Source organism: Prionailurus viverrinus, chromosome A2, assembly GCF_022837055.1.
Source record: "Prionailurus viverrinus isolate Anna chromosome A2, UM_Priviv_1.0, whole genome shotgun sequence".
NCBI lineage: Eukaryota > Metazoa > Chordata > Mammalia > Carnivora > Felidae > Prionailurus > Prionailurus viverrinus.
The window spans coordinates 145,375,196-145,434,037 of record NC_062562.1 but is presented as its reverse complement, the minus strand read 5'-3'; the positions used below and the strand labels follow the sequence as shown (position 1 = coordinate 145,434,037).

The window sequence follows — 58,842 nt, the reverse complement described above, 5'->3', positions numbered from 1 at the left end:
ATTAGAGGCTGGAGATTGAGTTCAGCCGCCAGTGGCCAATGATTTAGTCACTTGGGCCTACATAATGAAGCATCCATAAAAACCCAAAATGATGGGTTTTGGAGAGCTTCCAGGTTGGTGAACACGTGGAGATTAGGGGCGAGTAGAACACTTGGAGCGGGCATGGAAACTCCACATCCTTTCCCCCTACCATGTCCTATGCATTTCTCCTGTCTGGCGATTCCTGAGTTCTATCCTTTTATAATAAGCTGGCAATCTAGTGAGTAAAATGTAAGTTCTATGAGCCACTCTAGCAAATTAATCAAACCCAAGGTGAGGGGGGCACTCGCCGGAACCTCTGATCTTATAGCTAGTTGGTCGGAAGCACAGGTGACAAACCTGGGCTGGTGACCAGCATCTAAAGGGGGCGGAGGTGGGAGGCAGTCTTGTAGAACTGAGCCCTTTAACCTGTGGAATCTGACGTTATCTCCAGGTAGATGGTGTCAGAATTGAATTGCAGGACGACTGAACCGGTGTCGGAGAATCGCGTAGTCTGGGGAAATCCACACGTTGGACTTGGGTGCAGAATTGTAGTTGGTGTCAGAATTGTCGACAGTAACTTTTAAAAGCGTCCCAACAAACGTAACTGCTCCAGTAACCCAGTGGCCATCAGTTGCCAAGTATGTGAGGTTGTGTAGCCCTCATAACACACCACCGCTCTGCAGCAGGGTTCTGGGGAGCAGACCAGGCCTGTGTTCCCTCAGAGTTGAGTAACGCCACCCAGAAATGAAGCACAACGTAGAGGCGGAGTGCTTTGGCTCCTACCAGGCCGGTGATGTCCACTGGAAGTCTGAAAGCAGCCTCCCTCGCTTCATCAGACCCCAGGCAAACCACAGGCCCACGATGGTGTCACTTAAGCCAGGTCACCAAACCCGGGCTTAATGCCTAACCTAATTGCAGTTTCCGTCTCCCCCAGAAATGTGAATCTTAGCCTGTCAATCAGGGACTTTCTGATAAGCACTACATGGGCCCTCTCCATCCCCCAAAGAAAAATGATGAGCCCACCTAATTAGACCCCTGCCCTTATACCTTAGGGGAGGTGACTTTGCCTTTCTTTTCCTTTCTTTTCTTCTGCTAATAACTTTCTTGCTCCACACTCCTTCCTATAAAAACCTTCCATTTTGTACATCATCACAGCAGCTCCCCTCTACCAGCATCCCCAGCTAGATGGGAGCTGTGCTATTCGTGAATTGCTTAATTAAATCCATTAGATCTTCAGATTTACTCAGTTGAATTTTGTGTTTTGACAGTGTCGTAGTGGAGTGTGGGCAAAGCAAGACTGGGGCTTGCCCATCAACCTCAGCCACCCCCCCTCACCCGTGGGAGAGGGCAGCCGAGACTCGAGACTTGAGGGGCTTTTCCTTGATGGGAGAAAGAACACAAAAGAGAACATCTTCCTTCTCATTTCGCCTCCTGACCCTTCCCAGAGGCAGAGTGGGGGCGGCCTGGTGGTTGGAGAAGCTTGCCTGAGGGCAGGTGGTCGGGCTGTGACAGGTGGAGAGCAGCATCAGGACCCGCTGTCCCCACTCCCCCACCCCCATGCAGGCTGGGTTGGAGTGCCACTCCTCTCCCTGAAAGGCTGGCTGAGTGGCGGTGGGGGGGGGGGGTGCTTTGTCAGAGCCATTGCCTACTCTCCCCTCAGGTGCCCTTTGCCACAGTCCTGGCTGAGGTCATCAAAGGGCAATCATGCCTCCCACCGTCTCACAGCTGGTACAACTGGATGCCCCTCCTAAGATCCCCTGGCCACCTGAGCTGGGACCAGAGCAGGACTCCAACCTGGCCCCAAGTTATCTCTGGGGCCTATTTAAGGAGCTGTCTTGTATTTGAAAACACTTTTTGCCAGGTACATCGAACATTTTTAGGATGAAAAACGGTTTGTCTTTTTCAAATTACGTGGTAAGAAAGGGAAGGACATTTTTATTCTCACATGTTCTTTGGATGGCAGCAAAACCTTTTAAAACCTCATTCATGGAATCAATAATGCCAAGTTTTCATGATAAATTATTAACTTAAACGTTGAGTCCCTTGCTTTACCACCTCCGTTCCCCTCCAGGGCAAAAGAAAGGAGTCGTCACTGATTTTTGTTGTTTCTCTCCCTCTGCCTCTCCCTGTCTCTCCCTCTCCAATGCTACCAGAGGCCAAATGTACTCATATACATCAAAATAGGTGAAGAGAGTTGGAGCAGTGAATACATTTACTTTATGATTTCCTCCTTACCCTGGCTTTGCATTTCTGTAAGGGTGGATTGGCCCTACTCGGTTTTATAACAGCCTTTCCTGGAATTCTGCAGATATTTTCATTGCCCTGGAGGTCAGATAATGGCTATTTTCCATAGTCATGAAAATCTCTGGGGTGAGCAGGGCGGGCACTTAACGAGGACTATTAAAGGGATGTTAGGCTTGAAGAGGCTGCTCAGGAAATCACACACCCTTGCTCCCCGTCTGCCGGGCTCTCCTGCCCTGTGGCCAGCTGTGTGTGGATGTGGCTGGCGAAGGGGAACAACCCTTTACCTCCTGTTCTCTTACTCTCCGCAAGACGATAGGTGCCCTAAACTCAATCAAGTACAGTGGTTCAGAAAATAGCAGCTGACAATTCCTGAGCACTCAGTCGGGCGTCTGCTAAGGATCATCTCATTCAGCAAATGCGTATCCCACCCCTTTCCCCACACCCAGGGCCCAGATGAAGACAGAAGGGAAATCTGTGTAGGTAGACAGGAGGTCCCTTTGCCGCCTGCTCGCACACCTTCTGGAACAGGAGACTCCCCACCTGCACCAAGCACCCCATGCGTTTCCATATAGTTCAGAATATACATCCTGGACCTAGGCTAATTAGCTGAACCTGTCCCCTCTGTGTACCTGGAACACCAATAGATCCCTCAGTGGGGCCACTGACAGTCTCTTTCTGGGCCTGTCCTCTCTGCTGGGGTACAGCTATAGGAGGGTGGGGGGCGGTGTCTTTCCTTCTGTCTGACCAGCTCCCAGGGCAAATGTAGAGAGCAGGCATTTAAGTGAATGCAGTGAGAGCAATCGCCGGTGGGGGGGGAGGCCCCTAGTGGTGAGCCAGCGTGCCCCAATATTCCAGGGAACATCAGTGTTCTTGGGGGCAGGGCCCACATGGCTCCCAGAAACCTGCCACAGGGCCTCTGGGTTTTGACCCTCTTGGTGAGCTTTAGGCAATGTAGGGATTTAACAGGGGACTAGTATCCCCTTTCCTGAAGGCAGTGAAGAATCTGACCTGCTCCAGTGGAGTGAGGGACAAATGAAGGAAAGCCAGAGAAAGGCCAAGTCTCCTCCCAAGAGATTCCAAGTTCCCGAGGGTAAGAAGCACCACGGGAGCCATGCAGAGCCAAGTGTGTCCCCAGTGGTGCTGAAGGAAAGAGAGTGGGGCTGCCCCTCCCTGACGCTGGAGTGCCCCCTCCGCCCCTCTCCCCAGGAGGCTGTGGTGACACGGGATAAAGGCCAAGGGACAAGAGGGTGACCTTGGACACATCACTCAGACACTCCAGCCTTTGCTCATCTGTAGAGGCGATAAAGCCCACTTTGCAGAACTATTAGTGTGTACTGACTGGAGAAGCATTGTGAAGGGTGGGGAAGTCCTCGGTTGGGGCCAGCAGTATCTGGGGTGCATAGGAAGAAGGGGCTCCATGATGTCTTTTGCACCCAGTGCCCTGGGTAAATTCACAGGAAGGAGGAGAAGGGCCGATTGTCCTAGAAGGGTTTGCCCACTACCGGATCACTGGCTAATTTCCACTTCTTTCCTGCCTGGGGTGAGGGAGCCCACCCTGTCCTTCAGGGTAGGAGCACGGCACTGGCCCCACCTCTGCAGGGAGACCCAGATGTGTGGGCGAGGCTCTGCCCCAGGGCAACCTGCCCTCCTCAGCCTTTCCTTCTTCCCCACAACACGGCAGGGAGAACATTCTGTCTGGTTTCCATGTTTTACCTTGGTGAGGAGCTGGCTCCTGCCACCCAGCCCAGACTTGACCTCAGCATCTTTTCAACACAACAGTCTAGGCAAACTCACCCGACAACTACAATGAGTTGGCATGTGAGGTGAAACCTTCTTGCCAATTTTGCTATAGGGAACAGCCTTGTTTGCCAAAATGTAACAGTGTTAATAACTGCTTCTTACCGAGCTCTTGTTATATTCCAGGCATCTTGTTAAGGGTTTCAGGGGCATTAGCGTCTTTAATCCTCATAAGGTCAGGAGGTGGATGCTGATTAGTGTGCTTATTTAATGATCAAGTGAGACCCAAGAGAGACTGCGCCTCCCTTCACTCAATGACTATTAATGGAGTACTGACTTCCTGCCAGGTGCTCCTATAGGAGCTGCTGAGGGCAGTGAACAGAATTCAGTTCCACCCAGCTTGGGGCTCACATTCTAGGATCCAAGCCCCGATTCACCCCCGGATGTTTGGTCTGGACCCAGGTTCTCAGCCTGCTCTGCTCCTTGGAGGAGGGACAGAGAGGAACCCAGAGGCCAGAGCTTCGGGCTAGAAGGAGTTTGCATGGTCCTTGAGAGTTCATGTCCAGAAATTGTGCCTCCACCTTGAGCTTCTTTCAAAGCATTTGCCAGCATTATAACCAGGAAATTGGGGCTTCCAGGGGGAGTTGAGAAAGGGTCTATATTACCTTCCTAAGGCTACCATAGCAAAGCATCACAAGCTGGGAGGCTTAAAATTATAGAAATTTATTGTCTCACCGTTCTGGAGATTAGAAGTCCAATATCAAGGTATTAGCAAGGTTGGTTCCTTCTGAGGACTCAGAGGGAGAATCTGCCCTTTGGCTCTTCTAGCTTCTGACATTTGCTGGTAATCCCTGGCCTTGACATTCCTAGGTATAAGATGTATCACTTCAATCTCTCCCTCGACATTACTCGGCCACCTTCTACTTGAGTCTGGTCTTCACATGGCATTCTCCTCTGTGTGTGTGTGTGTGTGTGTGTGTGTGTGTGTGTGTGTCCAAATTTCTCTCTTCTTCTAAGAACACCAATCATATTGGATTAGGCCCCACCCTAATGACGTTGTCACAACTTGATTACATCTTCAAAGACCCTATTTCCAAAGAAAGTCACATTCACAGGTACCAGAGGTTAGGACTTCAGTATATTTTTCTGGGAGATACAGGTCAACCTATAACAGGCATAATAGGACCTCTGGCCTTTTCCCCACTTCTTTTAAAACAAAAATGTTAATATAGGGGTGCATGGGTGGCTCAGTTGAGCATTCAACTCTTGATTTCAGCTCAGGTTATGATCCCAGGGTTGTGGGATTGAGCCCCGCATCGGGCTCCACACTGAGCCTAGAGCCTGCTTGAGATTCTCTCTCACTCTCTCTCTCCCCCTCTGCCCCTCTCCCCTGCTCGTGTGCAAGTATGCTCTCTCTCTAAAAAAAAAAAATTTTTTTTAATGTTTATTTTTGAGAGACAGAGCATGAGCTGGGGAGGGGCAGATGGAGAGGGAGACACAAAATCCGAAGCAGGCTCCAGGCTCTGAGCTGTCAGCACAGAGCCCAGTGTGGGGCTCAAACCCATGCACCATGAGATCATGACCTGAGCCGAAGTTGGATGCTTAAACCAACTGAGCCACCCAGGTGCCCATGACTTAAAAATCTTAATGTAATTCTTTTAGATATAAACAACACACTCACATGGCACAAAATGAAAAGATATAGTACCTCTCTATCCCTCCTAACCTTGGTCCTGAGGCCAGTGAGTTCCCTTGCCTGGAGGTACCCGTGTTAGAATTTCTTGGGCATCCTTCCAGAGATACTCTCTGCACTTACAAGCACCTGGGTCCATATGATGGAGACCTTGGTGTTTTGCACCAGGGTTTTTTCCTTTTTGTGGCACCTCTTGGAGATCCTTCCATTCTTTTTCACGACTGCATAGCGACATCACATTTAACCAGCTCCTTATTTCCTTATATGGAAATTTCACTGGCTTCCAATCTTTCCTATTACAAACAGCTTTAAAGAGAAATCTTGCACACACATCACTGCCTTAATCGTGTTTTTTATTTTCTGTATTTTATGATGCTCTGCCGTCTTGGGACTTTGATGGTCCTCCTAGGGTTAGCTCATTCCTAGGGATAGTAAACACCTTGCCTGAGAGCACTTTTCATATGCAAACCACCTCCTTTATCTACCTCTCTCACACCAAGTCAGTATTCCCCCTGCCCTAAACCACCTGTTGGGCCAGGTAGCCAACAAGGAGAGGCCTCCCCTTTAGCCCAGAGCCCACTGGAATGATTCAAACTGGCCAATCCTAAATCTGTCCACACTGGCTTGCCTTGCCTTTTCCATGGAAATCACAATAAACGCTTGTGCCTACGCTTTCCCCTTGCTCCTTCAGCCTTCTGAATGACTCTGGTTCCCTGTGGGGCATGGCAGACCCCTCTGCTTGGGAATTGTAGGCAATAAGCTATTCTTGTAAAGGCAGTTGTCATGGCAACATATGAGGCGATAGGTGCGTGAACTAACCTTATGGTAATCACTTTGCAATCTATATGTGCATCAAATCATCGTGCTACACACCTTACACTTACATTATGTTATTTGGCAATTATATATCAATAAAATGAAAAAAAAAAAAAAAACCAGGCAACATCTCCATGTCCGACATCTTACCATGCCTGATTAAAACAAATCCCAGGTGCATGTTGGAAGAGTCATTCTGTGGATGTGTGCAGCCCTTGCTCTCAGTTAAGGGGAACATTTGAGCAATCTTTTGCTTGGCTCCATGGGAGCAGTGCTTTATGTGTAAAGAGAAGAAAGAAAAGCAATGGGAGGCATTGGAAAATAATATGTTCATTTTTTCCCTCTGATTATAAAAATAATGCACGCTCAGTGGAGAAAATCTGAAAAATGCAGAAGAAAATTTTTAAGAGTTAAAACCAACCATTCCTCAAAAAGTTAAACCTAGAATTATCATATGATCCAGCAATTTCACTCCTTAGGTATATACCCAAAATAATTGAAAGCGGGAACTCAAACATTCGAGTGTGCTAATGTTAATGGCAGCATTACTCATAATAGCCTAAAGGAGAAAACAACACAAATGTCCACAAATGTCATCCAAATGGATGAATGGATGAACAGCATGTGGTGTGTAAGTTACATATAATGGAATATTAACCAACCGTAAAAAAGGAATGATATTCTGATACATGCCACAACATGGATGGATCTTGGAAATACTATGCCAACTGTCATGATCTGTTCAGGTTGCTGTAACAAAATACCATCGTATGGGTGGCTTATAAACAACAGAAACTTATTTCTCGTGGCTCTGGAAGCTGGAAGTCCAACACCATGGCATCTGCAGATACTATGTCTGGTGAGAGCCTGCTTTCTCACTGATGGCATCATGTCACTGTCACTTCACATGGCAGAAGGGGTGATGATACTCTCTGGGGTCTCTTTCATAAGAACACTAATCCTGTTCATGAGGGCTCCACTCTCTTCCCGAAGCCGCACCTCCAAATGCCATCACCTTGGGATTGGGATTTCAATATATGAATGGCGAGGGGGGCGGGCAATAAACATTCAGTCCATGGCGATAAGTGAAATAAGCCACAAAAGAAGAATATTTGTATAATTTCACTTACATAAGGTACCTAGAACAGGCAAACTCATAGACACAGAAGTTGGAATAGAGGTCACCAGGGACTGGGGGAAGGAGGAATGGGGAGCTTTTGTTTAAGGAGTATAGAGTTTCAGCATGTGGATGATGAAAAAGTTCTGGAAATGGATGAAAGTGATGATTGCATGGCATTGTAAATGTACTTAATGCCACTGAATTATACACTTAAAAGTGGTTAAAATGGCAAATTGTATGTTACCTATATTTCGTGCAATAAAAAAACTAAAACCATCTATAAATCATGCTGTTTAGGAGAAAAGATACTCTGTTTCATTTCAATCTCCTGTTGTCCCCTGCAGGTGTGTGTTTTGTAACATACATGTAATAGTGAGCTTTTTAGTTTTACATTTTTATTATAAATACATCCATGTCATTAAATAAGTTGAAATCACCTCCTTTAATGGTTATATAATTTAACATTACAAGCTGTGCAATGATTCCCCTCTTGTTGGATATTGAGGTTGTTTCTAATTTATCATTATTATAAATTGTGCAGTGATGAACATTTTTGTAGATAAATATTTGGCTAAATTTTACTTGCTTCTTGAAGATAGATTTTTAGAAGGAGAATCACTTGGTCCAAGGGTATGAACTTTTGGGATGCCTGGGTGGCTCAGTGGGTTGAGTGTCTGTCACTTGATTTTGGCTCAGGTCCTGACCCTAGGACTGTGGGATCAAACCTGATGTCAGGCTCCACACTGAGCATGGGCTCTCTCTCTAAAATAAAAAAAAAAAAAAAAAAAAAAATTAAGGATATGAGTTTTTAAAACTTTCTATACCCAGCATCAGAGATTACATTCTAAAAAATTTAGAATTTTATGCTTTGAATACTAGAAATTTATACTTTGAACGATATGATGGGAGGAAGGACAATTTTTACTATTCTCTTACTAAGTGTACTGTTGTATAAAATATTATTAATTTGGGTTTTAAAAAATTTTTTTTTTAGTGTTTATTTCTGAGAGAGAGACAGACAGAGTGTGAGCTGGGGAAGGGAAGAGAGAGAGACACAGAATCCAAAGCAGGCTCCAGGCTCTGAGCTCCCTGTCAGCTCAGAGCCCGATGCAGGGCTTGAACCCGGGAACTGGGGGATCATGACCTGAGCTGAGGTCAGATGCTTAACTGACTGAGCCACCAGGCACCCTTAAAATATTTATTATTTTGAAAGGCAAATTTCCACCTTTTAATTGACGTGGCTTTGATTATTAATGAAATTAATGATTATTAACATTTTTAATGTTCACAGTCATGCCCATTTTGTGAAATGTCTGTGGGGGTTGTTCACCCAATTTTCTACTGGGGTTTTAGAGTCTTATACATTAAAAATAATGGCCACTTGTCCTTTTGTAGCAGTTTACTCTCCCAATTTGCTGCTCACCTTTTAGTTTTGATAAACCTATTTCTTATGTAGGTTTAAGTTTTTTTAATGTATAAAAAGTATTGATTTTCCCTTTGAATTGTTTCCATTGCTTTTATGCTTATCAAGGCCTTACTGCTTTTGAAAAAGTATATACAACTTTCTCCTATATTTTCTTTGAATGTTTTTAGTGGTTCTAATTTATACGTTTGTGTTGGTTTCCTTGGGCGGCTGTAACAAAGTACCGCAGACTGGGTGATTTAGGATAACAGAAATGTGTTGTCTCAAGTTCTGCAGGCCAGAAGTCAGGGGATGGTGGACCAGGCCATGCTTGCTCAGAAATGCTCTTTCCTTGCTTCTTCCAGCTCCTGGTAGCCTCAAGGTGCCTTGGCTTGTGGGAGGATATGACTCCCATCTCTTCTGACTTCACGTGCTATCTTCATATAAGGACACCAGTCATACTGGATTCAGGCCCACCATGTTCTAGCATGACCTTATCTTAATTCATTACATATGCAGTGACCCTGTTTCCAAATAAAGTCACATTCTGAGGTGCAGGGAGTTGGGATATATAATATATATAATAGAAATCTATTAATATTATATTAAATATATTAATATTATATTAAACTATATACTAATATATTGAATATATAATAGAAATATATACATAATATAACATATATAATATATAATAGAGATGTATATATTATATAACATAATAGAAATATATAAAATATATATGTATAGAAATATATAAATTATATATAATTTTAATGTCTTATATTACATTATAATTTTTTTTTAATTTTTTTTCAACGTTTATTTATTTTTGGGACAGAGAGAGACAGAGCATGAACGGGGGAGGGGCAGAGAGAGAGGGAGACACAGAATCGGAAACAGGCTCCAGGCTCTGAGCCATCAACCCAGAGCCCGACGCGGGGCTCGAACTCCTGGACCGCGAGATGGTGACCTGGCTGAAGTCGGACGCTTAACTGACTGCGCCACCCAGGCGCCCCTATAATTTTTAATTAGATATAATTTTTATTAAAATGTGTGCATATATATATTTATTTATGTATTTATTTATTTATAAAAAGTTTATCCAAGGGATACAATTCAACCTATAACAATGCTTAATGCGTTCATCAACTGGAATTTTATTTATTTGGATGTGTGGTGGGAGAGAAGGTATCATTTTTTTCCCCCAGATGGTTAGCCAGTTGTCTCTACACCGCTTACCAAATAATGCTTCCTCTTCCACCAGGATTGTGGCATGGACTTCATCAGACACTAGATCCTTGCACACTAGCTTCTGCTTGTGAGCGTGACCCACGGGGGCATCCACCAATTCTTGCATCAGGGCTACGCTATTTTCACAATTTTAGCTTCATTGTCTATTTAATATCTGATGAAGCAAAATTCCTCCTTCGCTCATTTTCACGTTTGTTCTTAGCCATTCCTGCCTGTGTATTTATTCTGAGTAAACTTTAGAATAACTGTGGCATGTTTAACAAGAACAAAACAACAACCTCCTTGGACATTTAATTGGATGGTGTTAAATCAACAAGTTAACGCCATAGCACATTCACTCTTCCCATTTAGAAACATAGCATGTCTTTCTATCTAATTAATTATAGCATGTGTTTTAGAAAGTTCACAGAGTTTTAACATGTAGTTTTCCCGTTTCCCATGTTTGCTGCTAAAGTCAATCCTGAGCATTTTGTTACCGTTATTACTGTTGTAATTATGCTCTCTACCCCCTGCCACCCCCCCACTTTATTTTCTAATTGGTTGTTGCTAGTTGATGAGGAAGCTATTGAATTTTGCATGCAGCCACTTTATTAAATTCGCCTGTTAGTTCTAATAGCATTTCAATTTATTCTTGTAGGCTCTCTGGAGCCTTTTGCACAAACCAATTCAAATGAATAATTAACTCTCTAGCTGAATCAATGACCTTCCCTAAATCAAGTCTCTTATAAATTTAGGAGTTTGGCTGAAGGAGAATGAATGCTGTGTAAGGGCGATGTGAACAGGGGCCTTGGACAGTTCTGGTAGCCTCAAGAATGCTTCTATTCTGTAATTTCCAATTTCAGTGCTCAAATCTGGGCTAAAAAAAAAAAAATTGACTAGAACTGTGGACAAAAGAATTTAGGTATCAAGACGTGTATTCTGATGTTTTTTATTTATAACAGTGAAAATTGGAGACGACCTAAATTCCTAACATGAGTGATCGGCTAGGTCAGTGTTTCGTCCCTTGATCCTCTCTTTCTACCCACTCCATGTAGACCTCTCCCTCAGACTGCAGCCTCAGAAACCTTGCTGCCTGTGGGAGGCTCTGCTTCCATTCCAGAGGCTCTCTCTAACTCTTCCTGGCCCAGTCAGAGCTCAGCCTCTTCCTTCTCCGCCTCCGTGCGCTGGCGGGACACATCCTGACAGAGGTTTGTGTCTAGTTGCAGGGAAGGATTGGGAGCAGCATCCCTATGGGAGCGGGAGTGAGGGAAGAGGACCGGACCAGAGGAGAAGTTGAACTGCGGCATAGCTACAACAGAATCATCAGCTGATCCCAGGGGGAGATCTCCAGCGGGGATGGCCCTTCCGAGTTGTCCTGAAGAGAGGTGAGGGGGCTGGGCTCTGGTAGCCCCCCACATCCTCCAGCCATTGGGTGGGGGCTGTGCTTTGAGAGGGTGTAACTTTGGGGGAGGACGGTTCCTGGAGAGAGACCCAGCTGTGAGCGGCCAGCACTCCCAGCAGGGAAACGAGTCCTCCATCTGGAATGGGAGGTGGGTGGCTGTAGTGCTTCAGAGGATCCAAAGCAGGCTCCAGTGCTGACAGCATAGAGCTCAATGCAGGGCTTGAACTCGGGAACCACAAGATCACGACCTGAGCGGAAGTTAGATGCTTAACTGACTGAGCCACCCAGGCGTTCCATGAATTCTTTCTCTCTGCCTCACTGTCTTCTGGCTGAGGCATTGGTCTCCTCCGGCCCTCAGACTCAGAATAGGGATGGAACTTCACCGTAGGTTCTCCTGGGTCCTCTTCTGAGTCTGAAGGCAGGAGAAGACAGATGCTAGCCACGTGGGAGGAGAGAGAGGCCCTGTGGAGGAGAACCAAGAGGCTGGGCATGTGAGTAAGACCATGGACCTTCCCAGTCAGTGGCTCCATGCAGCCAAGTGAAAGACCCCAGAGTGTGAAACAGAAGTACCCAGCCCATTTCTTTCTTTCTTTCTTTCTTTACTTACTCACTTATTAAGTTTATTTATTTATTTTTGAGAGAGAGAGACAGAGACAATGAGCAGGGGAGGGGCAGAGAGACCGGGAAAGAGAGAATCCCAAGCAGGCGCCACGCTACCAGCGTGGATCCCGATGTGGGGCTCGAACTCACAGACTGTGAGATCATTGACCCGAGCTGAAACCAAGAGTCGGACGCTCAACCGACTGAGCCACTCGGGCGCCCCGTACTCAGCCCATTTCTTAACCCACAGAATCATGAGAGATAATAAATTGTTGTTTAAGGCCACATTTTAAGCGGGTTTTTTTTTTAATTTTTTTTTTTTAAAGTTTATTTATTTTTGAGACAGAGAGAGACAGAGCATGAACGGGGGAGGAGCAGAGAGAGAGGGAGACACAGAATCGGAAGCAGGCTCCAGACTCTGGGCCATCAGCCCAGAGCCCGACGCGGGGCTCGAACTCACAGACCGCGAGATCGTGACCTGAGCTGAAGTCGGACGCTTAACCGACTGAGCCACCCAGGCGCCCCCTTTAAGCAGGTTTTTAATGCAGGAATAGAAATACCTAAAATACCTTCCAGCTCACTCCTTTTCCTACATCATCTGTTCCAGTTTGTGGCATCACGATCTACCAAATCATCCAAGCTAGGCACCTCAAGGTTGCTGTAGACTTGTCTCTTGCCCTCACCTCTACGCGACATTGCCACGCTGTACCAATTCTGCCTCCTAAATAATTCTCGAGGCTGCCTCTCCTTGATCTGCCCATTGCCACCACCGCGTGAGCCAGACCTTGCTTACCCTGGACAGGTGCCATCTAGACGGGTCATCTCAAGCTCCGTCCTTAGTTGGGGTCGCGTCCCTAACATGCATGTCACTCTCTCCCTTGCTTACATCCTCACGATGGCTCCCTATCAGCCGCAGGATAAAGGTTCAACTTTATTGGAAGTACTAAGAGCTCTTCTTAATTGGGGCCATGCTTACTTGACCACATTTTCCTGTTCTTCTAACTAAACTTCACATCTTCAGTTTTTGCCCCCCACTCGCTGTTTCTCTTTTCCACACCTTCTCTCCAGAGTGCCCACTTTTCCCTCCTTCTCCCAGCTGATTCTCAGCTTCTTTCTGGAAGCCTTTCTCCTCTCCGCCTTCCACATCTACCACACATGCTGGAGACTGGGCACCCTTCCTAGGCGTTCACTGCTTCCCCCGTATCATTTAAAAAAAAATTTTTTTTTGCAATGTTTATTTATTTTTGAGAGACAGAGACAGAGCATGAACAGGGGAGGGGCAGAGAGAGAGGGAGACACAGAATCCAAAGCAAGCTCCTGGCTCTGAGCCATCGGCACAGGGCCCGACGTGGGGCTCAAGCTTATGAACGGTGAGCTCATGACCTGAGCCGAAGTCGGACACTTAACCAACTGAGCCACCCAGGCGCCCCTCCCCCGTATCATTATGTGTGATGTGTCGTCTGTTCCTTCCAGGGGACCAAGCAAGTTGCTTGCTTGTTTGTTTACTTTAATTCCAGTGTGGTTAACATAGAGCGTGGTTCTAGTTTCAGGTGTACAATATACCGATTCAACACTTCCAGATACTTCTCAGCGCTCATCACGAGAAGTGCGTTCTTATCCCCTTCACCTATTTCTCCCGTCCCCCCTCCCCTCTGGTAGCCCTCTGTTTATTTTCTATAGTTAAGAGTCCGTTTGGGGGTTGTCTCTCTTTTTTCTCCCTTTGTTTCAATACCTCATTTTGAATAAATACGTGGGTAGATATATGATACGGCTTTTGCATTAGCTGGGGTTCTCCAGAGAAGAGAACTATCTATTTTCTATCTACCGAGATTTATTATGAAGAATTGGCTCATTCGGTTATGGAGGCTGAGAAGTCCCACAGTCTGCCATCAGCAAGCTGGAGACCCAGCAAAGCCAGTGGTGTAATTCAGTCTGAGCCCAAAGGCCTGAGAACCTGGGAGCCGATTGTGGGAGCTGAGGGTGGGAAATGTCTGAGGACAGAAGAAGATGGGGGGAGATGCCCAGCTTCCACGTCGGGGCAGAGGAAAGGGGCGAGTTCTTCCGTCCTCTGCCCTTTGTTCGTTTCAGGCCCTCAGTGGATTGGATGAGGCCCACGTACTTTCGGGAGGAAAACCGGCTTTACTGAGCCCATTAATTCAAATGCCAGTCTCTTCTGGAAACACCCTCACAGACGCACCCAGAAGTAAGATGTAAGATGTAAGATGTAATCCGGTCGGTCGAGCTGACACAAAATTGAATTAACCATCACGTACAGCCTTTAAAACAGCATCCCGGGGGCGCCTGGGTGGCGCAGTCGGTTAAGCGTCCAACTTCAGCCAGGTCACGATCTCGCGGTCCGGGAGTTCGAGCCCCGCGTCAGGCTCTGGGCTGATGGCTCAGAGCCTGGAGCCTGTTTCCGATTCTGTGTGTCCCTCTCTCTCTGCCCCTCCCCCGTTCATGCTCTGTCTCTCTCTGTCCCAAAAATAAATAAAAAACGTTGAAAAAAAATTTAAAAAACAAAAACAAAAACAGCATCCCGAAGTATTTGAAGCATTTAGCACCGGGGCCGACAGCTTATCACCTGCTGATAAGAGAAACAAGCCACGTGAAGGGAGACAGCAGAGAAGGCTGCAGACAGCCTGTGCAACTTTTACTCGCGCTTGCTTCGGGGTTACGGATCATCCGTTATTGTTTTTACATTTCTTTACATTTTTCTGCATTTGCCGTACTTTCCGCAATGAACGGGGATCGCTGTGATGAGGGAAGGAAGGAAGAAAGCAAACCCCGGGGGCTCAGGCAGTACTGGAATCTCTTCGCCGCCCAGAAGAATCAGTTCAGGGGGTGCCTCCACACCTCGGGCCGTGGCCATGTGGCTGTCCTCTTCCTGTAGACCCTCAGCTGGACCAGCGGCCACATCCCCCTCCTCAGTGACCCCTCAGACAGGGGAGAATCAAGGTGCCACAGGGCAGGCGGGAATTCTGCCTGGGACTGGGGTGCTGGCGGTGGGTCCTAGGGGGTCCCTCACAACTGTGACCCACCCCAGGAGCCCTGGGTGAGGCCAAATGGAGGGGTGTGGGGGAAAGGGAAGGCACACGAGAACTGGGCCTCGGCCCCCTCTGACCGCCTCTTGTCTGCCCTTCTCCACGCTCAGCCCAAGGCAACTGTCAGGAGTTGTCACGTGCCCTCTGTGAAATCGCCTGGGAACACGGGGAGGGGACACAACCTGGTCCTGTCCTCCTGTGGCAGGCTCAGGGAGGGCAGAGAGAGGCATGGAGACGGGGGGTAGGGGCAGCGCGGGAGGCGATGCGGGCTCCGCAGGAGAACCGCATGCGGCAGGGGAGGCCCTGCCAAGGTCCCTTGTGCTTGCAGGCAGTTTCCCTGAGAGGCCCTTGACCATGGCGAGTTCCTGCGACTGCGGCCACCACACTAAGACCGAGCCGTCTTCCACCTCCTGGAGTCTCTCTGGATGGCCAACGTGAGCTGCCAGGGAAAAGTCACAGGCAAACAGGGCTCCCTGGCTGCCCAGGAGAATGGCCAACAGGTAAAATCGAAAACCCCACACTTTCTCCTTTCCAAATCCCAAACACAGTTACAACCCAGATCCCTCTTGGCCACAAACATCCACCTTGACCAAACCATAGGCACGAGCAATTTTAGTGTTGCGGGGCTGACGAGTGTGGGCTGGCTTCCAGGCTTGGAGGGAGGACTTCTCTCCCTTTCCCCGCCCTCCGGTCCCAACCTATGTCTACTGTCGTGTTACTGTGGCTCCCCAGACAGTGGACCAACTGGTGAATTCAGGGGCCTCAAGACTGTTACTCTTTTAACAAACATTATTGTCAAGGAGGACCTAATCTATTGGAGCACTAATACTAGAATTTTCTATGTGAGGTGTAGGATTTGGTTACTGTAGTATTCAGTGGCCCTCGGATTCGGTCTCCCTCCTGTGCCGCGGTCACATTATTGAGGGGCTGGAGAACTTGGTGACCTCCTGGAATTCAGTGATTACGAATGTGCTCCAAGTTTCCTTTGCTGCCTCCGAACAAGCTGCCCTCCTAGCAGTTCTGTCCGCCCTGTCAGTTCGACTGCTCCCTGGGCCAATGTCCTGTGCTCATAAGCAATTTTTCAGTCCCTTGGCACAGCTTCATTGAAAAATGCACTCCTCTGCAGCACCCGAGAGATGTTTCTGCTGTTTTTCAAAGTTCAGCTGTTTCTAAATCATTTCCTATGCTTCTCTCCTCCTTCCACCCTGCCCTTGCCCCCAAATTGAAGTTCTTTCCAAAGTGGAATCTGGATTTTTCCGTCCCCTGCCACCCCCTCTACCTACACAGAACAAGACCGTGATTTGGCACAGGTTTTGGGGACAGACGGGGCAGGTGTTTATCCGGAGGGATGGATCACTGAGCTGGGGAAGAGAGGGCTACTTGCTGAGACTTCAGTCCAGGGGCTGGGGCTGGGGGGCAGCGGCAGTGGGCTCGGGCTGGGAGGGCGGAAGGAGGTTTCGTGGCCCAGGGCCGCCCCTCTGGCCAGTCAGCCAGGGGCCTCTCTGAGCCTGCAGGTCCTGACTGTCAGACTGCACGTAACAACAGCCCCCCTCCACCCCAGAGGCAGTGGTGAGGTTGAAACGGGGTCAGCTACTTGGAGAGTGCTCAGCTGGGCGCCCGGCCCTCACTAGCTGCGGAGTTGACCTAGGCCACCGTGAGCAGGGCGACCTGAACGGATGCTGGAGCAGCAGGGCCCTTGGGGCAATTTGAGAAGCAAAGGGAAGGCTCTTCCCACCTTTCCGCCATCGGGAAGAAAACTTCCACGGAGAGAGCCGGAAGCCTACCGTCAGAGAGTTAATTGTGCTAATATTTCCTTCCCTCTCTGAACTTAAATTTAATATCTGGCTGTAAGGGAAGCATAACAAGGCCCCCACCCTTCCACGGAAACGCTCTCCCTTCAAATAAATTCTGTTTAGTTCTACAAACAATTACTGAGCACCCACTAACCTGCTATATGCATGACACTGGGCTGGGTAGCACGAATCCGTACGTGAGTAAGAAAGACCTGGTTTCTGCAATTTGAGAAAACTTCCCACCATTCTTACATTCCTAGGGCTTGAACAGGGGTTTTTCTGGGTCCCCGTTTGGGTCGTTGGAGGAATCAGACTTGGCCAGCTGAAATCTGGTCCCACCTCCTGCCTCCCGGTTGATGCCTCTTTGCCTTTGAAGCCTCCTCCCTCAGGCAAGCACTGGAGGCAGCCACTCATCCTCTGGGAGCTGCCGGCAGGGTGGTCCAGTGAACTGACCGGGACACTTGTTTTCTGGATTATGTTTTGTCCTGTGATTTGGGACACAATCTGAAGCATCTGATACATTCAGACTCTCATGAGGAAGACAGGAATTTAGTCTGGTCCCTGGGGGAATTTAGATTCTCCACCAAGCCCTTTAGCCCTTTTTAATGAAAATAGAGGCGATTAATATCATTAAGTGGTGCTCCCAAACACCCTCCGGCTCTACACATTACTTTCTCCTTCTTGCCTCTCCTAAGAAGACTTTTCTTTTTTTTTCCCTCCCTTCTGTCCTTTTCTCCCTCCGTTGTTCCTTCTGTCCTTTTCTCCCTCCGTTGTTCCCTCCTCCATATCCTCTTCTTCACCCAGTGCTCCCTCTCACCCAAGTCCTGCCATCGTCCCTGGAGACACCAGCCTCCATGGAAATGTCCAACTCCTGGACTCCTTATCCTCAGGGCCCTGCCCTCCATTCCAGCCCACACCCGTGGCCACGCTGTGCACTGGAATCCAGTGGCCCCAGCCCATTCATCATCCCCAGGACCGTGCCCCCTGAGATAACACCTGCGGCCATTGTGTCCCCCTGACTGCAGACCCCACCCTTTCGGCTACATGCTCAGTCACTTGCAACACCGCCGCTCCTCAGGCTCTTTGGGACCTCTGGCCCACGGACACCTTCGCACCGTCCCCGTCACCCAGTCCCCACTGCCTTCACCTGCCCCCCTTCCCAGGTCAGAGTCCACACTCCAGCTTCAAGCACGAATTGTCTGTATCCCAGATTCCCTCTGCATCTTGTCCTTCCCTTGCAGGCACCTGGCAAAGCCCCAACCGTCAACAAAGGCAGCCAACAGCTTTCCACAGCGCTGGGCCGCCTGGGCCACCTTGAAGTCATGGTCTCCACCCTCAGCTCCACCACAGCAGCACCTACCAATCCTTGTGTCTCCAGGCAACCCTTGATTCTGTGCCCTGGAAAGACGATTGCACTCCAACAAGCAGGCCAGCCCGGTGGTGTGCTGGCAGACCAAACAACGGGCTCTGTGGTGGCGAGGGGCGGTGGTGGGGGGAGCCCTGATTTACGGTGTCTGCTGATTCTTATGCTGTAAATACTCCCACCGTGGCCCATTTCAAGCTACCAGCAGGACATCAGTCAGCGACCATGTAGATACAATAGATGTAAATAGCCTCTGGAGCATAGATAGTAGTGAAATAATTAGGAAGTGAGTCGTTTCCAGTGTGTTCATCGGTTCAAACATAATGTATTTCATTGTAATTTATATAATTTAATCTTTAAAACATTTTATTTTGTGATAAGTGTACATTCGCGTGCAGTCTTAGGAAATAATACAGAGAGCTCCCTTCACCCAGGGATAACCTCTAATAGGACACATCACAGCCAGGAAGTTGACATTGACACAATCCATCTGCCTTGCTCAGACTTTGCCACTTTTGCACGCACTTATTTGTGTATGTCTCTGTGTTTCTGTGTATTTAATTCTATGCAGTCTTATTACGTGTGCAGGTTTGTGTGACCACCGCAGTCAAAGTACAGAACAGCTTCATCACAAGGACCCCTGAAAGCTGCAGCCCTCCCTCCACCCACCCTTCAATCCCTGGAAACTCACAATCTTTCTAATTTTGTCATTTCAAGTATGTTATAGCAATGGAATTATACAGTATGGAACAGTTTTTAATGTATTTTTATTTTTAAAGTTTATTTATTTTGAGAGAGAAAGAGCGAGCATGTGCACAAGCAGGGGAGGGGCAGAGAGAGAGAGAGAGAGAGAGAGAGAGAGAGAGAGAGGGAGAGAATCCCAAGCAGGCTCCATGCTGTCAGCACCGAGCCGGGCGAGGGGTTTGAACCCACAAACCATGAGATCATGAGCTGAAATCAAGAGTCAATTAACTGACTGAGCCACCCAGGCGTCCCTTAGTTTTGTAAGAAACTTCCCATACTCTTGTCCAGAGTGGCTTCACCATTTTGCATTCCCCAAAGCAATGTATGAGTGATTCAGTCTCTCCACATCCTTAACAGCATTTGGTGTTACCATTATTTTTCATTTTAGCCTTTCTGGTAGGTGTGCCATGTTATCTTATTGTGGTTTCATTTTGCATTTCTCAAAGTGTCCAATGATCTTGAACACTTTTTCGATGTGCTATTTGCCATCCGTATGCCGTCTTCAGTGAAACGTCCATTCGTGCCTTTTGCCCGTTTTTCTAATTGAACTGTTTGGTTTTCACACTGCTGAGTTTTGGGAGCTCTTTATATGTTCTAGATGCTGGTCCCTTGGGGTGCCTGGGTGGCGCAGTCGGTTAAGCGTCCGACTTCAGCCAGGTCACGATCTCGCGGTCCGGGAGTCCGAGCCCCGCGTCGGGCTCTGGGCTGATGGCTCAGAGCCTGGAGCCTGTTTCCGATTCTGTGTCTCCCTCTCTCTCTCTGCCCCTCCCCCGTTCATGCTCTGTCTCTCTCTCTGTCCCAAAAATAAATAAAACGTTGAAAAAAAATTTTTTTAGATGCTGGTCCCTTGTCAGGTACGTAGTTTGCAATTATTTTCTCCCAGTCTGTAACTTGTCTTCTCATCCTCTCAAGGAGGTTTTTCACAGAGCAAAAGCTTTTCATTCTGATGAGGTCCAACTGCAACCACTCACTGAAAAAGCAAAATGTTTTTGCACCTTTATAAAAAAAAAAATAGTTGAGCATTTTTGTGGGGATTTACTAGAATTTAATAACAGCTGTGTTCAATAACCGGTTCACAACATCCTGGGAAGTTTAACATTAGGCTCTCTGAGCCAGTTCAGACATAGGCTGGGCCAGTCCCTCTATTTTGCCTAGAGCTTCTGTGTTTGACCTTGTGCCCTGCTTCAGCGATAAAATAGAAGTCGTGTGGCGATTCCCTTCCCTCTTCTCCGGGCTTACAAACCCTGGCACCACCCACCTCAGCTCTGCCCCTTCTTCTTCCCTCTTGCTAACCAGAAACCGGTCCATCCCTCCTCCCACAAGGAGGCCAGTGCTCCTGGCTCCACCCACTTCCTTAGAAACCCTATACAGCCGTCCAGGCTCTCAGAATTCAAACAAGTTGCTTCCCTCCCACCTTTAGCCCTCCCACCCTGCCAGCTCTACCCCTGCTTCACTTCTCCCCTTCACAAACCTGTTCCAAGAATCAGTTTCTGCTTCTTCCTCCTCCGTTCATCCTCCTCAATCTGCCTCAGTCTCTTAGCAGTCCAGCCCTGTCCCCTCAAGGGTCATCAGTGACCGAGCTGTCCCTGAATCCAGTGGACGCCTGTGTGTCCTCACCTGCTTGACTCCCTGTGGTGTTCCACAAGGTGGACCACACCATTTTTCTCAAGACATCCCCTCCTTTGGGCTTGCCCCCAGGCTTCCCTGTCCCGGTAAGTGGTTCCCAATCCGTTTCCCTGGGGCACACCCCACTCCTTCCTCTTCCCACCCTTCCCTCCACATCCAGCCATCCCCAGCCCTGTCGTTCCACCTGTCTCTCCCTTGAACCCTACTTCTCTCCTTCCCTGCTGCCCCGGTTCAGGTCCCCACGATCCCTCATCTAGACTATGGCAGCAGCCTTCTAACTGGTCTTTCTGGCCCCCATTCAATGCACCCTCCACACTGCAGCCAGAGGGGTCTTTCTAAAGTGACAAGCTGACCAGTCTCAGCTTCAAACCTTCCCCTGGTTCTCCACAGCCCTCAGATCAAGTCCATCTGAAGGTGATCTTGAAGGATCTGGCCTGGCCTACCTCTCCCTTTCGTCCCATGTGAGCTGGGCTTCATTTAGCTGCTCATTAGGGCCTCGGGTTCCCACCTCAACCCCTTTTTGAAAAATTGAGACATAATTCACACACCATACAATTCATCATTTTGAAGTGTAAAATTAAGTAGTTTTTAGAATAGCCACAAGTTTGTGCAACCATTATCTCTCTCTAAACCCTGTGACATTTTCATCCCCCAGCCCTGGCAACCACTAATCTGCTTTCTTTCTTATTTTTTTTTTAAGGTTCATTTATTCATTTTGAGAAAGAGAGAGAGAGAGAGAGAGCAGGGGAGGGACAGAGAGAGGGAGAGAGAGAATCCCAAGCAGGCTCCTTGCTGTCAGCGCGGAGCCCAATGGGGGGCTTGATCCCATGAACTGTGAGATCATGACCTGAGCTGAGATCAGGAGTTGGATGCTTCACTGACTGAGACATCCAGGCGCCCCTACTTTTTTTCTTTATGAATTGACCGATTCTGAACATTTCATATAAAGAGAATCATACAATACGTGGCCTTTTGTGTCTGCCTTTTTTCACTCAGCATAATATTTCCAAGAGCCTCTCTCTTGTTTTGGAAACTTCAAAAATATTGTTACTCTATCCCCCAGCTACCCACTGTGACCCTCTACCTGGAGACCTCCTGCACAGCCCTCGGGTTTCAGCTCATCTCTTCTTTGAAGGGTCCTTTTCTGCCCCAGCCCCCTGACCTCTGGGTGCACTGGGACCCTGCTGTGTGCTGTCTCCCGGCATGACCTTTGTCACCTGGCGTTACTTACCTAGAAATTGGTTCTGCTAGATGTGTGCTCATCCAGGACCAGGATGTGCTGTGCTGTTCACTCCTGTGTCCCTGGTACATAACCACGTGCTGCATGAATGTATCAATCTACTGGCTCTCTGGCAGAGTCCATTGGTCATTCAGCGCAGACATCTGGAAGCTTTGCTCTGCATCCTCTTATATTTTCTTGTCTTTCTCCTCTCTGACATCAGGATGGAATTAGCACTGCAGAGGAAGGACTTTGGACAAGACCCCGTATCCTTTTTGCAGCATCCTGGATGGCCAGCTCTGGGGCAAGCTGCTTGCCTGGGCAAGCTTGCCGGGCAAGCAAGCCAGGGTGGGGGCTTGCGAAGTTGGCAACAGGCTGTAGTGCTGGAGGAGGAGGAGGAGGAAGAAGAGATCCTGGTGAGTATAATCAGCAGAACGGAGCAGAAACAGGAGTGACCTGGGGCCTCCCACCTCTCCCACCCCTTCTCCCCCCCGCCTCCCCCCCCACCTCCCAGGCCCCAGCAGGAGGGGCTTCCCAAATTTAGCAAATCAAAATACGGGGTGCCCAGTTGAATGTGAATTACAGATAAACAACAGATCATTTTTTAGTACAAGTATATCCCAGACAAACAACAGAGAAATATTGCATGGGACATACTCCTGCTAAATACATCTACTGGTAAACTTTTAGACCTGAGTGTAGGGTAGTATTTCTGTGGGCAGGAGCCTTTCAAATATCCCTTCAAATCTTAATGCTCAGATGAAAAATTGCTGGTTTGCTACGCTCGGATTATTATATTATTATTATTGCTTGGTTTGCCTGCTGACGGCAACAGTGTGCGGTAATAATAGGATCGCTCACAGACTTGTAGTGAGATTGAAATGAGTTCAATGTAAAGCACTTCTTAGAGGTTCTGGAGTCTTCAGGGTTCAACGAGCTAAGGAGAAAGGAGGAGGCTTTGCAGGGAGCTAGACCCCAGGTGACAGGCACCTGCCTCCCCTGCTAGTGGCCGACATTCAGTTCCGGGTGGGGCGGTGGGGGCGGGGACGGGAAAGAGGGCCAGAAGCGCGGGTGTCTGCAGCGCGGGGCCGGCCTGGGACGAGGCAAAGGGACCCGAGGGCCTGCGCGGGGGTGCGGCTATCCCCCTTCGCCCCATCTGCTTCGCTGGACTCTGCGTTGCTGACTCAAGGGAAGAAAGGAAAAAGAGAAAGGGGTGGCGGGGGGGGGGGGGGGGGGAGGGGAGCCAACAGACAAAACCAACAACAAAGGGAAATTTGCTGAGCGGGTGGAATTCTCTCTCTGGACCCAGCACGTTAGTGAGCATCTGGGAAGGAGCCCGTCTGGTGGCGTTGCGTTTAGCACCCGCACCTCTGGAGTCCAGGGGCAGGACCGGGATCTGGAGAAAGACCTGTATAAGCAGAGGCCTGAGCCCCTCAGGGACAAGGTCAGAGGACCAGAGACTGCCACCCACTTCCTGCCGTCTGGCCCTAGAAAGGGGCAGAGGGTGGGCTCCGTGAAGAGCGGGATGGGGGCGCCGCAAAGACATTTCTGGAAGTGATAAATCTCCTCCGGGATAGAAAGAAAAAAGGGGCGCCTGGCTGGGTCAGTTGGTTGGGAGGCCAGCTTTGGCTCAGGTCATGATCTTGTGGTCTGTGAGGTCGAGCCCCACGTCAGGCTCTGTGCTGACAGCTCAGAGCCTGGAGCCTGCTTCAGATTTTGTGTCCCCGCTCTCTCTCTCTCTCTCCCTCCCTCTCTCTCTCTCTGCCCCTCCCCCACATGTGCTCTGTCTCACTCTGTCTCTCAAAACTAAATGTTAAACACATTTTAAGAAAGAAAAAGAAAGGAGAAACGTAGTTGTTTCATGAGGATTTGGGGATGGGCCATCTCCTCTGACTTGATTCTATCCCAGGGAGATTCCTAATCTCACCCCTGGGAGAAACAGGGTGAACAGCCAGGATGATCACTGCGATGTGAGAAAGGAGATGCTGTGACAGGGCAGGGCTCCGTCCTGGCCCACCTCCCTCCCTGACCCTCCTATGCCCGCCCCAGACAGCCCTGATGCATCTGCGTGGGGCATTGATTATGTGCCTACCCCATGCGAGGATTTCACTGTGCATTATCTCTTTCACCATCACAACCAGCCCAGAGCTGGGAGAGATTGAGTAATTTGCTCACATCAGACAGCTCTTAAGGGGAGCGGTGGCTGTCTCTGAGCCCAGCTTTTAACCCTAAACCATCCTGTCTCCTGCTGGATAAGGCTTCAGATTCCTTCTTCACCCAGCACTCCGGAGAGACACTACCCACAGACCTGAGTTGGCACATGAAATAAAATTTGTTTTCCACACATTATATGGGTATGTTGGCTCAGAATTATATAACTGGCTGCTGGATGACTTGGCTGGGTGTCTTCCCCCCTGATACATTTATTTATGGACTCGTACAGGGGTAAATCTAGAGCAGACCTAAGAAATGGAGTCCAGCATGCAGATTTTGCAGATGAGGAAACTGAGGTCCAGAGAAGTGAACCCACGTGTCCAGGGCCACCCAACATCCGAGGTAGAATGGCTGTGTCTGGCTTCCCAGCACAGGATTCTTGTTAATCCTCTTACATAACTTTGCTGCTCTCCCCGAGCCCAGCCTGTATACCTGAGCCCCAGACTTTAGACTTCGCTTCCTGACATCCCCCTTCAGCTGGGCTTAAAAACCCAGAAGCAGAGCAGGAACACATGTTGTCAGCCCCAAGGCAGGGTGGTTTCTGGGCTGGACGGAAGGGATAGCAGAGGAGGTTAAGTGCATATTCCTGACCATCAGGGGTGGAGGATGAGGCTGGGCCTTCTGGTCAACCTTGCCTGGGGGTGGAAGTCTGGTGAGGATGCGAGTCCCTGTGGCCCAGACATCATGGCAGTGGGGTAGGAGGAAGGGACAGCGTTTGCTGGGCCACCAGGCACTGGGAACATCAGTTTGAAAGATTGGCAACTGGGCATCGCAGACCCATAACCTCCCCTGCCCAGATCCCAGGGCAACTTGGCTCCCATCTAGCCTGTTTTGGATGGCCCTGAGACTGCCTTTTCAGATGCCTGATGCAGGGTCACAAAATATGGCAGTTACAAAGACACCACCCCACACACACACACACACACACACACACACACTTAAGCATAAGAGCCTTTTGTCTTCTGTTTACCCTCATTAAATATTGTATTATTTCAACAACTATTTACATTTTTTTTTCAAACGTTTATTTATTTTTGGGACAGAGAGAGACAGAGCATGAACGGGCGAGGGGCAGAGAGAGAGGGAGACACAGAATCGGAAACAGGCTCCAGGCTCTGAGCCATCAGCCCAGAGCCCGACGCGGGGCTCGAACTCACGGACCGCGAGATCGTGACCTGGCTGAAGTTGGCCGCTTAACCGACTGCGCCACCCAGGCGCCCCTATTTACATTTTTTTTTGACGTTTATTCATTTTTGAGAGACAGAGAGAGACAGAGCATGAGTGGGGTAGGGGCAGAGAGAGGGAGACACAGAATCTGAAACAGGCTCCACGCTCTGAGCTGTCGGCACAGAGCCCGCCACGGCTCGAACTCACCAACTGTGAGATCCTGACCTGAGCAGAAGTCAGACGCTCAACCGCTCAACTCAACCGACTGAACCACCCAGGCGCCCCAACAACTATTTACATATAAGTGAGTGTGAACAGTGATCCATAGAAAACTCAGCAGCAGGGTGCCTGGGGGGCTCATTCAAAAGAGCATGGGACTCTTGATCTCAGGGTCCTGAGTTTGAGCCCCAAAATGAGTGTAGAGATCACTTAAAATAAAAATCAAAACTCAGCGGCAAGTATACACTAGGTATGTGAGGAAGGGATGTGTCATCACTGTGGTCTGAAGACAGGAAAAGCTCCCACTGTGCTTCCCCCTTCCCAGTCTCATCTGCCATGTCCCCTAAACAGTGCAGAACCCCAGCGGGTAGGCTGGAGAGTTTCTGTTGCTTGCCCCAACTCACCCAGCTAGAGTGACAAGGCATGGACCACATCCCAAATATCCTGACTCAGGCCAGTGTGTGATTTATTGAGGACCTTCCCCTAGATTCCTCCCCTTCCCCAGATCTGTCAGGATTCCTAAAAACTTTCCATTATAGTGCCCCAACACCCTTACTATTGGAGCCTTTGGAGGTTTCAAGAACTTCCTTTATAGGGGCACCTTCATGGCTCAGTTGGTTAAGCATCTAATTCTTGATTTTGGCTCAGGTAATGTCTCATGGTTTGTGAGATTGAGCCCTAAGTCGAGCCCCATGTCAGGTGCTGATGTGTGGACCCTGCTTGGAATTCTCTCTCTCTCTCTCTCTCTCTCTCTCTCTCTCTCTCTCTCTCTCTCCCCCTCCCCCACTCCCCACTGCATGTGCACATGCTCTCTCAAAATAACTAAATAAACTTAAAAAAAAAAAAAGAACTTCCTCTTTAAACCAATCATGATAGAAGGAACCCTTTATTAAGTCGCCGTGACTGGAAAAGGATTTTGGCACCTGCAGCGGTGAGGGAGTGGGGAGGGTATGGCAGGGGCATCAGGACCCCAAAAGCCACCTTTGTGTGTTCCCACAACTCCGGGAGCCTCCTTTTCCCTCTGTGCAGCTGTCTATCCATTGGGGGTGTGAGCTCCTCTCTTTCCTCTCCATTGTTTTTGTTTTTCCAGAGTCCGGCACATAGTAGGCACCCAAGAAATGTTTACAACTATCTTTACCCTAGACTGACCAGAACCTGCCAGGACTGGCCAAAGGGCTGCCCTTTGCACTCGTCCCCCAACCCTCCCGCCCACTGGCAGCCCAGGATGAGCAGAGTGGCAAGGAGGCCACAGGATTCCTCTGGAAATGTTTTTCATAATCTAGTCTCCAGCGAGGGATTTGGGAATTCCTTAAACAGCCAATGTGCATTTGGGCATAAACACTCGGCCTGCCAGTTCCCAGCATGTCTATTAAAGGCATCAATCAACCAGCCCTCCTGGCCCGGCGGGGCCGGGCAGGGCAGCCCCAGACCTCCGGGATGCTGCACGGAACCCCTTGGGGCTGCCGGTTCCGGGCCAGTGCCTCCTTCTTGTCCCTGGGCCCCCGCTGCGGGCCGCAGCTGGCCCCTGAGACAGCAACTGCTCTTCCTCCCTCCTGGGCTGGGGCCACATCTGCATTTGGCCGCGCCCGGATTAATCCCTATTACCTTCCCCGCTGACTGTGCAGGAGCTGGGCAATTTCCCCGGCCCCCGCCCCCGTCCCGCGGGGGGAAAACAAAGCCGAATGTTCCCACAGCCGATGTCCTCACTAACCAAGGAGATTATGGCTGCATCCGGTTCTAGGAAGAGCGAGGCCAGAGTGTGTTCTTAGGAGGGCAGGGAGGCACCGAGGGATCTTGTAGTTCCCAAACGGGGCAAGTGGAGCGAGGCTGTGAGGCTGCATGATGCAATACTAGCCAGTGGAGACAGGAGAAAATTCGAGAGAGAAAGGGGTGAGGGAGGAGAAAGAAAGGCTCGTTTGCAGATTTTATTTCTATTATCTGTGAAGTCAGACTGCAAGTAGAATCTGAAGCAGTAAAGGAGCAGGAAGGAAAAAAGCCGAGATGTCGGGCAGCTGGTGCGTGCTTTGGGGGTTTGTGGGGGGACTCACTCCCTGTCCGACCCCACGCCAAAGGCAGAATGCCAGGAGTCTCCCGCCCTTTGGGACACAGACCAGTGACCATAAGAGAGGAAATTCCTGGGCAACATTTTGCTAGGAGACAATAACATCCTGGAGAGCAAGGACCGTATCTCTCTGGCTTATTTCTGTATCTATTATGCTTGGTACGGAGCCTGGCATGCAGTAATTGCTCAGTAAAGAACAGCTACGTGTTAGGAGCTACCCAGAGGCCTTTGCGAAAGTTAACTCATCCTTTCACACGTTTACGAGACAGAGACTGTCATCTTCGTTTTGCAGAAGCAGGAATGGAAGCACAGAGAGGTTAAGTTATTTGCTCAAGGTCACACAGTTAGAAAGCAGCTGAGCCTGGATTCAAACCCATGCAGACTGATTGCAAAGACTGTGCTCTTACCCTGTTCTACAGGCTCTTGAAAGAAAGAGAGAGCAGAAAGAACGAAAAATGTCTTTGTCACGGAATTGAAAGACAACCTGGGTGTCATTGAGAGCCAACTCTTTGTTTTATCGACCACGGATTAGAAAGAAGAGATTTGTCCAAGACCCTTGGCACTAGCCAGCTACTGGCAGAGCTAGGATTCGAACCCAGATCTTCCTGGGGCTTTCTGTCCCTTCAGCTGGTCCTGGAAGAGAACAACCAGTGCCCTCCAGTGTTTTCGTAAACTGGCCTTTTAATAGCTTTGGTGTCCACCGGGCTTGGGAAACCAGTGGAAACTGGGCCTCTTTTTCTCTCTCCCCCCATCCCTTACCAACTTGCTCTGGCCTTGGACTGGCTCCACGGGGCATTTCCCAGTTCTTCGGGCCTTGGCAACCCAGCTGAACAGGAAGCCATGGAAATGGCAGGTCCCAGAAAGGTGGGCAGAGGTGTTACTGAGGCAGACTGCCAGGCTGGTCCTCAGGAACCAGGGCTCTGTCTGAGGCTGTGGCCCAGTCTGGGACATGTGGGTGTCCAGTGTGGACTTTCTGTGCTTGGACTGCGGCATAAATTCCTAGTTCTTTAGCAACCTGAATACTTAAAATTTTCAGGGCAATTTTTCTCCCAAGGCGTTCGTTCTGGATCACTAATGTCTGGTACATAAGATATCATTTTTGATCTAACATATTTAAAACTCATTTTTCCCCTAGACAAGACAAATTGAATTTGTATCTTCCCATATGGAGCTTTTCAAAAAGATTGGTGCTGGGATGCATTGGGTTCCCAGAGTGATGTCATCTGATTAGTCCTGGCTTCCTTTTTCCACTTATAGGGGGTGCATAATTGCAGACATTCTAACTGGGAGAAGGTATGATTGTTTTTTGTTTTTTGTTTTTTGTCCTGTGGGGGAAATCCTTTCAGATGGATACATTTCTGGCATCTGATATTTTTCTCTGCCACCTGGCGGAAACTTCTAGAATAGAAGTGTCCCAACAGCGTACAGCCTGGATCATCTTCGCTGATGTTGGGAAGGCATAGTGAGCTCACTGGGTTCCTTCTTTTCTGGCCCAGGCAGGCTTTGATGAGCCCTGTCCCATTCATCTCAGATAAGGCTGGAAATCTACTACCCTCCCCGTCGTGGGGTCTGGGGCCAACACAGTAGGTTTCCCAGAGTGCTCTGGGGTTGGGTCACTTACTCTCTGGCCAGTCTGTCCTGGGTCCAGAGTGTCTGGGTGAGAGGATGGCTTGGAAGCTTCCAGAGGCAGGACAAGGAATGGAGGAGGGTCCCCCAGTTCCCCAGAGGCTCTTCCTCCCGTGAAAGGCACACTGTCTCCTCTGGCTACTTGGGTCCCTTCTTTTCTTCGGTGGCAAGCAGAATTTGTGAGTGTGTGGAGACCAAGCCAAAGAGGACTGCCAGCTAGCTCTCTGACTGGGATTTCAGCACAGAGGATGGGCACAGAGGGAAAAGGCAAGGAGGTGGGTAAGGAAGGAGAGTCCTTGGAAGGGAAACCCTAAGTATATCAGCCTGGAGTATCTACTCAGGCTTAAGATCTCTCCAGCTTTCCAGGCCCTACCAGACGTATCCCTTCCCTCTCTGTAGACCAAAGCCTCAGTCCCATCTGTGGCCCAAGTACCAGTCTCTCTGAGGAGAGGAGGAGCTAGGTAGGAGTGGAGGAGGTCCACAGAAGAGCCGAGCCACAGATGTAGGCTCCCGGGTGCTTGTGCTGAATGGAGAACTGCTCTCCAGGGGGCCGGGCTGGGACCGCGTCTCTTGGACTTGCTTGTGGATGAGCCCAAGGGCAGACACGCTGGGCTGGGCTCTAGTCATGGCTGTGGGTGGCCCTGTGACTCTGTTTGTGTTTTGGTCCTTCTGAGCTACTGTGGTTTGCATACTGCAAACTAGCTCCTCTGGGGTTTTAGTCCTGATTAGCTTTGCAGCAATAAAGTCTAATCTTGGTAAATAAATGAAGCCTCGAAGAAATGCCTGTTTATTCCTTGCCAACATTTTCCTTCTGCCCAAGGCGACAGGGCTCTGTGACCTTCAGCCAGTCACATGCCCTCTCTGAGTCTATTTTCATATCTAAAGAAGAGGAGTATAATACTACACTCCTACACCCTGGTTATTGTGGGCATCAAATACAATAATGAGTGAAAGTCCTTTCTAGAAGGAAGGTGTTATTCTACTGTAAAGGATTGTTATGGGCATCATGCTTATTGTAAAGCACCCAGCCATGCCTTATAAGATAAAGTATTGGGAGCACGAGCTCCATTATAAGGGAGGAGAAAAGGAACCAATTTTCTCAATGGAAAAGAGTGACCCCAGACAAAGCAGAGAGACCAATAGAATAAGCCTAACGTGAACAATGACAATTTGGGTGATTTCATACCAAGGCCCAATCCAATATAACCAATAGCAAAAAATATTCTCCATTCTTTTCAGAAGTTCTCAGGGCCAAGGACAATTGTCACACCCTCTTCAAAGCCTGAGGTCAAACATCATTTTTTAATTTGACGCTGTGTGGTTGGAAGTTAAAAGCCAGTTGTAACTGGTTTTGGTTCTTCACACGAGTAAGTAAAGGGTCAAAGTGAACCCCCCCTCTCTTTGCTCTCGTAGAAAGAAATCCATGTTGGAACAAGGCTCTGGAAGGCTATCAAAGAGGCCAGGACAGAGAAGCTCAGAGCATTCCTGGACAGGTTGTCTGTTGTTGCTGCCTTCCCAGAATCCATTCCTCTTTCTTTTTGGCAATTGAACCCTTTTTTCCTTTGGGAAATTACCCTTTACCCATTTTCATTCCAAGTGGGATTGAGCCCTTCCCCAGTTTCTGGGATGACTCAAATCTCTCCAACCAGAGTACTGTATCCCCCTGGCCACCGCGATTGGCTCAGCAAGAGGCATGTAATCCAAGCTAAGCCAATGAGAGTCAGCCCTGAGACTTTTGCTGGAATAATTAGGAAGGAGAAGTTCTCTTCTTTGGGGAGTTGCCAAGCTGCAGAGCAGAAGCCTGGAGTTTTTGGTGGTCACCATTGCCACCACCTAAGAATGGCCCCAATTTTGAAGGAAGCAAAACTGAGAGTTAGAGAATGATTCCTATGGACATGATTTGGGCACTGGTTTAGCCACACCAGAAAAGCAAGGCCAGGCAGGGAAAGCAGGTTTAGGATTGGCCAGTTTGAATGATCTTGGCAGATTTTAAGGCACAGGGGCTAGCTCTAGTTATCTGCTACCTGGCCCTGGGGTGATTAGAGCAGGGGGTTGTGGCCCTGAGTGTGAGAGCCCAACAGAGGTGGTGGCTGATTGGTTAGTTTGCATTTGGAAGGAATGCTCCCTGCAGAGTTGTTTGTTATCTCTGGGCATTAGCTAACCATGGAGGGTGCAGTCCCTCTAGCGTCAACAAGGCCCCTAAATGTCAAAGCATCAGAAAATACAGATAGTTAAAAACATGCTTCGGAGCGCCTGGGGGGCTCAGTCGATTGGGCATCTAACTTCGGCACAGGTCATGATCTTGCAGTGCGTGGGTTCGGGCCCCACGTCGGGCTCCGTGCTGACAGCTCAGAGCCTGGAGCCTGCTGTGTCTCCCTCTCTCTGCCTTTCCCCTGCTTGCGCGCTCTCTCTCTCTTTTTCAAAACAAAACAAAAACAAAAACAAAAACAAAACAAAAAAATAGGGGCACCTGGGTGGCTCAGTCTAAGTGTCCGACTTCGGCTCAGGTCATGATCTCACGGGTCTGTGGGTTTGAACCCCGCGTCAGGCTCTGTGCTGACAGCTCAGAGCTTGAAGCCTGCTTCAGATTCTGTGTCTCCCTCTCTCTCTGCCACTCCCCTGCTTGCACTCTCTCTCTCTCTCTCTCTCTCTCAAACATAAACATTAAAATTTTTTAAATAAATAAACATTAATCAAAAATAAAAAAATAAGTAAACATTAAAAAAATATGCTTAATACAACCGGAATGGTTGGCAATGGAATGGTAATTATCCCATTGGGCAAAGCAAGTCACATGGCCAGGCTCTGAGTCATGTGGAAGGAGACTACTTAAGGGAACGGAGACTAAAAGTCATGACTCATGGGATACTTCCCTGCAAAAGTTCGCCCATACCCCTATGGTAGGGCAGCTCCAACTGTGAGTTTAAGCCCAAATTTGCCTTCTGCTAAATTCTACCTATTGACCTCCAATCTTCCTCCAGCATCGTCCACACGGCAAGGCTTTGGCAACCATATCTGTCTTGGGATCATCTAAGTAGACAGACTGCCCAGAATTCTGCCTCCCCTCATGGGTGTTCTTCTGTTCTTAAACTTAATGGCCCAAATGCAAAGTGTATGTGTGCATTCAGCTCTTGAAGTCGGATACCCATTCAGCCAACAAATAATTGTTTTGTACTTACTCTGGGCCAGGATCTGGCCAAAGTGCTAGAGATAGAGTAGAAAATAAAACAGACCCAGGGCACCTAGGTGGCTCCGTGGGTTAAGTGTTAGATTCTTGATTTCGGTTTAGGTCATGATCTCATGCTTCGTGAGATCGAGCCCCACACCCGGCTCTTGGCTGATAGCTTGGAGTCTTCTTGGGATTCTCTCCCTCTCTCTGTCCCTCCCCTATTCATGCTATCTCTCTCAAAATAAATAAACATTAAAAGAAAAGAAAACAGACCCAAAGAGCATCCTTGCCTGTCAGGGGCTTATATGTGTTGGGTGGGGTGGGGTGGGTGGAGGTAGGAGGAAAATGTTAACAAATGTATAAATAAAATATATACAAGTGAGGGGACGTAGACGGGTGAGGGTTGGTTTTCTTTTTTCTTTAAACTTTTTTTTAAAGTTATTTTTTTTTCAACGTTTATTTATTTTTGGGACAGAGAGAGACAGAGCATGAACGGGGGAGGGGCAGAGAGAGAGGGAGACACAGAATCGGAAACAGGCTCCAGGCTCCGAGCCGTCAGCCCCAGAGCCCGACGCGGGGCTCGAACTCCCGGACCGCGAGATCGTGACCTGGCTGAAGTCGGACGCCCAACCGACTGCGCCACCCAGGCGCCCCTAAAGTTATTTATTTTTGAGAGAGAGACACATACACAGAGCGTGAGCAGGGGAGGGGCAGAGAGAGAGAGAGAGAGAGAGAGAGAATCCCAAGCAGGCTCTGTACTGTCAGCCCAGAGCCCGACTCAGGGCTTGATCCCACAAACCAGGAGATCACGACCTGAGCCAAAATCAAAAGCCGTATGCTCAACTGACTGAGCCACCCAGGTGCTCCTTCTGATCTGTGTTTAAAGGGCTCCTTGCCCAGGAAAAGTAACAGGACAGGCGACTAATGCGGGGAGCTTCAGGAGTGCTGGTGGAAGGTAAGCACACGGAGGGTGAACCCTGGAGCCCTCTGCACAGGCGTCTGCTTCCACGCCGTGTGTGTCTGTGCACAAGCAACCCACACTGCGAGCTCTTCACATTAGGACAGTGACGTGGCCAGCGAGTGTTTTTCCAGACGGCTGTCCCTCTGATGGGGAGGGAAGGCGGTGGGACGGCAAACAGAAGATACCCGGAAATCCGTACGTGGGTGTGGGCTTGGGTGGGGTGGGGGTTAGATAGACACTTATATCCCTCTGGGTCTGGCGAGTCTGGAGGCTCAGGTTCTAATCCACAGATACGAGCTTTTGGGCAAGTCTTGGGCCAAATCTCTAAGCCATCATCCAGTATGTGGGACGAATAACAAACACGCTGCCTTGCTCTTGTAAGGAATGAAAGGTCACAAATCTCTCCATCCTGAAGTAAGGAGGGGGGTTCTGGGCCGTTGCCGTGATCTCCAAATAATTACTGGCCTGTGGAGACCAGGTCCAGATTTTGAGTCCTATGGGAGGTCCAAGCCCAAGTGTGGAAGGGAGCAGGGGTGTCCCCTTCTGTCACTGTCTCAGGCCTGGCAGGGTGGGGGTGGGGAGCTCCACTCGTGCTGCACCTGCTAGTTTTCCCTCAGATAAATACACAGATTTTATAAACAGAAAAGTTGAAACTACGAGGGTTGGGGTTTCCTCAGGAATTACGGCCAAAAATAGGATGGGACAGTCGAGGCGATCTCAGGGTTGGTTTTCTGGTCTGTGATATTCCTCGGGGACATCTGCCTGAGATGAAACACTGGCCTTCGACAGGAAGGGCCTGTCTGAGGTTCAATAGCATTCAGTGCCAAGGGCTCTGGCTTAGACCCAAAGGGGGAAGCCTCACTCTCCCTCTGAGTAGGTCCCTTGGCCTGCCCCGCTCCGAACCCTCCGAATCTCCTGAAGTTTCTGTAGCAGGTGTGCGGGTGGCTGGGTGGAGAGGAACAGAGATTTGCTCTTACCCCGGGTGGGTCTGCCATAAGCCAGGGGAGAAAAGGGATGACCCTGCTCCAGGCTGCAGCCAGATCCAGAACCCCGGGGACAAGGTTTTGAAGGTAGGAATGAAGTGTTTTTTTTATTACAATAACTTTGTATTTAATACAGAGGGACAGCCATGGGGTGGGGACACCACGATTCCCTGTTGGGGAGGGAGAAAGGGAGTTCCGTGGCTTCCATGGGGCACCCCAAGGCCCAGCAGAGCTCGGGCAACGCCCGAGGGTCTAATTTCCGCTCCTTTGGCTTTTCCTTATAAGCATCAGGACTTGCCTCTCCAATATCTTGCAGCTGGCTCTCACCACTGTCTCCTTGTTTGATTTGTTAAATCTCTGTTTTAGTTCGCTGTTTCACACCCATGCTGACAGTCTGTCATAGCCCCCCAGGCCCTGGGACATCTGCCAGGCAGTGAAATCCAATGTGAAGTTAAATACAACTCAGCTCCACATCGTATTCTCCTTCTCCCTCTTCCCTTCGCCCCTTCCTGCTTCCACCCGTGGAGGGGCCAGGCTGGACTGCACCTTACCCTAAAGTGTTGATCTGGAAATCCTGCCCCAAAGTAGAGAGTTTGCTGTAATAAAGTCTTGTGTACCTATTACCCAGTTTTAACAATTATCAACATGTTATTGACCTTGTTTATCTAACCCTATATATATATATAATTTCTTTTTTTTTAGAGATTTTTTTTAATGTTTATTTTTGAGAGAGAGAGAGAGAAAAAGAGAGAGAATGAGCAGGGGGGGGACAGAGAGAGGGAAATGCAGAATCTGAAGCAGGGCCCCAGGCTCTTAGCTGTCAGCACAGAGCCTGACACAGGGCTTGAACTCATGAGCCATGAGATCATGACCTGAGCCAAAATCAGACGCTCAACCGGCTGAGCCACCCAGGCACCCCTCTGTTTGAATTTCTAATGAGTAAGGAAACATTGAAAAATAATGAACCACCATGCCATCACCACAGCTAATAAAATTAATAATAATTCCTTTCATCATCTAAAATAGAATTCCTGCTCAGATTTCCATCATTGTCTCACGTTGTCTTTTACGGATGGTATCTTCGAACTAAAAAGGAAGAAGTTTGTTGAGCAAGTTAGGAGTGAGCAGAATTTATTTTTATTTTTTTAATGTCTTTATTTATTTTTGAGAGAGAGAGACAGAGAACAAGCGGGAAGAGGCAGAGAGAGAGGGAGACACAGAATCCGAAGCAGGCTCCAGGCTCTGAGCTGTCAGCACAGAGCCCGACGTGGGGCTCGAACTCATGAGCCATGAGATCATGACCTGAGCCAAAGTCAGATGCTTAACTAACTGAGCCACCCAGGCACCCCAAGAGTAAGCAGAATTTTAAGAAGTTTACCCTTTTGTGGTAGGGCTGTTTTCGGGCTTTTTATAGAATTTGCTGACCTGATATAACAGGCTTGTTACTATAGGCGTCTCAGTTCCTTTGGTCACCAAGTAAGAGCAGGGGGCCTGTACTGAGCCGCACACAACAGCCAGGCCCGGGGCGAGGCGACTCTGTCCGCACAGGCTTACAGTCAGGGGCAGGGAAGGGTGTAGGGGTGAGACCTCAACAGAAAGGATTCCCCGTGAGTTGTGCTGAGTGACCAGGGGCTATGGGAACTCAGTAGAAGGAAGAAATGCTAATATTAGGTCCCTTTATTGTAAAAAGACATTTTATGCAAGAAACAGTCAGTGGTTGAGACTCCCTTGATTTGACCTGATCTTTCCTCCAATCAGCGATCGTAAAGCAATGCCATAGATTGAATGTTTGTGTCACCCCAGAATTCATGTTAAATCCTAACCTCCAAGGTTAGGTGTTAGGAGGCGGGGCCTTTGGAAAGTGCTTAGGGTGAGGGTGGATCCCTCATGAAGGAGATTAGTGCCCTATAGGAGAGACCTCGGAGAGCTCCCTTGCCCCTTCCACCAGGTGAGGACACAGTCACAGATGTGGTCTGCGAACCAGGAAGCAGGTGCTCACCAGACATGGAAGCTGCTGGCACCTTGATCTTGAAGCTCCAGCCTCCAGAACTGTGAGAAGTAAATTTCTGTCGTTTACAAGCCACCCAGCCTCAGGTATTCGGTTCTAGCAGGCCCACATGCACTAAGACAGGCAATGTTTTTTGTTTGCTTTTTAATGTTTATTTTTGAGAGAGAGACAGTGTGTGAGTGGGGGAAGGGCAGAGAGACAAAGAGAGGGAGACACAGAATCCGAAGCAGGCTCCAGGCTTTGAGCTGTCAGCGCAGAGCTTGACCCGGGGCTTGAACTCATGAACTGTGAGATCATGACCTGAACCGAAGTCGGACGCTCAACCGACTGAGCCACCCAGGTGACCCTGGCAATGTTAACTTTATATTTATTTCTTCTCTTTTCATTTCCTTCCTTCCTTCCTCCCTTCCTTTCTTCCTTCCTTCCTCTGCTCCCCTCTTCCCCCCCTCCCCCTTCCCCTTCCCTTCCCTTCCTTATTTATCTTGTCATTCTTCCATTTAGTAGATTCCTTTTCCTGTCCTCGCTTTCTTTCCCATGCCAAACTTTCCCCAAGTGGATTTCCTTTCTCCTCAGGAACCCTCTCTCCTTTTCTCCCTTGGGCTCCTAGGGACGGTTCTCTGAGTTCTGGCGTGTGGTTCCTACACCTCTCTGGAGTCTGGCTTCACAGTTCTCCCAGCATCCAAATCTATCTCCATTTGCTCTGTAGTTGCCTGATCTGTGTTGCTCCACAGGCAGCACTGGAGACAAGGGTTCTGGTGCAGGAGGCGTATTTAGGAGGCGACGCTAGGAAGCAGGAGCGAGGAGCAGGGACAGCGGGGCCAGGCAAGGGGAAAAGCCAATCAGGAATGCCCCTTGGATGTGACTGGTGTGTGCACCCAGGCCCCAGTCCTACAGACTGCCCCTTAAAATTGCCCCTCCGGAGGGTGGGAGGCTGGGGGATTTCTCCACAGACCCCCATTCCTCACTGGTTGAGATTTGCTCCACTGGGACCTTCCCTCTCCCCCTCACCTTCTGGCTGCCCCGTGGGGGCTGAGAGGGCTTCCTAAGGAGCCACAGGGGAGCCCTGTGCCCGGGCGTCCCTATCAAAGCTGTGACTGTCTCAAGGAGGGCTGTCCGCGAAAGCAATTCTCACTCCTTTTGCTTCCTTGACTCATTAGTACCGATAACAACAACATGATTTTTTGACTGCTTTTTGTACCTCACCCATGGGGCTAATCGCTTCCCAAATATTTTATCGTCCTATCTTCTAAAGACCTCTGATGAAGGTGCTATATTACATTCCCATTGTACAGATGACAAACTGAGGCTAAGAGGGATTAAGTAACTGGCCTAAGGGTTAGGCACCCTCTGTGCTGGGAGCTGGGGTTGAGATGAGGGCTGGGCATGGAGGCTCCATCACCTTCTTTCCATCCTTGACTCACACTACCATCTCAGGTCTGAGACAGTGCATTCCTGGGGAAGGACCCCAAAGAGCTGAGGGTGACAATGTACCAGTGAACTAATCGGTGACTCTGGGTAGTCAGACAGCACTAGACTCAGATCTTGATGGTGAAAGCCTGGAATGAACGACTCTAAATTCTTTGAGGGGAAACGGGGCATCATGTTTTTGGTTGTATGCTGCTGTGCACGAATCTGAGATGGGGTTCTTCTGAAAGGTCCTGCTGGGTTGACCTGACTTCTTTCTCACCAGACTCTGCAAAAGACCTGCCTTTGGAGGTTGGACATGGTCAGACGCTGCCAGCTGTTTGGGAGATGTGAGCTCAGCCTCGGGGGGAGAGCAAGAGAATGCCCAAGGATGGGAAAGGTTCTGGAAGGATACTTGAAGAACATACCCTTCCACTCTGACCCTGGGAGTCACCTCACCGAGAAGGGAACATTTCCAGGCCTCTGTTCCGAGACCCCTGTTACTGCGGGCTGCCTTCCAGACCACTTCGGGGAGCTACTAAGGCTCGTGCCTACTCAGAAACAAGACATCTCAGACAGTCCCAGATGGCCACCAAGGGGCAAACCCATTGTCCCCAAGCCCCTGCTACCCACCTCAGGCAGGCAGGGACTGGAGAGGTCATGGCATTGGTACCTTTCTAGGTCCTTGGGGATGAGTGCAGAGGAAAGTCTTGTCAGAGACCATGCTGGGCTTCTAAGCAATGTGCGCCCCAAATCCTTCTATGTTTAAGTTGGTTTGCGTTGGGTTTCTGTCACTTGCAGCTACAGGAGTCTTCACGGGTACAGAGGCCAGCCACTTCCCGAGTTGCCAAGTGACCCATTTAGGCTGTTCCCGCCTTATCCGATACCCCCCGCCCCCCCGGCTGTGGTTTCTCCTCATTCCGCAGCTCTGTCTCCCTTTCCTCCACCACTTAAACGAGTAGTCAGGAAAGGACTGGCCGCTGTCAACTATACTTTGAAATTGCCCATGGAAGTGATTATTGGATGGGCCAGCCCCCCACCCCCACCTCCAGTCCTCCCTGGGTTGGAACTGTCACGTTCTAACTGCACCGCAGAGACGATTGTGCTCTGCGCCCGGAACAAGAGGAGTCCTGTCTTTCCCAGGGTCGATGCACCTGCTTGGGTCTGCTGTTAGGCTGCACGTTGTTTGTTTGCTTATAGCTTTGTTGTTGTTGTTGTCGTTCTTTTTTGCTTAAAAAACAATTTGGCGCTTCTCAAGGCTGATTTGCAGACCCACAGAATGTGCTCATTTTGCCAGCTCTGTGCTTTGGGGGAATCCTTTAGCCTGAATAACTGGCGGCCGGCTGTGGCCAAGCCCGGGCAGAGCTGAACCCAGTGGGGGTCGGAGGCCAGCCAGGCCGTGGCCTGTCACCCACAATAGCTCTTCTAAAGCCCCTCCGCAAAGGGTGACACAGAACAAAGACCAGGGGGCAAAGTTAATTTATTTGGATTTTTTTTTTTAACAACCAAAATAATTGTTGAAGTTACAAAAAAAAGACATTTACATTTTAGAACTTTTACACTCTGAGAATAAGCCACAGTGCCCGGTTTTGGTGAATGAAAGGCTTAAAAGATCCCAGCCTGACTGGGTGGTAGTGATTATCTAGGTCGTATTCTCCAGAATGGGCCTTACTCTGTCCATCTCGTGAATCGCTCTGCCCTGGAACTTTCAACTCTTAACCCTTTCGATATCAAACTTCTTTGCCGCAGAAGGCCTCTTCCATGTGTCCCTTTCCCTCTCGTCTGTCCTTTGTCTGCCTTTCTTTGTAACTGGCTGCACGTGCCTTCACCCTGGTGTCTCAGCGCCAACAAAACAGCCTCCACCCTCCAGGCAATTCACATCCCTCACCTCCTGCAAAGTTGCCTCCAGCTCCTCTCTCCCAGCAATCACTCCTGGTCTCCCTTGCCCAGTGCCTATTTGTACCTCCGGGGAGCACTACCTGGTTGCAGGGACACTCTGGGGAGCCAGAGGACCTGAGCTCTAGTCTTGGCCCAGCTACCTATCAGCTGTTATGGTCTCAGGCATTTTCTCATTTTTAAACTGTCAGCCAAGCTGCTTCAAAGGGATGTGGCTACACGGTAATTAATGCTGCCGGGCCCTGAAAAGCAAAAATGCTACCAAGTGCAAGCAGGGTTAGCCAGTGGGCCCCTGAGGACTGCCACCCTCCGCCCAGCATTTCCCACCTGCCCAGGAGCTCACTCTTTCAGCAGCTTGGTTACCATGGTGAAAGGCCAGCCTTAGGGCTGCTGTGTAAAGTTTTTACCATCGGGAATGCAAGGTCCCTGAGGGCAAGACTGGATTTTAACGTTTACTTGGTGAGCTTCTCTAGCCCATAGCACCAATCAGGGCTGAGCGCGAAGTAGGTGCTCAGTCTGAACGTTGATAGCTTTGATTCGAATTTCCTTGGACAGATCCACCACCTGTCACGTGATGGCCTCATAACAGTGGCAGGACGGTGGAAAACCCAAGCCTCCTTGTTCATTCATCCCACCAACCATGACCTCTAGTGGGAAAGGCGCTCCTGGCAGCCCGGCCCGGGAGTCCTGGCACTCAGCATTGCTGGCCCAAGTTTTGGGACCACCCGCTAAAGCCCACAGACCTTCCCACTGGAATAAAAATCCACACCAAATGGGTAGGAAACATGGTCGTGCTTTGGGTGGGCCAGTCTGATGAGAACCACAATTTGGCATGCAAATCCCAAGTAGGGGTACTGCCATGTAATAAATCCAGTGTGGGATCATCCCCAGACCATTCCAAGGGCCATTCCAAGGACCCCTGCTCTGGGGATCATGGTCTCCAGTGAGGGATCCTCACTCCCTGATAAGAAAGACCTCTCTCTTGCAATTGGAGAAGGCCAGAGCTCACAACTGTCCCAATAGACAGTCCCCAGCCTCCCTCCATAGGTGGCTGCCAAAACCCCACAACCCCCCCCAAAGGAGTCATCTCCTTTGTCATTTTCCAGAAAACCACACTAAGTGGCTGCAGAGTTGAGAAACTGACTCCACCCCATCCGAAGAGCCCATCACACAAATGTAATTCAGAAAATACATTCTGATCCTTCCCCTTCCCACTAACACGTTCCCCCACCTCCAGGTGCACACATCTATATATCACACTTGACAAAATTCATCTTCTTTTTGGAAGAACCTGGTCCTTGGAGATCTGCTCAGGGCAATGCCATTGCAAACACTGTAATTTCACATCAGTCACGGTAGAAACAAAACCAGTTACCAAAGAACTAACTTGAGAGCCCTCAAGTCACATAGAAATGGGTTTGCCTTAGCCAGGCCCACCAGCGGGGCTGGAAGCAGCATCCCTAGCCCTGGCTGGCCCCAAAGAGCCTGGAAAAGCTGCTGTTTTGCTTCAGATCCATCCAGGATAAAACGCAGAATAAATAATGTGTTGCTTGGGAGTTTGCAGCTATGTGGATGTAACCGTCATGGTGTTCTCAGAATTCTCAGAACCTCGCTTGATGGTCCAAAGGCTCAGCGGGTGCCTCCTGAAATCACCCCAGGTCACGCTGAAGCATGCAGTGAGAGGGGAGGTGGCACAGGAAGGAAGGCTTTTGTGAGATCCTCAGGTCCGGTTCACTGCCGGGTGGGTCTCCCTTCCCGGTGAGCACGGAATCATGCATTCTATCTTTGGTTTCGTGCCTTGAAGGCTTATGCCTTTGGAAGAGTGGCTCAAAGGTGTGAGAGACTAATGGCCTGGGGCCTGGATAAAGGACACCCACACAGGCTCTCTGCTGAAGACACCTGGGAGCCGTGGGTTCTCTCCTCGACTTTGGGACGAGAGGTCTTCCAGGCCTCAGCACCCAGGGCTGAGGTCCAGCCGCCAAAGCATGTCCTGTAGAGAAGCCTGCAGCCTGCTCAGGGCCACCACCTCCGTGGAGTAGAGTGAGGCTTCCAGGGCACCGCCCAGGCTCTCGAGGGTCTCCAGGCCCCAGGCCCGGGGCAAGGGACAGTTCTTGGAGGAAGCCAGCAGGTGGAGAAGGTCCCGGAGGTTCTCTAGGTCATTAGATATTTGGACCACGTTTCTAGAAGGCAGACCGGTGAGGATCTGTTGGTAGATGGCCAATGTCTGGTCCATCTTGGACAAACTCAGGACAGGGTGGAGCCCAGGAATGAAGTCAAGACCAGCGACTCTCTGTTTGGAGGAGACAGACTGCTGTGCGAGAGGAAAAGGGAGAGCAGGGGCTCAGAGAAGTTGGTTCTGCAAGGCTCTCGGCCTTTCCCATGAATGTGGAGGTCCGCTCTCTTGGCTGCCTCCTCTCCCCTTCCTCACCGCCCTGGCCCAGGCCCTTGATTCTTGTGCCCCGGGGACTGCCAAGTTTCCAAGCTGATCTCCTGGACTTCTATCTTCCTGCCCTTCCCGAATCACCCTGCCCTCCCCTTCCAGATGGATCTTCGAAGATCGTTCCCTCCTCCAAATGACCTCTGCTGTAGAACCAGCCATGAGGCCCGATTCCTGCTTAGTTAAGTCTCTTCCCCAGGCACTGAGGTCCTCCCTAAGTGCCCCTTCCCTAGCCATCCTCACACCCTTCCATTCCCAGAGGACACCTCCTTCCCAGTCAGGTCCTCCAAGGCCTCTGGCCCCTCAGGGATCAAGGCCGGCCCCGCCTCACTCCTCTGCTCCAATAACGCTGGATACCAGGAGGGGGTGGCCTGCAGCCCTCACTTTCTGCGCCACCCAAGCTGGGACACTCTGGATCTACCCCGTGTGGCCTTGTCGGATAGCTACTGTGAAAGCAGGGACACTCACACGCTGCTCTCCATAAAATGCCCAAGACTCTGGTTCTGAGCTGTCCGAGGCCACCGTCAGACACGTATGGTGTCCAGGAGACGTGGAAGTCTCTAGATTGCCCCATGCTGGGTAAGCAAGCAGGCTTTTAAGACTGGGGGCTACCAAACCCACAACGAAAAACCTTTAAAGAAGGCACACTGTGGTCTGGTTCTATGAGAGGGTTTATCTAGTTGCTTTATCTAATTTAATCTCATAACAACCCTGTGAGGACTGTACTAGCTAGCTGATGAAACCAAGCCTTAAAGACATGGAGGAACTAGCTTAAGGTTTTATACATAGAGAACCAAAGTGTGGAGATTCACATTTAGTCTTCCTAATTCCAAATACAGCCCGCATGTAGGAAGCGGCTGTTCGTGAGGTAGGGAGGAGTCAAGGCCACCATGGCCCCTACATGTGGCTGCACAGGCTTCAGCTGACATCTGAGGTCCTGGTTCCCCCATGGGCAAACCTGTTGTCTTCCCAGGCTCTCCCTACCGTGTGTGAAATGTCATTGATCCTGGTGACAATCGTCTTGATGAGGGTTTTGGTGTCATCCTGGACTTTTCGGATTGGCACAGCTTCAACATAGGACAGATAGGGCCAAAGCCACAGGAATCGGCACAAGGGTCCACAAAGCATTTTCCTTCCCGGGATGTACGTCTCGGGCCTGCAAACAGAAGGAACCACACGTAGCAAGTCGCTGGTGATCTCAGAAAACACCCATATGCCCTGTGACCAACCATATTTTCAGACGTGGATAAAAAGGAGACTCGCTTTGTGCCATAGTGATCATCTCCTCAGAGTCAAAGACAATTCATTATCTAGAAGTACATTAATGAAATGCATTTCCTTGGGGAGGCAAGACCTGACCACCTCTGTGATGCGGTGTGGGATAGATCACAGAGCAGTAAGCCAGGGCCTGAGCAAATGGACATGGTGGTGACGATTCGACTTGATTGCATGCTGTGAGGAAAAGAACCAGCTTTTATGGTCTGGTCTGAATCCAGCCATTTAATAGCTGCATGACTTTAAGCACATCCCATAACCACGAAAACCTCCACCTCCATCTCCTGCAATATACCTACCTCGAGGCTTTTATGAGGATCAAATTAGATAATGCATGTGCAAGAGCTTTAAAGGTGTTGTGAAATGTACTCTATTACTACCCTTATTACTAGAGATTACGTTACTTGTCCTCTCCATTACTCTCCCACAGCGGCCTGATGATATCTCTGTGATGGCATTTCTCACTGGCTTTATAACTTCCTTTCTCTCCCGCTGGGAGCCTGAACCCACCCGGCACTGGTGGAAGGTCTTCAAATGTGTCGGATACAGCACCGAGCACCAAGGATACAGTGGTGAATAATAGATGTTCTCTACTCTCAGGTGGCTTATGCTTTAATAGGAGAGATAAACAGGGAAGCAGTCCATTCCAATACAGGCAGAATAAACTGTACAAGAAGGACAAGTGCAAGATATCACAGGAGTACAAAGGGAGCTCCCTGGAAGAGGTGTCACCTGAGCTGGGTATTAAAGACCAAGCGGCTGTCAGTAAGAGTGGACAGTGGTGGGCACAGTGGCCAGAAAACAGCTGGTGGAGGCAGGAGAGACCATCTAACATGTTCGTCCAGAATGTTTGACACTTTCAAAGTCATGGAACAATGAATTCTAATATTAATAATATGCAGATCCTTGAATAAGCAGCAGTTTTAAGGAGACACGAAAGACAAAAGGTAATAAAGTGAAATGTATGCGAGCCTGTGATCCATGCTAAGTATGTGTGCATGAGCCTGAAATGATAATCAAATGTAAGTAAATATTAGCATGAAGGTGCTGGAGATGGCCAAAAAGTTAATCTCTGCTTTTTATGTTCTGCCTCATCTGGGTATTGATAAAAATAGACTGTACATTTTCTGTCCACAGGTGGCAATATTAGTATAATTCGTATGCTGGCAATATAATAGAAAAAAGTGGCTGTTTATATATTCTTTCTTTATAATGCTTGATCAAAGGTATGCTTTTCATCTGAATTTCATAGACGTGGGAAAACGAAGGTCGAGAAGATGTGTTAACTTGCCCAAAGTCAAACAGGTAAGCGGCAGAGTCGGGGTTCTGCTTAACGCAGAAAGCCTGGGGTGCCTTCCCCCCACCCTACGGTTTCTCCAGCCTTTAAAGAGAGCCCCAAATTACAAACCACCCCAATGTTCAACCCAGGCACCTCCAGAGACCATGGCTGGAGGATGGAAACAAATACCTGGCTCTAGGATGAAGCTATGAGACTGTGCCACCAAATCAACTTCAAATATGAAAAATACTAGGTAATTCAGGAGGGGCCCTTCAGGCGTTTTTGTGCTTGTTTTCTTTCTTAAGAAGTTGACACCCCCTCTATTACCTACTGATTACCTGAGTAAACGCTTGCGCCAAATGTTTGTGTAAGGGAGTTCAGTGGCGCTAACCCCCAACAGGGTTCCACGAAATCCTAATAAAGTTGGAGAGAATAGTGGTTAGGCCCCAAGGGTTCAGCCAGCAGCTCTGCCCTTTTTGGCTATGAGTCTCTAGGCAAATACTTAACTTCCCTACAGCATCCCATTCTCATTAGTAAAATGGAATAATACCCACTGGCTCAAAAGAGTAAATGACATGAACCTGTCAAGCCCCTGCATATTGTGTGTGTATGTGCTGAAGGGTGGGTGGGGGGTGGGGTGGGGGTAGGAAAGGTCAGCATTTTCTTGGAATTGTGTGATTACTGGGCAGGGCTTAAAACGCTGGGGCAACACTACCTGTAACCAACGCTGAATCTAGCATTTTCCTCGCCTTGGGTCATCCCAACAGGGTGCCTGGTATTTTGGGGCGTTTCCCCTGCGGCACAAGATTGAGGGGTACCCTTTGCTAGGATTCTTGCATTAATGACACCCTCCTTCCCAAGAGAATTTATTGCCAGATTAACTCTGGTCACAGTCGCTCTCACATAATGGCCACCCTGTAACACCTGAATGGGAAAACAGTTTTACAAGCCCCTCTCTCACCACTGATAACATGCTTCGGTGGATGCAGAAAATACATTGTAGTTCCTTGCATTGAGAAGCTGAGGCTCGATCTGCCTAAGAGGAGAGGCCAGATTTAGAGGAGCTCCACAGAGGACTCATAACAAGCCCATCTGGGATCAAAGTGGTGGAGAGAACGTGGCCCACCAGTATACACAACACACGTGCTCACACACATAACACACATCATGGGCACGTACACAAACATGAACAGACTGAACCCTTTTAGTAGAGACTGCTAGTTGTCTCCAATATCTATTCTTCCATTCTTTCCAAGTAATTTATATCCAAGTTTAGATGGGGATGTGGCCATCCAGAATAAATACAACATTTCTCAGCTTCTCCCAACTAGATTTGGCCACGCCACTAAAGTCTGGCCAATCAGGGGTGCCCGGGTGGCTCAGTCCGTTAAGCGTCCGACTTTGGCTCAGGTCATGATCTCGTGGTTCGTGAGTTCGAGCCCCAAGGGGGGCTCTGTGCTGACAGTTCGGAGCCTGGAGCCTGCTTTGGATTCTGTGTCTCTCTCCCTCTCTGTTCCTCCCCCGCTTGCACTCTGTCTCTGGCTCTCTCAAAAATAAAGATTAAAAAAAAAAAAGTCTGGCCAATTAAATTTCAGCAGAGGTACTCTGTGGCAGCTCTCGGGTTATGTGCCTTTGCCTCTTCTTTTCTAATCCCTTCCTCCATCCCATGCCTGGATTGTGGATATAGCAGCCGGCATTCTGACGCCATCTTGGATCATGAGGACAAGGGCCTCACCTTATGAATGATGGAGTAGGGAGCTGGAACCCAGTTCCTTGAGGACTTTGTGGGGCCAAGGTGACATACTGGCCTCAGACTGCCCATCCCCGGACCTGTGTTGTGTGTGTGAGAGAGACATAACCTCTGTCTTGTTTAAGCTGCTATGGGTCTCTGCTAAATGCAGCCAAATTTAATGCTAGTTAATTTATACACCTGGATGTGGGCATCAGAAAAGAGTGGATATCAAGTCTTCCTGGGTTCATCTGAGTGTCAATACCTGAGTGGGGTCTGGCTGTGGTCCAAGAAGGTGGTACAGGTGGCTGGTGAGAGCACAGTTTGGGACTGGACAGGGCAGGAATAATTTAAGACAGCGACTATAACTTCACTGAGCCCAGCACCTTATACATAATAATTACTCAATGGACAGCTGACAGTTGACAGCTAACATGTATTAATCGTCCACTGTGGACCAGGTTCAAAGACAAAAAAGACATGCGTGGAGCCACAGGAAGTCAGGAATCAGGACTAGTGAGGGACCGGCTGCAGACTCCTGGTCTTTCCGGAAGCCCAGTGAATATGCCGCAGTATTTCGTGTGGTTAAACATTAACATGAATTATTTGTTAGAGATAAAAGTGAAGAACAAAATTGTGCTCTTGACCAACTGGCTTACATAATTAGCTACAGTGCAAGGAGGAATGTTTAAACAGATAGCACGCCTTGGGTGACTGAGGGGAGGGAGTCGCGGGTACAAGGATGGGCTGTGAAGTTCAGCAGAACTCTGCTTGAGTGGGTGTACAGGACCGTGGGTAAGTTTGCCAAACTCTCTCAGACTCATTTCTCTTAGCTGTAAGATGGGGATGATACAAATCGTAATTCCCACTTGAGGCCGTTCGGCGGACGACATGAAGTAACGTAGGTAAAGTGCTAGCTCTTTTTTTTTTTTTTTTTTTTTTTTTTAAATTTTTTTTTTAAGTTTATTTATTTTTGAGACAGAGAGAGACAGAGCATGAAAGGGGGAGGGGCAGAGAGAGAAGGAGACACAGAATAGGAAGCAGGCTCCAGGCTCTGAGCCATCAGCCCAGAGCCCGATGCGGGGCTCGAACTCATGGACCGTGAGATCGTGACCTGGCTGAAGTCGGACGCTTAACCGACTGCGCCACCCAGGCGCCCCTAAAGTGCTAGCTCTTTACCCGGCATATGGTCAACACGTTAGCTGTTGTCACCAGCTAAGAGATCAAGGAGGCATCTTGGAGGAGGTGGCATTTGATAAGGGCCGTAAGAGTGAGGAGGAACTGGGTTCGTGAAGGTGGAGGAGAGGGGCAGCCCGGCCGAGGACTCAGAGGCTGAAGAACACTTATGAGCTGAGGACACGGGGGGCTCACAGCCCGCACGGGAGGTGCAAAGGGCCAGGAGGTGGGGAGGGCTTGGGCACCTAGTGCCGCGTAGGGAGGCTAGGCTTCTTTTGCAGAAGTGAGGGGCTCTGACTGTCCCCAGGCTAATGCTTTCAGCCCAGATGACGTGAAGGATGGAGGTGGAAATTGGCAAAGGCAGCAGGAGGGAGGTGCGACGTTGCCGATTCGCTCGTTGTGACTGGTGGGACCTCAGGGGGACCCATCCAGCTGACAGTTCGGGTTGGGAGTCACAATCAGATGGACGGGGCCGCAGATGGAGACCCAGGAGTGCCTAGCTGGAGAGAGCTGAGGTGAGAGAAATGGGGAGGAGAAAGGCGAATGTCAGCCAGCTGCCTGGGCTGCAAAACCTTTTCCCTCTAGAAGTTTCCAAAACGGTTTTGAACATTTAGGAGCTGTCATTTTCTGCTAGTTAAAAGATGAGCTGCTGAAATGTTGATACAACATCCTGTCTCTTTTATTTCTCTCTGACCATTATTCAAGCAGAGCCTGTGGAGGAAATAGGTAACATTGGGGGAGGCATGGTCAGTGGCCTCCCCTCCACTCTGCTGGCTCCCCACCCCGCACTTCTCTGCTCATCCTCTGGGCCTCCTGGTCACTAGTTTTTGCCTCCTGCTGCCTTCCCTCTCCTTTAATTAAGACCCTGCCAGCCACTCCCTGTCATCTCTACTGGCATCCCCTGTCATGGGTGCATCGGAGAAGAAAAGAGAGAAGCCAGAAAATGGAGCCTCCCAGGGCAGCACTAGCTAAGGGAATGTCATCACAGAAAACAGTTCCAAGGCCAGCAGGAGAGGCTCATATAACCACACCTCCGATCCCCCCATAATTTCCCACTCTCCGAGTTCAGCCAGGTCCTGAGTGCTGGCCCCACATGTATTCATCCTTAGCGGACTCCTCCCAGCCCTGCTCTACATCTATGCAGGTGCCACCCCCCCCCCCCACTTCTGCCTTCTCCTCCTAGACAAGCTCACCTCCCATTTCCCCAAGAAGCTGATGGCCTCCACATGTGACCTCCTTCACCTTCCCTCTGGTCCTAGAGGATGACGCAGACCATGTGGGGCCTGTTATGTCAAGATAGAGGGGTGCTTCTCTTTATACAGGCTGGAGGGTTTGCTGGGCCAAGGTCAGGCTGCCTATAGCCTTCTGATGACAGCAGTCGGGGCGATGGGGAGACCTTAGAGTCACAGAAAAATTTGCTGGCGGAGGCTGCTAGCCTTGAGTTATCCAGAGTCCCATGCATCTCCTGGTTTAAAGTGTCAGAGGTTAGCAGGAGCCCAGCACACATTTCTCTCTTCCTTCTTCTCTCCTCCAGCTATTGGGATTTCTACACCCCTTTCTTCAATAATTTCTAGTGTGCTGGTGTGAATTAAATTCAAATAATGTAGTATTTACTTTTAATTATGAGGAAAAGCTTTGGATGGTCTGTGCTTCTCCTGGCAGAAATTCTTCCTGCGGGCTCCCTCCCGTCCTTTCCTTTTACTCTCCCTTCCTTCCTTTCTCCATAATTCCAAGCTGGAAGGGCCTTGGGGACGGGGAAAAAACAAAGGATGAATAGAGACAGGGAAGACTGGATCCTGGTTATTTAAGCTACTCAGAATCCAGTGGAACAGACAGAAGCTTAAATAACTCATCTTAACCCAATCCCATAAAGGTTATGAGCATAGACTTTGGGGAGCACAGAGGAAGGGGGTGACTCTGGGGAGGTGAAGACAGCTTTGCAAATGAGGCAGTATTTGAACTGAGACTTTAAGGACAGGAGTTCCCCCAAGGGGAAGAGGACAAGGAAGGCATTCCAGGCCAAGGCGACAGGGTGGAGGTGGGGAAAACTCGGGTGGGTTCAGGAGGATTCAATATGGCGGAAGCGTAGAACATGTGAGGCTAGAGAGCTGCAGTGTCCCAGGCTTGATTCCACCTGTGGGGCATCTGCCCTACTCATAACACACACACACACACACACACACACACACACAGGCCCTGGAGTCCATGTTTGCATGACCAGTGATAGGCAAGAGACCATGAATACTCTTCTCTCTTTCCTTATCTCTTCCTCCTCCAAACCCTGATGAAGTCAATTAGCATCTCTCCCAGGAATTTAAAGTAGGTTTCAGAGAGCCCAGTTTGTCTCCATTGAGGGCTCAGAAGCTCCGGGGTAGCCACAGTTGCCTTCAAGTGCATGCAGTGGCTGAGAAAGATCAGAGTTCATTCAGCCACTGACAGGTGAGTTACAGTCAGTGCCTGTGCTCCTTCCTGACCTTCTTTCTGTTTCCTGACCTTCTTGGTTCTGGGCCCTCCCTGTCCTTAGCCTCCAGTGTGAGATACTCTTCTACTTACACTCACTTGAGTATATTTCAACCCTCTGAATATATTTTTCTATATCCAAGGGACATATAGATGCACACACGCAAAAGGAAGTATCAAGAAAGAAAATTCCCCCTTACCATGAGTGATGCCCTGCTAAGGGTTTGGTTTTTCAGATGTTGCTTGCCGTATATTGTTTGACACACTGAGCTAGCATGAGTGGTTTTCTCTTATTTGCAATCAAGAGCCTTGTCTGAGAAACAGTAACGTACTTAACCAGCAGCCGGGGTGTGGGTGTGGGGATTATATTCTTCCCATTCGTCACACACCACCCTTAGATCTGATCCCATCAAGGATTACGAATTGGTTTCAATTCTGGTGTCAGTCTGATCAATTTTTAGCGGCTCCCTGGAGCACCGTGTGGAGGGAAATCTGAAGCTGCCTCCAGACTCCGAGGGAGAGGGTGCCTCGATCAGCTGTGATGTCTGCCGGGCACAGGAGCCGTGGGCATGCCACTTTTCCAGCATCTCCCATGGGCCGGGCACAGAGTAGGTGCTCATTAAATATTTGTTGAAAGAATAAACAAAATCCCTCCCATCTCTGATCTTCCCTGTCTCACCAGGTTAAACTACCTCTACCGTGGTTCGCCTGCCCCTATCTTAAAGTCACATCGTAGAATTCGCTTTTGCCCAGCAGGAATCCCTAGGAAGTGTTCTGGGCCTCCAGCCCTTCCTTCTCAGAGACTGCTGCCCCTCCTTTCTCTCCCCACCGTGGCTTCTCCCACTGTGTCTGCGCTTCTCCCCAGAGAACAAACTCAAGGTGCATACAGATGCGGGATGAAATCTTCAGTGACATCAGTAAGATGTCCGCCTGGGCATCGATCACCGATCCAGTTCCTGGCAGCTGACAAACTGAGCAGGAAAGACTGTAAAACGCAGTTTGCTGAGAAGTAACGCACATCCGTTGTCACACATGGAATCAGTGCAAAGAATTCTATGAGCCCCGGCATCAGGTGTGCTGTTTTTCAGCAGACACAACCTCTTTCTAGTTCTCTGAGACAACTGTGCGGACAAAGAAGAATTTCAAGGCTCTGGGCTGGCAGGCCAGAATGGAGAGCTATGGCCACTGGAATCCTGCTGCTGGGGAGGACAGGGCTTACTGATTGACCGACTGCAGGACAATTTGGCTCAACTTTCCTTTAAATCACATGCATGCTGTTCAAGGATGCACACACACAAGGACTCTACTCCCCTGAAGTCCCTCCTCTCTGTTCCCTTGGGAGGCACCTAGGCAGGAGCGGGGACAAAGACCTGCGTTCTGTGAGGAGGGCTCTCCCAAGTGGCCACCTCCGCACCCTGCATGGGCCACTCAGACACGAGAGGCATCTGCCTGGGGCCGAGAGGCAGGAATTCATTGCAATCTCCCTGGCTCTGTCCTTGGCGCTTGGAGACATTTCCTGGAATGGAGGGGGAGGAAAATATTTCCCCCAAATACCAAGAAGAGTTATTTTGGGCATAAGATGTACAAAATATGAGGAGGACGCTCCTTTGGCCAACATGGAAATGTTCCCCTCAGCCCAATGTCCTCAATCGCTTGAAGAGGGAAGAACCTAAAAACATCCACTGTTTTTCTCTTGCCTTTTCCCCCTACCTAAATAAGAGAAATGGTCAGCATGGCATCCTCTCTGCTCCTGAGGACACAGAATGGCAGGCACTATGTTCTGCAGAACCTGGTGAGAAAGAGACTGGGTACCCTCGCTCTCAGCGGTCCCAGCTGACTGCTGCCCACCTTGGAACTCTACAGAATGAACATAAGAGAGATGACAGAGGTCAGTTCCTACAAAGGGGAGCCGTCGTGCTCCCGGGGTGGTGCCTGCAAGGACCCGCCCTCTGCCCGCAAGACCACCCTTCTAACAGAAATCAATCATCTATCTCCTCCTTTCCAAAACTGCTATTCTCAAATGACAAGCAGGCCACTTGTCTTGGATCTAACTGTATTTAAAGATTCACAATTCCAAAATGCCACCATCTTGAAGCTATAGAAACTGAAATGTAAAGGCAACCACACCCACAGTGAAATCTAAACCAAGCCAGGAGAGAAGGCGGACTATAGGCAGGCCTAGTAGGTCTCACCTGCCAACAGTGGGCATTTGCGGTATTGACCAGAGAGGTGGTAACAATGAGAAACATACCATAGGACTTCCGGTGAGCCGCTGCTCTATAACCTCAGAATACCCCAATTTTATCCATCGTGAAGAAAGCAATTTGCTTGGCTTTGAGGCCAGATGTGCTGAGACTCAGAACAATTTCTCTGAGATATTTAGGTTCTTCCTGACAGTTTTCTCTCCACCTCTACTCCGCAGTGGTCCTGTTTCTAGGCCTCCGCCTCAGCCACTGGCATTCAGACTTCGGCGATCAAGACCCCCACTGGAAAATGATGCCTGAATTCTATGCAGAGCGAAGCTAGACTTCAGGAACTGAACGCTCATACCAGAATTCCCCAGCACCCTCAACTTTATCGCCTCCAGATGGGGGCAGGGTACCCTGATCTTTGGGGGTGTGCTCAAGGCAATTTCCCAAGCATCTCAGCAGCGGCGCTGGCTGCTCTGACAGTCTCCTGGGACCCTGGCTGGCTCCATGGCACAGATTCCTGCCCCATGGGCACCGGCACAGCTCACGAATCCAGATCTGCCCGGCTGCCTTCTCTCCCGATAGAACTCTGGTACAAAGCCACCATAGGCCAGAACCAGGGCATCTGCCCTGCCCCTCGCCCGCCTCAGTTTCCCCCGGCGTTCAGGGAAGGGCGGGGTGGGGTCGCTTGCCAAGAAAGACCCTCGGAGAATGGAAAAGAAGCGTGCGGGGGCCTTACCTCGCAGCTGCTGGCACCGCGTTTCCTCCAGGGCTCCATGCCTGCCCGCCCCTCTTATAGCCGCCGAGCACAACTTGCGCAACTGGCCGGCAGGCCCGGGCGCACCCCGAGTGCCAGCTCCCGCCCCGCCCTGCCGGGCAGCGTTGGACACCGTAGGGCCGGGCGGCGGCGGGTCCGGGGCCTCGAGGGAAGGCATCCGCTGCGCCGGGAGCCACGCGCGCACCCTCGGTTACGGCCCGGAAGGCTGGCGACGTCTGGCGGGAGCGGGAAGTCCTTGAGATCCCGACCTCTCCGGGCCAGGGTGGTGGCGAGGGGCTCCCTTAAGCCGGCTGGGAGCTCCGACGGCGCCCTCCACTAAGCGGAGGCGCACCGACAGCTGGGCGGGCCGCGCGACCCGACGGCCCCCCGGGCGCCTGGGAGGCCAGTGCTAGCTGGAGCGGCCCCGCCGGGCACACCCCGCGCCCCCGCCCAGGATGGGGGTCTGCTCCGGCTGCCAGTGCTCAGGCCCGCGGACCTGGGTGGTGAGGGGCCCGCCCCCGCGCTATACTGGGTGCGCTGCCCTCTCCCGAGGGCTGTGAGGAGGAGCGGGCACCGCAGCCTTTGGGGATGCTCTGCGCGCCCGTGAGTCCTGTATTTCCCACGTACCCAGGAGAATGTACGAAACCCAGCCTGAGAGCCTCTGTCGGGCTTCGGGGACGAGGAAACTGACGTCCAGGGTGGTTAAGTGATTGCCCCAGAACCCCTAGCTGGTAAGTAGAGATGGGCCGGGAGCCCAGGAGCCAACAACGAGATCCGGCCCGTTCCCGTCCCCACCGCAAAGTGCGGCTCTGACATCAAACCCTTCCATTAAGAAACAACCCATCTCCTGAGGTAGCAGCTGGCAGGTTACGTGGGTGGGCCAAATCCTGCCCCCACCTGCTTTGGTATGGCCCTGAGCTAGGAATGGGTTTTGCATTTTAAAGAGTTGAAAAAATAATAGTACAAAGAACAGTTAAGGCCCCGTGACACGATATGAAATTTACATTTGGGGGACCATAAATAGTTTTGAATTTTGTCCAAAAAAATTGAGGGGGGGGGAATTTTTCCCCTCTTGTAGCCACGTATCTCTGATGTTGCCTCTTGGTCTGAAAAGCCTAAAATGTTTATTATCCAGCACTTTAGAGAGAAAGTTTGCCAAGCCCTGAACTAGAGAATACGCTGCCCGTTGGCTCCTGCCAGTCATGGGCGGGCCTGCAGGACTGCTCATCCAGCCCTTCTCCAAGTGGAATCGCCCCATTGCACTGGGGGGGTCTCTTCCTCCCTCATTGAAGTAGCTTGTCCTGGTGGCCTTCCCAGCCAACTCCCTTCCTTCCCGTTGGCTTGGGTGAGCTCCTCCATTTCCTCCTAGGGCTGCCAGTGGAAAGCAGGGGTCTGGCCATCCTCCTTCTAAGTCCTGGTACCTTCACAGTGCCAGGCATATGTGGGGTCCCAGGAAAAGTTTCCTGAATGGAGCCCCAGGGACACTATGCACCACAGAGCTGATTTCCGACGTGCACTCTTAGTGCACCACAGTCTGGGGATTCCTCCAGACTCACTCACGGCCGCTGAGAGGTAGATATTTAAAACGTGGGGAAACATACCTTCAGTGATGATGGTGTAGAGAGAACCAGGAAAGCCAGGCTGACACGGGTCCAGGCAGCACCATCAGATTGCATTGGAAACTTCCTGATGGAGACACGTTCCCTTAAGGCTGTGTGCTCCACCAACATGGCAGGGGTCTGTTCTCTTCACAGCTATATCCCCAGTTCATAGTCCAGGACCTAGCATGAAGCATTTAATTTTTTATAATGTTGAGGGTTTTTTTATTTTTTTTATTTTTTAATTTTTTTTTCAACGTTTATTTATTATTTTTGGGACAGAGAGAGACAGAGCATGAACGGGGGAGGGGGAGAGAGAGAGGGAGACACAGAATCGGAAACAGGCTCCAGGCTCTGAGCCATCAGCCCAGAGCCTGATGCGGGGCTCGAACTCCCGGACCGCGAGATCGTGACCTGGCTGAAGTCGGACGCTTAACCGACTGCGCCACCCAGGCGCCCCTTTTTTTTTTTTTTTTTTTTTTTTTAATTTTTTTTTCAATGTTGAGGGTTTTTTTAAAAAAAAGTTCTTATTTTTTAAATTTTTTTTGGGGGGGTAGTAAAGAGAGAGGGAGAGAGAGAGCATCCCAAGCAGGCTCCATGCTATCAGCACAGAGCCTGGTGCAGAGCTGGAACCCATGAACCTGATCATGACCTGAGCTGAAGTGGGATGCTTGACCAGTTGAGCCACCCAGGTGCCACTAAGACATATTTTTAAATGAAAATTTCAAGCATACAGGAAAGTAGGCAATATACCCGTCACCTAGATTTAATAATTATTATTTTCCTATATTTGTTTCATTTATTTTTTTTTTGGCTAAAATATTTTAAAGCAAATTACAAACATCACAACATTTCTTCTCCTTTTTTTTTTAAAGTCCTGTTTATTTATTTATTTAACGTTTATTTATTTTGAGACAGAGAGAGACAGAGCATGAAAGGGGGAGGGACAGAGAGAGTGGGAGACACAGAACCGGAAGCAGGCTCCAGGCTCTGAGCCGTCAGCCCAGAGCCTGACGCGGGGCTCGAACTCACGGAACATGAGATCGTGACCTGAGCTGAAGTCGGACGCTTAACCGACTGAGCCACCCAGGTGCCCCAAATCTTATTTATTTTTCAGAGGGCACAAGCTGGGAGAAGCTTCAAAGGATCTGAAGGGGGCTCTGCTCTGACAGCAGTGAGCCTGATGTGGGACTCGAACTCACAAATCTTGAGATCATGACCTGAGCCGAAGTCGGACTCTCAACCGACTGAGCCACCCAGGTGCCCCCAAACATTATGTCATTTCATCCTTAAATACTTCAGTATGTAACTCTAAAAAATAAGAAGCATTTCCACATAACCACAAGACCATTATCACACAATAGTAATTCCTTAGCATCGTGAAAGAGCAAGTCTACAGTCAAAGTCCCCCAAATATCTCAAAAATGTCCTTCATAGTTACTTCGTTTGAGCCTGATTGTTTTGCACTTATTTAATAAGTATTTATTGAAGGAAGACAGGAAATTGAGCTAATATTTGTGGAAGTCAGAAATTGTTAGCATTGCCTGTGAGTTGTCATTGTACTGCCATTGAAAAGGTCAGAAACCAACTAAATGTCCAACGTAAGAAATTGATAAGATCATTGAAAAGCCACATAAAAGCAATATGCACACATTAAAAAATATGTTGCCAACTATATTTAATGATGCAGGAAAAATCATTCTATTTTGCGAACTAGGAAGAATCCTATTACTGGGCTCCTGGCTGGCTCAGCGGTAGAGCATGCAACTCTTGATCGTGGGGTCGTGAATTTGAGCCCCACATTGGGGGTAGAGTTCACTGAAAACAACTGTTATTAATTAAAAAATGAATTCACTTACAAAATAGTGTTTTCTGATCATACACTCACACCAAAATATATGGTATCACTACTGAGAGTGGGATTAGAAATGATTTTTAATCTCTTTTTGGGGCTTTTCTGCATTTAAAAAGTGTCTGCAATGGAATTACATTTTAAAGAGAGATATTTTCAGGTGCCTAGGTAGCTCAGTCGGTTAGGTATCTGACTTGGGCTCAGGTCAGGATCTCACAATTCGTGGGTTTGAGCCCTGCATCAGGGTCTGTGCTGATGACTCGAAGCCTGGAACCTGCTTCGGATTCTGTGTCTCCCTTTCTCTCTGCCCCTTCCCCACTCACACTGTCTCTCTCTTTCAAAATTAAATAAGCATTAAAAAAAAACAAAGAGAAATATTTTACCTCCTGAAAAAATGGTGCTTTGTGTTGTTTTCATGTATCGGCTATCGCAGTCATTGCCATCAAGTTTTCTTTGTCCGCAACATCTTTCTAACTTGGCTGTAAGTAAGGACTTAGCTTATTTGCAGGGCCCTTAGCAGCCTAGGGTTCTTGCCTCAGCATGACAGGGTGGATTTGAACAGAGCTACCGTGGGAACATCAAGCAGCTCTTGCAACCACATTGCAAGGTTGCAGACTGCCTCTCTGTTTATCCATCACCTACCTATTTTCACATCTGGCTCATTAATAAATCCTGATATTATTTTATTTTTAATGAAATATATAAGATTTTTTTTTTTTTTTTTTTACTCAAAAGGGGGCAAAGAGAAATCAAAATTCAGTCTCTTCCCAGGCCTTTTTCTTTCCCTGGAAACAGTTGTTACCAATTTCTGGTGTGTCCTTCCATGTATATTCATGTTATATCCTTCCTATATCTATTCGCTCTGAAAAAAAAAAAAAAACCCACACCAATAGTAGGTAAACACACTACTACTCTGCTGCCTCTTGACTTGATAACAACATAAGAAAATTCTTAAGTAGGCTTCCCGCCCAGTGCCGAGCCCAACACGGGGCTTGAACTCACAATTCTGAGATCAAGATCTGAGCTGAGATCAAGAGTCGGACGCTTAACTGACTGAGCCACCCAGGTGCCCCTGAATTTTTTTTTCTTTTGGCAAATTTCAAATCTCCATACTACATTTTTCAAATTATTATTATTATTATTATTATTATTATTATTACTTTAGTTTATCTATTTGTTTTGAGGGAGAGAGAAAGCAGGGTAGGGGCAGAGAGAGAGGGAGATAGAAAATCCCAAGCAGGCTCCACACTGTCATTGCAGAGCCTGATGCAGGGCTCTCTCTCATGAACCATGAGATCATGACCTGAGCTGAAATCAAGAGTTGGATGCTTAGCTGACTGCACCACCCAGGTGCCCCTTCAAACTACATTTATAAGAAAACATGACCTAACAAATCCCCATCATCCAGCTTCAACCATTATTAATCTCACTTCTTCCACTTACTATATTCAGAATATCACTTCTTACCAGTATGCATTTAAGTCATATATTTCATTTTATGGATGCGCTGTCATCAATCTAACCATACTGTTGCATACATGATGTTTGAATCAATATATTTCATTGGATTAATTACTATTTAATATAATTATATTTAAATATCCTTATGAATAAATCGTTATTTAAATATGCTTGCTTATGTGTGAGTATATCTGTGGGAGAAATTCTGATAATTCTGTGGGAGAACTGTTGAGTCAGAGGGTATGCACATTCAAATAGAAATACATTGCCAAGTTACATTCCTTAGCGATTGTGCCAACTTACATATGCAAATGGCTGCAAGATAACAGCATTTAGTTATCTCTTATAACTAGAAGCCTGGAGGAAGGCAGGTGCAGTAACTCAGTGGTATCATCAAGGATTTTGCTTCTTCTAAACATGCCTGGATCAAAGGCACATAGATGTATGTATGAATAGATTTTGTTAGTTCAGATACAATTTTTCCACCTAAGATAATCACACATAAATGTTCCATTTCCTCATCTGACTGTGCTTTGTCTGTTTGACCCTACAATAAACTTCAGAGGTAAAGCTTAGAAGAAGAAGAAGGAGAAGGAGAAGAAGAGGGGAGAGAGGAGGGGGAGCTGAAGAGGGGGAAGAGGAGGAAAAGAAGGGGAAAGGGAGGGGGAGGGGGAGGGGAGGGAGAGGGAGGAGAAGGAGAAGAGGGAGGAGGGGGAGCTGAAGAGGGGGAAGAGGAGGAGGAAGAAGGGGAGAAGAAGGGGAAGGGGAGGAGGAGAGGGAGAGGGAGGAGGAGGAGGAGGAGGAGGAGAGAAGAAGAAAAGAATCCTGCTCTTTCAGACTTCTATTCTTCCATTGTGTCCTTGTGC

General features: G+C 49.2%; 2 protein-coding genes across 4 annotated transcripts; one reads left to right on the top strand and one right to left on the bottom strand.

Moving 5' to 3' along the window:
* Positions 1-14,779: 14,779 nt before the first annotated feature.
* On the top strand, positions 14,780-40,536 carry LOC125160113 (uncharacterized). Of its 3 annotated transcripts, none has more exons than XR_007150138.1 (3): positions 14,780-15,223; positions 15,638-15,809; positions 18,344-18,562. XR_007150138.1 is itself a non-coding variant. In XM_047848736.1 (3 exons), the coding sequence occupies exons 1-3, from the start codon at positions 15,799-15,801 to the stop codon at positions 38,634-38,636; spliced, it is 687 nt and encodes a 228-aa protein (XP_047704692.1). In that variant the 5' UTR covers positions 15,603-15,798; the 3' UTR covers positions 38,637-40,536. The 3 variants fall into 3 exon arrangements, 1 of the variants encoding a protein (XP_047704692.1); XM_047848736.1 differs by lacking the exons at positions 14,780-15,223; positions 18,344-18,562 and adding exons at positions 22,278-22,470; positions 38,154-40,536 and having other exon boundaries at positions 15,603-15,809; XR_007150137.1 differs by lacking the exons at positions 14,780-15,223; positions 15,638-15,809; positions 18,344-18,562 and adding exons at positions 18,574-19,181; positions 22,278-22,518.
* On the bottom strand, positions 39,331-43,363 carry LEP (leptin). The gene is made up of 2 exons (XM_047848737.1): positions 43,185-43,363; positions 39,331-42,074 (listed from the first exon to the last, which is right to left on the bottom strand). The coding sequence occupies exons 1-2, from the start codon at positions 43,326-43,328 to the stop codon at positions 41,715-41,717; spliced, it is 504 nt and encodes a 167-aa protein (XP_047704693.1). The 5' UTR covers positions 43,329-43,363; the 3' UTR covers positions 39,331-41,714.
* Between the last annotated feature and the right edge of the window lie 15,479 nt (positions 43,364-58,842).

Excerpts from the sequence above, each read along its gene's own strand:
- LEP (XM_047848737.1), bottom strand. The coding sequence starts at position 43,328 with ATGCTTTGTGGACCCTTGTGCCGATTCCTGTGGCTTTGGCCCTATCTG. Across the intron at positions 42,075-43,184 it reads TCAATGACATTTCACACACG|CAGTCTGTCTCCTCCAAACA; the intron begins GTAGGGAGAGCC and ends CCTCTCGCACAG.
- LOC125160113 (XM_047848736.1), top strand. Across the intron at positions 22,471-38,153 it reads AGGAGGAAGAAGAGATCCTG|ACTCTGCAAAAGACCTGCCT; the intron begins GTGAGTATAATC and ends CTTTCTCACCAG.